Genomic DNA, 71,939 nt, shown 5'->3' on the forward strand with positions numbered 1-71,939 from the left:
GTCAGAGGAGGCAAGAGGCATGGGCGGTACTGGATTGCCGACGGGGCAATCGACTCGTCCTCCACTCCCACTCTCTCTCAGGCGCGAGCAAGGAGCACGAGCACGAGCCCAGCCATACGACCTCGGCAGGACAGCTCACAGCATCGTATCCAGCAACTCCAGGTTATTCCTTATCTATTCATCGTTCATTGATTATTATATATCTTCTCTTTGCATTATCATAACATTAGTGCGAAATATTACAGACTCAGCTAGATGATGAGAGGAGGCAATGTGAGGAGCTGGAGAAGAGGATGGCGGAGATGTTCGCGTACATGCAGAGCCTTGGCGCCGCACAGGGCCATGCTCCACCACCTCCGTTGTTCCCTGCAACTGACCCTGCTGAGTTCACTACTCCTGTGAGTATCAAAATTTTAGTACTGCATGATATATATTCATATGTTCTCACACATACAATCTCTTCTCTGTGCAGGGTCAATCGGCGGCGTTGAACAACCCTCATGCTTCGTCCAGCCCTTCGCCGAACCAGTCCAGATGCCCACCTCGTTGATGATCCAGACTTGGTCTTGTGAGTGTTGGTGATGTTTGGCTAGACTTGGTCTTGTGAGATACTTGGTGATGTTAGTGATGATCCAGACTTATATCTGTTTTGTGATGATCCTGACTTATATTTGTGAGACTTATATTAGTGAGACTTTGTGATATATATGGTGTTGATGATAAATGTGTTCATTCTGTGATGCGATTGATATATAATGTGATGTGAATGATATATATCTTTTGTTTGTTTGGATGGAACAGCAAAAACAAATAAAAAAGGGACATCCTGGTCACTTTGCCGAGTGTAACACTCGGCAAAGGGTCGCTTTGCCGAGTGCCGGTAAAGCCATCTTTGCCGAGTGCTGACCATGGAACTCGGCAAAGAAGGAAACCTGGGAACCGGTAAAGCCATCTTTGCCGAGTGCTGACCATGGCACTCAGCAAAGAAGGAAACCTGGGAACCGGCAAAGCCATCTTTGCCGAGTGTTGTTGCCAAGGCACTCGGCAAAGGGGCCCACTGGAGGACTCTTTGCCGAGTGCCGGTCCACTAGACACTCGGCAAAGAGTCCTCCTTTGCCGAGTGCCAACGAGAGCTCTCGGCACAGGGACTGGCGGTGGGCCCACTGGACCCGTCTTTGCCGAGGGCCATGATAGCAGGCACTCGGCAAAATTGGCCTCTTTGCCGAGTGCCAAAGAAGACACTCGGCAAAGGATCGGTCACCGTCACTTGGCGCCGTGACGGTGACTTTTCTTTGCCGAGTACCCAATTGCCGAGTGCCCGACAAAAAATACTCGGCAAAGAGACCGCTGCCGATGTACAGTTCGCCGAGCGTTCTTTGCCGAGTGTTACACTCGGCAAAGCCTTTGCCGAGTGTAAAATAGCCTTTGCCGAGTGTCTGAGACACACGACAAAGGAGCTGTGTCCGGTAGTGGTGGTGGGGTGAATTGCGCTTTTCGCGGACGATGCGGGAGGATGGAGTTTTTCAGGTACCTCTATTTTTTACAGCTTTCTTCCTAAATAAAGTTTTGGCAGCAATAAAAGGGAACTTTTAGAGTTGCTCTAAGTATTTGATCTACGTGAGATTTATGTAAAAGTGTGATCTTTGTGAACCTTGTTTTATCCCAAGTACTTGAAAACATATTTTATTCACGGATCTTTAGCATACCATGAACCCACGATCGAAGAATACGAATTGTTGAAGGTGGGTACAAGTAGTGTTTCACTATAGTGAGTTGCGTGGTTGGTTGTTGACCAACAGAAAATGGGAGAAAGAACGCCTCTAGAAATGGCCGATAAGGTATGTAAGGGGGCTCTTAATAGGTCCTTAGAACGTTAACTAAAAACAATAAGAGATGGACTCTTCGCGAAGAATCTGTCTCTTTACGACTTTCTATACATAGTGTCTTTTAACTACACTAATAATTTAAAGACTTATGATACAGTCTCTTAATCGTCTCTTATACCTAGAAACTCGATTCAATAGCTCTAGGTTATACATGCCCTAGTCGTGATTATTTGCAAGAGGCGGTCAAGTGCAGAATGTGCCGACCTCCAAAAGTGATTGATGTAGTAATGACCGGGCGATGATGGTTAAAGATATTTTTTAGATAGTGGAAAAAGTGTTTTGGCCTTTCCCTCACTAGTAGGGTATGACCAACACCTTATATCACACGGCTGAAGACAAATCACCGCTCAACATACATCGACTAGAAGATATAGAAAAACACATAGTCCTTGACAATATCTAAAAGGCAGCGATCCTATTCGTAAACCTCTAGCCAAAGTGAGCAAAAATCCGAATAGACGCTGACTTCAGATGTCGACACACCTCCTTAATGGTGTCCTTATCTTCATCTTTTTATAGCCGAGTCCAGGCCCTAAGCCAGTGTGCCGCTTGGAAGATTACCTGCATATAAGTTATCATATATGATTTGTCAAGAACTAAATCATTTCTACTAATCTAGATAGCCCAACAAATCATTGTGACACATGTAATTATCAAATTTTTAGTTTTTGCAATCCCTAGAAGCCAAGAACCAAAGATATGTTCCATTGATCTTGGAATAGTTAGACCAAAACAACACTGCACTAGTATCCATAGAAACCAAGCGTAATTGCATTGAAAAAACAAATGTTATATCGATTCACTTGTGCCACAAAAGACACATTTTTACTTCCCTACCAATTACACTTAGCAAGATTATCTTTTGTTAAAATTACGCCCCTAATTAGGTACCACATAAAAATCTTGATTTTAATGGTATTTTAAGCTTCCAAAGAGGCTTATGATAAACAACTTTGGCATTATTCATTAAGAAACTGTATATTGAATTAACAGAGAATTGACTTGATGCCAGCAAATTTCATCTAAAAACATCCTTCTCATTACTAAGATGAATATGAGCAATGCTAGCAACCAGCCTATTCCAATTCAACAAGTCCCCCCACCACACAAAAGATCTACATAAATAAATATTTAGAGGAATTCTATCAAAAACATTTGCTACCGTGTCACTCTTTTTATGAGCAATATTATAAAGGGTATTTAATTTCAGCGGATGTTACCTAACCAAGTATTTTCTCAGAATCTAATCTGCTTTCCATCCTTTAGGGTAAAGGAACCAAGACTAAAGAAAGAACAATTCACTTTCATAAGCCCTGACAAAAAATGTGAATCACCAGGTTTTCTGATTACATTTGTCAAGGTATGTTTTCTGAGGTATTTCCATCTATGCAAATTTTGCCATAAACCATCCTCATTTAACAATTTAAACAACCATTTACTAAGCAGACATTAATTTTGTACTTTTATATTCTGAATACCTAGACCTCCGTGATCTTAGATTGGCACAGAATATCCCATAAGAATCTCAATCGATAATAGTCTATTTTTCAAATATGCCCTTAGGTACCTCAAAAAAAGATAGCATAAACATCACTAGACAGGTGAGAACAAAATTGATTAAAACTAGGCGACCACCTACATACATAAGCTTACCCTTCCAGCTGCTCAACTTATTTTCATTTTTAGTTTCAATTACCTTCCCATCGTTATTACTTAATCTCCGAAAATGCATGTGGATTCTAAGATATTTGAAGGGGTAGCTACCTTCTCTACATCCAAACAAAGAGAGATAACTATTCTCTTCCTCCTCTGATAGGCCAAAACAAAAAATCTCACTCTTATGACAGTTTATCTTTAAACCTGAAGCTTGTTTCAAGGCAAAGAGTAAAATCTTTAAATTAGCTGTTTTAGCCACACCATGATCTAGGAAGAGAATAGTTTCATCTGTATATTGTAGGATGGATATCCCACCATCCACTAAATGCGGAATAAGACCTATGAATTGATCCTCTTCTTTGCCCTATTCACAAAAATAGCAAGCATGTCCACTATTATGTTAAAAAGAATAGGATACTGAAGGCCCCGTGTCTAAGCCCCTTATAAGTTTGAAAACCCATTCCTATTTCATCATTCACTTGAATACCCACATTGAAAGCTCTCGTGTGAGTTTTGGTGTTTGGATGACAACCCAATTAAAGGACTAACAAGTGTGTTAAGTGTTGAACAGGGATTAATGTAAAGCTGACAAACTTCAACACAAGTGAACAAGTGTGATGGTCCAAGGACTAGATGATGGATAGATAATGGGCATCACAAGTAAGATGGACATTGCATAAAGTGAGACTCGGGTGCATAGCTCGGAGACAACTAATCAAGCCAAGGATGGAGGCAAGAAGAGCTTCGAGGTACCAAGTGCACGGGAGAAAGTCAACGAGGCTGAGGAACCCAAAGCCAAGGGTGAAGAAGAAGACTTGCAAAGTCAAGGGTGATCGAGTTGAGAAGAGCTATGGCACATCAAGGATCACTAAATAAGGACGTGACTTACAACCAATGAGGAAACATCTCTAGTTATGTGGTGTAAGTCATAAAGCTCAAGATCAAGCTCTAAGAAGGGAACAAAGTCACTAGAAGGAGAACAAATGTCAAAATAAGAACTGGAAGCAGCCTAAAAGAGCTAAGTGCACTCTGATCTTTTGTTTGGGTTGTTCCTATGTTTGGAGATATTCTATGTGACCTTGCAGGATGTTGGAGCTCAGAAATGTTAGTCTAGATCAAGTTAAGCTAACTTGATGATTTATGAGTCCAACATCAATCTTAAGCATGTCAAATGATAGAGAGGTGAAAATCCAAGAGAAGGTATAATTCTAGACTTAGTACATTGTTTTTTGTGTACTAACGTATTTGTCTAAGTGTTAGAAACAGAGAAAAGAAGAAAAGAAAAGAGATGCAAAAGGCTTGGCTGTGTACAGCCAAGACTTAGCTCAGTCTGGCACACCGGACTGTCCGGTGGTGCACCGGACAGTGTCCGGTGCACCAGGCTGAACTCTGGTGAACAGGCTGCTCTCGGGAGAAGTCTGACGACGTACGGCTATAATTCACCGGACTGTCCGGTGGTGCACCGGACTGTCCGGTGAGCCAACTGTCGGCTGGGCCAACGGTCGACCACGCAATCCGCGCGTGACGCGTGGCCGAGCCAACGGTCAGATGGAGGCACCGGACTGTCCGGTGTGCACCGGACAGTGTCCGGTGCGCCAATGGCTCCAAGACTGCAACGGTCAACTGCGCCATTTTTGGAAGGAAATCGGGCACCAGACTGTCCGGTGCGTCACCCGACTGAGGGCAAGATTTGCCTTCCTGGATTGCTTCCAACGGCTCCTAGGCCCCTTGTGCCTATAAAAGGGACTCCTAGGCGCCTCCATTAAATTGAAGTGCAGCCAACAAGTGTAGATATCACTCGGATCAATTCTCTCTCTCCCTCTCGTGTATATCTCTCTAGTTTGTGTAGAGGCAAAGCTATAAGCCTCTAGAGAGTGGAGAAGTGCTGCTAAGAGCTAGAGCATAGTCTTGAGCATATTGTTACTCTGCCGGAGTGCTGTCAAGAAGATTGTAAGCAGCCGCGACTCTGTTGTAACTACCTCAACATAGTGGAAGGCTCTATCTGTCTGACTGACAGATCTGAGCAAACGGAGGAAGGAGTTGAAATAGACTCCAAGCCCAGGTGTGGTTAACTCCAACGAGGACTAGGCAAGCATTTCAGGCTTGGCCGAACCTCGGGATAAATTCCTGTGTCCACGTGCTCTGCTCTGTGTTATGTGCTGATTCTCTGTCTTATTCAGTTCTTACTTCTACACTTCACTGCTTACTTGTGGTACTAGCTTTCTTTGAAGTGTAGGATATTCTTAAGACAGGAACTTCAATTCTGCTGCAACCTACTCAAAGGGTTCTTCACTCCGCTGCGATCCTGTCTTCGAGTAGAGTAAGATTTAAAGTTTTAAAGTGATAATTTTTATTCGCCTATTCACCCCCCCTCTAGGCGACATCCAGATCCTGTTCCCGGGCAAAGGGAACTTTCAATTGGTATCAGAGCTAGGCCTCTCCAGTGTGGGCTTAGCCGTCCGGAGATGACGATGTCGTCACAAGAGGTAACTGTAGAACTTCTTTTAGGCGATGGCTCTAATTACAAATATTGGTCTGTCTCTATTTATAATGCTTTCATGCAAGTCGATCCTGACTTGAGACAGATCTTTAGTAGAAGTATTTTTCCCTCTGGTATTAGTAAAAATCCTTGTAATGCTGAACTAAGATGTTTATCTCTCAATCACCGTGCTTGCAACATCTTAGTTGACTCTCTTTCTAGAAGTTCTTATTTTGCCATCATGAGTAGTGATAGTGATCTATTTGTTGATGCTCATGATTTATGGAATAGAATTAAAGGAAAATATTCTGTGGCAAATTGTGATGCTCCTACTCCCTATATTACTTGTGATACTAACCATTCAAAGGGAGAAGAAAAGTGTTGGGCACCAAACGATGAATCCACCTCGTCGACAAGTTTGTTCTCCACTAATAATAAGTGTTTTATTGCTAACAATGACGGTGGAGACAAAAGCCATGATGAGGAGGAATATGAGGATGATAGCGAGGATGAATCTTCATCACCACAAGGTACATTTTCCTATATTGCTTCCACTGACATTAATGACAGGGAAATGAGACCGATGATGTGGAAGAAGAGGAGATTCGCCGTTTCTACATCCATCTCAACAAAGAGGACAAAGCACTCTTGGTTAAGCTGTTGAGAAGGAACAAGGAACAAGGCGAGACGCTTCTCAGGCTAGAGGAGTCCCTCATCAAAACCAACAACAGCCTGGAGAAGATGACCAAAGAAAATGAGGAGCTAAAGTGCTCTCATGATGATTTGGTCCAATGGTATGAATCTGTTTTAATTGAGCAAAGAAATAATCATGATGCATTATCTAATGTTGCTCAACTTAGAACAGAAAATTTCATGCTTAGGAGTCAAGTAGAAATGATAGATTTGGAAAAACTTGCTCTAGGTGAAAAGTATGTGTAATACCTGATTTGTAAAAGCAGAGAAAATGGTATTATTTCCCTCATATGTATTGCCTCTATTCATTTACACATGTGAACACCACATTAGAAACAACTAAATAATAAAAGACGTACCATTAAATTATGCATCATGCTGGATTTTATTTTGTGTGCATATTGTGAGAAAATAAAATAAAAATATGACAAGGAAATATATTAAAGTCCAAAGTGGAATTTAGAAATCCTAAAGAAATGTGGAGGGAGGAAAAGGAGTACAAAAATAAAATAAAATATGTACAAGACAAGTATTATAACTAAAAGCAAGACCATCATGTTCAAATTATACTTTCAATCTAAGAAGAATTCACCAAAAGATTTAAGTGTGAAATTTGAATTCAAATGAGATGGGAAAAATATAAATCAGAAAAAGAAAAAGTAAAATAAAAAGAAAAACTAGCACATGGGCTGAAACCTATAGAGCCGGCCCATCTAAGGAGTTCTCCGCGCAGCCCACTTAACCAATATCCCCACGTGAGACAGCCGCGCCCCTGCGCTGACCGGCGGGGCCCACCGTCATCCACTCACTCGCGCGCGCATCCGCAACTTGTGCCGCTGCGTTAGCGGGCCCACGTACAGACTCTTCCACCGCGCTCGTCTCCCCTTCCCTTTCACTGGCTTGTGGGCCCCCTTGTCGGCACATTCTTCTCCCCTGTAACCATTACGCGAAATCGCCGCCGCGGCTGGAATCCCGGCCAAATCGCGTTCCTTCTTGACCGATGGCGCAGGGATAAAAGCTCGGGCACCATTGTTGTTCTCCCCTCTTCCCTGTCTCCCCTCGCTAGCGAGCTAAAACCGCCGCCACATACTCGCCGCCGCCACCGTGAGGAAGATCTGTGAGAGTACCGCTGCAGCCATAGTCTTTCTACACTGCCGATCCAAGCCCAAGATGTTGCCGCGGGTGTTCGCCAAGCCTTGGGGATTCGGTCGGTGTGGCTCCGTGGCCTGGGGATCGCGCGAGGACCTTCCAATTGCTTGCCGGGGTTCTTCATCCGCCGCTCACCATGGATTGCTCTCTGCTCGCCATAATAAACGGTATGGGGGTCCTCCTTTAACTTCCCTTGCCGATATTCGTGTGTAGTGTTGTACGGGGGGAAGAGACAGCGCCCCAGACCTCAGCTGGGCACCACGTCGGCGTGCCTTCCGCCGTGGAAGACGGGCGGCGCCGCCGGGCTCAAGCCGATTGGAAGGTGTTCGGTGTAGAGCCGTTGATCAGCGTGTCCACGGCTGTGATTAAGTCACAATGTAACCCTTCACGCTAGCTGATCTGAGCCGTAGATTAGCGATCCGATGAATCCGATTGAGTACCGCTTCGGTTGATGTAGCGATCTAATCCTAGCCCTTGGTTTTCAATCCAACGGTCCAACGCCACCTGTACCCCTTCGCTGGCACTTTTATTAAAGAGCCCCTGGAAAAACAACAAATCAACCCGCCATCCACGCGGGGTTAGTTCTGTGTCTGCAGAATCTTACTCAGAGCCCCCTGGGGTTCTTTGGATTTGAGGCCCAGTCCAGTGCTGTTTAAAATTGATTAAATGAATAGGAAATTGGATTTTTAATATAAAAATAAACCCTAGAACTTGTATAATTCATAGAATATTCATATGGGCTCCAAAATAATCCATTCCACTTTCTAAATTTTTGTAATTTTATTCTTTATCACCTAGAGCCTCTGTTTTATCATGAAAACAATAAGAAATTTAATCCCTCACTTAATCTATTTAAAACACATAAAACCTTTGAAAATGCATAACTTAAATTCTATAACTCCAAAAATTATGATTCCTGTTCCTAGAATTTTATTTTTAATGTGTAGATTATTACTGTGTATTTAGTATATATGTTTGGTGTAATGTTAATTTCTCTATATGCACTGTGCTTGTTTGTATTGTGGCGAATAGAAGAGCCCGTGACCGAGGATCCTGGTGAGCAGCAGGTTGAAGTAGCTGAGCAGGAGCTCATTGAAGGCAAGTTGTGCCCTTGATCACTTTTTACCCAATAATGTTCTTTAATATCACTTATCCATGCATAGGTTAATTTTGATGGGACCCAATAGGTCACCCTAGATTGTTTATCTCACTACCTTGTTTACCCCTGATTCACTTGGGTAGTTTGCTAATGCTTTACCTGGTTTTGGGATAATCATTTATTACCTCTATGTTCCAATTATTCTTGTTATTCTGTTTATGTTCATGTCAAGTTCATTAATGTTAATTGGAACATAGAGCTTAACTTGAGAACCACGTGCCACCACAAGGGTTTAATGGGACGCCCTTGGCTGATTAATTAGGAAAGCTAGTGGAAGACTACCTTACCCGAAAGGGGCAAGGGCAGTAGGGGAGTGGTCAGTGTAGGGAGGTCCCTGGTTGATTTTGCTGCGATGGCGGTCAGCCAGGAACCCTGCATTGGAACTTCCTATAAACTGTAGCGGGTTGTCGGAAGCTAGTGGAACTTTGTAAAGGCCTCGTAGTGTTACCCTGCCGCTCTTCCTAGGTAGAGGTGTATGGGAAGTCGCGATCCCTTGGCAGATGGGTAACATGACTTGTGGGTAAAGGGTACAACCTCTGCAGAGTGTAAAAACTGGTATACTAGCCGAGCTCACGGTCATGAGCAGCTCAGGACTCTCTGATGATTAAATTATGGAACTTAAATTCAATTTTGTCATTTGCATATGCATGGGTTTATTATTAATTTGTTCTATTACTTTACTTAAGGTTTGGTATTTACTTACACTTAGTAACTGCTAATAAAAGTTTGACCAACATTAAAAGCAATGCTCAGCTTTAACCATTCTCTTTGATAAGCCTTACACTCCATGAGCTCTCACCTTTGGTGAGTTCATGTCACATTATTCCCCACGACTTGTTGAGCGATGAACGTATGTGAGCTCACCCTTGCTGTCTCACACCCCCCCACAGGAGAAGAGCAGGTGGTTCAGGAGGAGCCACAAGGCGAGGAGTATGATCTGATCTAGGTGGCGTTTCTCAGTTGACATTGGCGCCGACGATCCTTAGTTCGTTTTATGGTTATTCCTTTATTTTGTAATAAGTCTTCCGCTATGTAATAAGTACTCTAATTATTGTGACATTCATCTCTATACACTCTGTTATTATATATGTTGTCTTCTTGGCGCATGTATGAGATGCACCTGGCTTTGTTCCATAAAGCCGGGTGTGACAGAAGTGGTATCAGAGGAATGTTGACTGTAGGACGAAACCTAGATAGAAATGGACAAACCCTTTCCTACTTACCTTACTCTGTTTCATTCTATACTCATCTCATCTTGATCTTGTCTCACCTTTTGCTATTCTACTCTGATTAATCTTATCTTTTCTACTCTAAGACAAGATGGATTTCACACCTTGGAATCCTACCACTATGATCTTTTTAAGAGATAGGGAACCTAAGACAAAAATTTAAAACCATCTTCTCTATTTAAATGTTGTTTGATTGTTCTGATGTTAAATGCTTGATTTGCTTCTTTGATTGATTGAATTATTATAGATGGACATCTTAGCATGTACCACCATAAGGTAATGAATTAGCTATGGTAGGTAAAACATTAGTCCGCTTAGCTAATAAATCCCCCGCAGTAACATTTCTCGTAATTACTCACCTTGTCTACAATTCTTCCTTTCTTACCCTGTATTTCTAACCCAGATGGGCTACCCCTATAGTGTTAGAAGAGAGCACTATAGACGTGATCCTTGGTATGTCATGGTTAAGAAAGGTAAAGGCAGTTTATACACTGTGCTAAAGGAACCATAGAACTCACCAGTTCCAAAGGAGAAAGATTTAAAGATGGAATTGCAGTAACTACCACCACCAGACTAGCGGCATTCTTAGTAGATGGGAAGTTTGTTGGTGACAACATCCGGGTGGTTAGAGATTTTCCGGATGTCTTTCCAGAGGAGTTACCAGGGATGCCACCTGATAGAGAAGTTGAGTTTGTTATTGATCTCTTACCTGGAACCGCCCCTATTTCTAAACGGCCATATAGGATGTCCGTAGAGGAGTTGAAGGAACTTAAGAAGCAGTTAACTGAGTTACAAGAGGCTGGGTACATTCGTCCGAGTTCCTCACCTTGGGGAGCACCGGTTCTGTTTGTACAGAAGAAGGATGGATCACAGCGGATGTGTGTGGATTATAGATCTCTTAATGATGTTACAGTGAAGAACAAGTATCCGTTGCCCCGTATTGAGGATTTATTTGATCAGATGAGAGGTGCAAGAGTATTTTCGAAGATTGATCTCCGATCGGGATACCATCAGATGAGGATTAGACCATCAGATATTCCCAAGACGGCTTTCTCGACTCGATATGGATTATATGAGTTTACTGTTATGTCGTTTGGATTAACCAATGCACCAGCTTATTTTATGAACTTAATGAACAAGGTGTTTATGGAGTATTTGGACAGATTCGTCGTGGTATTCATCGACGATATTCTTATTTATTCTAAGAGTGATAGTGATCACGAGGAACATCTGAGGTTGGTGCTACAGAAGCTTCGAGATAACCAGCTATATGCCAAGTTCAGCAAGTGCGAGTTTTGGATTGACAAGGTACCATTCCTTGGACATATTATATCTAATGGAGGAATAGCAGTGGATCCTGCTAAGGTTAAGGAGATAATGGAATGGAGAGTACCCACTACAGTGACTGAGATTCGGAGTTTCTTGGGATTAGCAGGCTATTATCGGAGACTTATTGAAGGATTTTCTAAGATTGCTAAACCTATGACTTCGCTTCTGGAGAAAGGCCGAGAATTTAAGTGGGACGAGAAGTACCAAGATAGTTTTGATCAATTGAAGAAGAAATTGATGTCACCACCAGTGTTGGTTATGCCAGATCTGCAGAAAGGATTTGATATTTATTGTTATGCATGCGGCCAAGGATTGGGATGTGTGCTCATGCAAGAAGGACATGTGATTGCCTACGCGTCTCATTAGTTACAGAAACATGAGTTGAACTACCCCACTCATGACTTAGAACTCGCAGCCGTTGTGCATATGCTTAAGATTTGGAGACATTATATTATGGAAACTAAGTGTCAAGTATACACGGATCATAAGAGTTTGAAGTATATATTCACTCAGAAGGATGTCAACCTTAGGCAACGCCGTTAGTTGGAGCTTATTAAGGATTACGACTTGGAGATTCACTATCACCCGGGCAAGGCAAATTTGGTTGCAGATGCCTTGAGTCGCAAGGAGCATGTTCATTCAGATATTGTTGCCCAGCTACCCGACGAGATTGTTGAGGATTTCAGGAGACTTAACCTGGGGATAGTTGCTCATACTGAAGGAGTTACTATTGATGTGGAACCTACTTTGGAGCAAGAAATCCGCAAAGGACAAATTGGTGATGCGAAAATACAAGAGATTAAGGATTTGATTACTGAAGGTCGAGGTCCGGAATTCACGGAAGATGAGCAAGGCACTGTGTGGTTCAAGAACAAGATATGTGTTCCTGATATCGAAAGCCTTCGTGAGACTATTTTAAAGGGGGCCCATGACTCGGATTATTCTAATCATTCTGGAAGTAGCAAGATGTATCAGGAATTGAAGCGGAAGTATTAGTGGTATGGATTGAAGAGAGATGTGGCTACACATGTGGTTATGTGCGATGTATGTCAAAGAGTTAAGGCTGAACACCAGAGGCCAGTTGGACTACTGCACCCACTGAAGATACCTGAGTGGAAGTGGGAAGAGATTGGTATGGATTTTATTACTGGATTGCCTCGCACCCAGAAAGGATATGATGCTATATGGGTGATTGTGGATAGGTTGACTAAAGTGGCTCACTTTATTCCTGTCAATACTACTTATAAAGGTTCTCAGCTAGCAGAGTTATATATGGCTCGGATTATGTGTTTGCATGGAGTACCAAAGAAGATCGTGTCTGATCGAGCCTCGCAGTTTACCTCACGATTTTGGAGAAGCTTTCATGAGAACATGAGTACGAAGTTGAATTTCAGTATGGCTTATCACCCTCAGACTGATGGACAGACTGAAAGGACCAATCAAGTTTTGGAGGATATGTTGAGAGCTTGTGCCCTTCAGCATGGAGGAAGTTGGGATAAAAGTCTACCTTATGCTGAATTCTCATATAACAATAGCTATCAGGCCAGTCTAAAGATGTCACCTTTTGAAGCTTTATATGGGAGGAAGTGCAGGACTCCTTTGTATTGGGATCAGACTGGAGAAAGACAATTCTTTGGGCCTGAATTGATTCAAGAAGCAGAAGAACAAGTTCGTATAATTCGAGAGAATTTGAGGGTGGCTCAAACCAGGCAAAAGAGCTATGCTGATAATAGAAGGAGGCCACTGGAATTTGAAGAAGGAGATTATGTGTACCTCAAGGTGTCACCACTTCGTGGAATGAGGAGATTTAAAGTCAAGGGCAAATTGTCCCCTCGCTACATTGGACCATTCTTGATCTTTAGGAGAGTTGGAGAGATGGCATACCAACTCGAGTTACCGGATAGTCTATCTGATGTGCATAATGTGTTCCACGTATCTCAACTGAAGAAGTGTCTTCGTGTTCCCGAGGAACAGTTACCAATGGAAGAGCTCAGTGTTCAAGGTGATTTGACTTACACGGAGTACCCGATCAAGATTTTGGATACATTGACTCGAGTTACAAGAAATAGGGTGATAAAGATGTGCAAAGTCCAATGGAGTCACCACGGTGAAGATGAAGCAACTTGGGAAAGAGAAGAAGAGCTTCGCATAGATTTTCCCCACCTTTTCCCTAGGTCTTCTTAAATCTCGAGGACGAGATTCTTTTTAAGGGGGGTAGGATTTGTAATACCCGATTTGTAAAAGCAGAGAAAATGGTATTATTTCCCTCATATGTATTGCCTCTATTCATTTACACATGTGAACACCACATTAGAAACAACTAAATAATAAAAGACGTACCATTAAATTATGCATCATGCTGGATTTTATTTTGTGTGCATATTGTGAGAAAATAAAATAAAAATATGACAAGGAAATATATTAAAGTCCAAAGTGGAATTTAGAAATCCTAAAGAAATGTGGAGGGAGGAAAAGGAGTACAAAAATAAAATAAAATATGTACAAGACAAGTATTATAACTAAAAGCAAGACCATCATGTTCAAATTATACTTTCAATCTAAGAAGAATTCACCAAAAGATTTAAGTGTGAAATTTGAATTCAAATGAGATGGGAAAAATATAAATCAGAAAAAGAAAAAGTAAAATAAAAAGAAAAACTAGCACATGGGCTGAAACCTATAGAGCCGGCCCATCTAAGGAGTTCTCCGCGCAGCCCACTTAACCAATATCCCCACGTGAGACAGTCGCGCCCCTGCGCTGACCGGCGGGGCCCACCGTCATCCACTCACTCGCGCGCGCATCCGCAACTTGTGCCGCTGCGTTAGCGGGCCCACGTACAGACTCTTCCACCGCGCTCGTCTCCCCTTCCCTTTCACTGGCTTGTGGGCCCCCTTGTCGGCACATTCTTCTCCCCTGTAACCATTACGCGAAATCGCCGCCGCGGCTGGAATCCCGGCCAAATCGCGTTCCTTCTTGACCGATGGCGCAGGGATAAAAGCTCGGGCACCATTGTTGTTCTCCCCTCTTCCCTGTCTCCCCTCGCTAGCGAGCTAAAACCGCCGCCACATACTCGCCGCCGCCACCGTGAGGAAGATCTGTGAGAGTACCGCTGCAGCCATAGTCTTTCTACACTGCCGATCCAAGCCCAAGATGTTGCCGCGGGTGTTCGCCAAGCCTTGGGGATTCGGTCGGTGTGGCTCCGTGGCCTGGGGATCGCGCGAGGACCTTCCAATTGCTTGCCGGGGTTCTTCATCCGCCGCTCACCATGGATTGCTCTCTGCTCGCCATAATAAACGGTATGGGGGTCCTCCTTTAACTTCCCTTGCCGATATTCGTGTGTAGTGTTGTACGGGGGGAAGAGACAGCGCCCCAGACCTCAGCTGGGCACCACGTCGGCGTGCCTTCCGCTGTGGAAGACGGGCGGCGCCGCCGGGCTCAAGCCGATTGGAAGGTGTTCGGTGTAGAGCCGTTGATCAGCGTGTCCACGGCTGTGATTAAGTCACAATGTAACCCTTCACGCTAGCTGATCTGAGCCGTAGATTAGCGATCCGATGAATCCGATTGAGTACCGCTTCGGTTGATGTAGCGATCTAATCCTAGCCCTTGGTTTTCAATCCAACGGTCCAACGCCACCTGTACCCCTTCGCTGGCACTTTTATTAAAGAGCCCCTGGAAAAACAACAAATCAACCCGCCATCCACGCGGGGTTAGTTCTGTGTCTGCAGAATCTTACTCAGAGCCCCCTGGGGTTCTTTGGATTTGAGGCCCAGTCCAGTGCTGTTTAAAATTGATTAAATGAATAGGAAATTGGATTTTTAATATAAAAATAAACCCTAGAACTTGTATAATTCATAGAATATTCATATGGGCTCCAAAATAATCCATTCCACTTTCTAAATTTTTGTAATTTTATTCTTTATCACCTAGAGCCTCTGTTTTATCATGAAAACAATAAGAAATTTAATCCCTCACTTAATCTATTTAAAACACATAAAACCTTTGAAAATGCATAACTTAAATTCTATAACTCCAAAAATTATGATTCCTGTTCCTAGAATTTTATTTTTAATGTGTAGATTATTACTGTGTATTTAGTATATATGTTTGGTGTAATGTTAATTTCTCTATATGCATTGTGCTTGTTTGTATTGTGGCGAATAGAAGAGCCCGTGACCGAGGATCCTGGTGAGCAGCAGGTTGAAGTAGCTGAGCAGGAGCTCATTGAAGGCAAGTTGTGCCCTTGATCACTTTTTACCCAATAATGTTCTTTAATATCACTTATCCATGCATAGGTTAATTTTGATGGGACCCAATAGGTCACCCTAGATTGTTTATCTCACTACCTTGTTTACCCCTGATTCACTTGGGTAGTTTGCTAATGCTTTACCTGGTTTTGGGATAATCATTTATTACCTCTATGTTCCAATTATTCTTGTTATTCTGTTTATGTTCATGTCAAGTTCATTAATGTTAATTGGAACATAGAGCTTAACTTGAGAACCACGTGCCACCACAAGGGTTTAATGGGACGCCCTTGGCTGATTAATTAGGAAAGCTAGTGGAAGACTACCTTACCCGAAAGGGGCAAGGGCAGTAGGGGAGTGGTCAGTGTAGGGAGGTCCCTGGTTGATTTTGCTGCGATGGCGGTCAGCCAGGAACCCTGCATTGGAACTTCCTATAAACTGTAGCGGGTTGTCGGAAGCTAGTGGAACTTTGTAAAGGCCTCGTAGTGTTACCCTGCCGCTCTTCCTAGGTAGAGGTGTATGGGAAGTCGCGATCCCTTGGCAGATGGGTAACATGACTTGTGGGTAAAGGGTACAACCTCTGTAGAGTGTAAAAACTGGTATACTAGCCGAGCTCACGGTCATGAGCAGCTCAGGACTCTCTGATGATTAAATTATGGAACTTAAATTCAATTTTGTCATTTGCATATGCATGGGTTTATTATTAATTTGTTCTATTACTTTACTTAAGGTTTGGTATTTACTTACACTTAGTAACTGCTAATAAAAGTTTGACCAACATTAAAAGCAATGCTCAGCTTTAACCATTCTCTTTGATAAGCCTTACACTCCATGAGCTCTCACCTTTGGTGAGTTCATGTCACATTATTCCCCACGACTTGTTGAGCGATGAACGTATGTGAGCTCACCCTTGCTGTCTCACACCCCCCCACAGGAGAAGAGCAGGTGGTTCAGGAGGAGCCACAAGGCGAGGAGTATGATCTGATCTAGGTGGCGTTTCTCAGTTGACATTGGCGCCGACGATCCTTAGTTCGTTTTATGGTTATTCCTTTATTTTGTAATAAGTCTTCCGCTATGTAATAAGTACTCTAATTATTGTGACATTCATCTCTATACACTCTGTTATTATATATGTTGTCTTCTTGGCGCATGTATGAGATGCACCTGGCTTTGTTCCATAAAGCCGGGTGTGACAGTATGATAGGTTATCATATTCTCATAGTAAACTAGTTGATGACCATATCATGCTTAATGTTGCTCATGAGGTTGTAATTACAAACTTAAATTCATGTGAACCTCATTCTTGCACAAGTATATCGTCATGTGCTAACCCCTGTCGCTCAAAAGGAAGCGAATGTTTGAATGAGCAACAAGTTGTAGGGTCAAAAAAGGAAATTGCTTGGGAACAAGAAACAAAGACAATTAAGGACAAGACGTCATGCTCAACTTCCTCAAGATATCTGCGAAAACGTGGTGAAGAAGCTTGAGGAAGGAGAAACCGCAGCAATGGTCAAACTCCTTGAAAAAGATGTTCCTAAAGCAATAAGTGAAGCAATCAACATGATACAAGAAAAAGGTAATGATTCAATTAATCATGTTATTTTCACTAATAATCTCTCTATGTCATCTAAAAGTAACAAGAGAAGAGGAAAACAGAGATGCTTCAAGTGCAAGGCATTAGGCCACCTCATCGCATCTTGTCCATACAAAGACAAGGACGAAGGGATAAGGAGATGTTTTGGATGCAACAACAAGGACCACATGATCACTTCATGTCCGGTCATGAAGAATCAAAGATGTGCATTCTCCAGGATAACTCTCACCAAGGAAAATGACAAACAACAAGCGTCATGTCAGGATGAGCGACGCTTCTGCTACAAGTGTGGTGAGCAGGGTCATCTATCCAAGGTATGTAATAAAGGTAAGGTTCCTAAGCAAGTGAATTTGTCTCAATCTCATTCGCTTAGGAGACACAAATCATACACTTATGCTAGATCTATAACGAGATCACCTAGAACTAGCACAAAGACTATTTGGGTACCAAAGGCACTTTTAGTTGAACGTCATGGACCCATCCCGAGGTGGGTACCAAACTGTGCTAACTAGACCATGCAGGTGTCTTGAGATGGACTGGAGACCATGGGAGAGCTTAAGACGGTTATCTCAAACTCTATGCTTAAGCTGTTAATTGTTTTGGTGTTTATTCATTGACCTAAGGTTGAATTATTGTGAGACACTAATCCCATGTTCATCTCAAGTGAAATAAGTTGTAGAGGTCTTTAATCATTATTGGTGAATCAAGCAAAGGACCTAGATTGCGCATCTAGCTCTCCAAAGGACGGTACCTGTGCTTCTTAAGTGCATTATCAGTATTGCTCTTAAAAGTTGATTGTCGTGCTATCTGTCCTTGGAGTAGTTACGCTTTTAAGATTGCTCGTGTTGAACCTTGTTAATAATTGATTCATGATTTCAAAGATCACATTCATGTTTGCTTAATCATGACTGGGTGCTCTATAAGTCATATCTTTTGAATCAGTCATTGGGTAGCTTATCAATTGAGATATTTACCATGATTAATCCTTTATGTGTGCATGGATAAACCTGTATCCTTTTGTAAATCATGCTATACGTGTGTAATGAGTAACCTATGTGTGCAAGCATGACATCTTGTTTAGTCCATGTTCACATGATTACCCTATTTTGGCACTATGTGTTATGCCTCTAATGCACCCTCTCGAGCTATGAAGTGCATAAATAATAGGGAACGTGTGGTAATAACTGGTGCTCTCATGGCCATACAGGTAAAAGGCAAAGGTATGGAAAATGGAACTATGCAATTTCATTAAATATCTTGAAGTTCCATTGATTGTGATCATAGCTATGTTCTTGCATTTCATTGGTAGTATCTTGGCTTAGGTGACTTATGCCTAAAATGTTGTTTCTCTTGGTGTACCTAAGAAAATTTTTCTTAATCTTGATGTGATTAGACATTATGCTTTATTTGCATGATCTGGTCGTTTTCAATTGGCATATATGGTGAAATAATTATCATGTATGAGGCATGCCTAGGTTGTTATACTTCTTAAGGCATGCATAATTGTATTAAGTCAACCTTTCATTTGGTATTCAATTGGTATATCTTTGTGGTGAAATTGATAGAGTATGCCTTGACCAAGAGATGTTGTGATCCCCTCTAGTTCTGAGAAAGCTAGAATGTGCAAAGTGCAAGTTATTCAAATACTTGATGCACAAGTTTAGGGGGAGCGCACATAACTTGTGTCTTTTGAAACTAATTGTTTCTTGAGCGATCTTGTATAGTCTCAAGGGGAAAAGAGAAGATGAGCAAGAAATGGAGCAATCAGGACTTGGGTACCTCTGTAAGTCAAGAAATTGGTATCTTAAGTCGTGAGTAATTGCATATTTTTAGATTGTTCATGCTCTATAATATTTGGTGATACTAGATGCTTATCCTTAAATATCATGGAGCTATGATAATAAATGACCTTTCAATTGGTAGTTGTGATAGTTTGCTTCAATTGACATCTTTTGATAATCACTAGAATAGTAGCTTCATCTTGTGCCAATACTATAACTTGCTCTAAGCTTGGTGTCTTAGCAACAAGAAAAGGTTAGGATAAAGGATCAGACACAAGTGTGGAGAAGCTCCCGAGAGATTAATACTTTCAAGATGGGAAGTACATCACAACATGGTAAAGGTACAAAATGAAGTATTGATATTTTGCGTAAATGTATCCTAATATCTCTAGTGCATATGTTTAATGAATAAGGGGGAGTTTTGATAGTGTGTTTTTCCTCCTTAACACCTTGTTGTCCCTTGACATCATCCTATGTTCTTGCTTGAGTATGGTTTTTGGTGTTTGATGTCAAAGGGGGAGAAGTTGTGCATTAAAGCTTATCTCAACCTGAGAGGAAGGCTTATCCTAAGGGGTGATGTGTTAGTGTTAGTTTAAATTGGTAGTGTTATTGTGTTATTGTGTTATTGATAATTCTTATCATATGCTTCTTGCAGTATTGTATGTGTTGCATCATATGGACTAGTGCTTCCGTTGCTATGATTTAATTGGCATCTATAATGTTTATTCTGGAATAGATATTCATGAGATTAATGGTGCTTCAAGCTTAATGGTGCTTTAAGATTGCTTTAAATTGGTATCTTAGTTTAAAGGAACAATTGGATCTATACCATTAAAAGATCCAAACTTTAGATATATACCATGGACCCCACATGTCATTGACTCATGTGGACCCACATGTAAGTGAGATAGTAATGGTATGGATCCAAAGTGGTGATCTTTTAATGGTACGGATCCAAATTTCCCTAGTTTAAATTGGTATCTTAGTTTAATTGGTATGTTAATGGTGAATAGTGGTAGGTTGATATTCCTGTGTTATATCCACTCAATCGAATGGTGTTTAACTCTGATTCTTTGCATTTGTGTGCTATAGCATCATGGTTTGATTCTTGACACAATGCATCCCAAAAAGTGCTAAGGTATAGAAATGTTTCGAATTGCCTAAGTTTGTGCAAATTGGCGTATGAGGCCAAAATTATGTTTTTGAAGTAAGCACATATTTAGGGGGAGCATTCTATAAACTTATAATTCAAAATTTGTGCTTCAAATCTTATTCTTATGTAAGCTTTAATTGTGTTGCCATCAATCACCAAAAAGGGGGAGATTGAAAGCTCTCGTGTGAGTTTTGGTGTTTAGATGACAACCCAATTAAAGGACTAACAAGTGTGTTAAGTGTTGAACAGGGATTAATGTAAAGCTGACAAACTTCAACACAAGTGAACAAGTGTGATGGTCCAAGGACTAGATGATGGATAGATAATGGGCATCACAAGTAAGATGGACATTGCATAAAGTGAGACTCGGGTGCATAGCTCGGAGACAACTGATCAAGCCAAGGATGGAGGCAAGAAGAGCTTCGAGGTACCAAGTGCACAGGAGAAAGTCAACGAGGCTGAGGAACCCAAAGCCAAGGGTGAAGAAGAAGACTTGCAAAGTCAAGGGTGATCGAGTTGAGAAGAGCTATGGCACATCAAGGATCACTAAATAAGGACGTGACTTACAACCAATGAGGAAACATCTCTAGTTATGTGGTGTAAGTCATAAAGCTCAAGATCAAGCTCTAAGAAGGGAACAAAGTCACTAGAAGGAGAACAAATGTCAAAATAAGAACTGGAAGCAGCCTAAAAGAGCTAAGTGCACTCTGATCTTTTGTTTGGGTTGTTCCTATGTTTGGAGATATTCTATGTGACCTTGCAGGATGTTGGAGCTCAGAAATGTTAGTCTAGATCAAGTTAAGCTAACTTGATGATTTATGAGTCCAACATCAATCTTAAGCATGTCAAATGATACAGAGGTGAAAATCCAAGAGAAGGTATAATTCTAGACTTAGTACATTGTTTTTTGTGTACTAACGTATTTGTCTAAGTGTTAGAAACAGAGAAAAGAAGAAAAGAAAAGAGATGCAAAAGGCTTGACTGTGTACAACCAAGACTCAGCTCAGTCTGGCACACCGGACTGTCCGGTGGTGCACCGGACAGTGCCCGGTGGTGCACCAGACAGTGTCCGGTGCGCCAGGCTGAACTCTAGTGAACAGGCCGCTCTCGGGAGAAGTCTGGCGACGTACAGCTATAATTCACCGGACTGTCCGGTGAGCCAACGGTCGGCTGGGCCAATGGTCGGCCGCGCAATCCGCGCGTGACGCGTGGCCGAGCCAACGGTCAGATGGAGGCACCAGACTGTTCGGTGTGCACCGGACAGTGTCCGGTGCGCCAACGGCTCCAAGACTGCAACGGTCAACTGCGTCATTTTTGGAAGGAAATCTGGCACCGGACAGTGTCCGGTGGTGCACCGGACTGTCCGGTGCGCCACCCGACTGAGGGCAAGATTTGCCTTCCTGGATTGCTTCCAACGGCTCCTAGGCCCCTTGTGCCTATAAAAGGGACTCCTAGGCGCCTCCATTAAATTGAAGTGCAGCCAACAAGTGTAGACATCACTCGGATCAATTCTCTCTCTCCCTCTCGTGTATATCTCTCTAGTTTGTGTAGAGGCAAAGCTATAAGCCTCTAGAGAGTGGAGAAGTGCTGCTAAGAGCTAGAGCATAGTCTTGAGCATATTGTTACTCTGCCGGAGTGCTGTCAAGAAGATTGTAAGCAGCCACGGCTCTGTTGTAACTACCTCAACATAGTGGAAGGCTCTATATGTCTGACTGACAGATCTGAGCAAACGAAGGAAGGAGTTGAAATAGACTCCAAGCCCAGGTGTGGCTAACTCCAACGAGGACTAGGCAAGCATTCAGGCTTGGCCGAACCTCGGGATAAATTCCTGTGTCCACGTGCTCTGCTCTGTGTTATGTGCTGATTCTCTGTCTTATTCAGTTCTTACTTCTGCACTTCACTGCTTACTTGTGGTACTAGCTTTCTTTGAAGTGCAGGATATTCTTAAGACAGGAACTTCAATTCCGCTGCAACCTACTCGAAGGGTTCTTCACTCCGCTGCGATCCTGTCTTCGAGTAGAGTAAGATTTAAAGTTTTAAAGTGATAATTTTTATTCGCCTATTCACCCCCCCTCTAGGCGACATCCAGATCATGTTCCCGGGCAAAGGGAACTTTCACACATGCCCTCTCATCATGACTGATATAATCCAAGAACACCATTCTGTTGAAAAGCCTTTCATACGCAAGGTTTGTTGCACAAAAGGTCATTTTAAATTATCATATGCCTTCTCAAAATCTAATTTCAAAACAATTCCCTAACCTTTTTTCTTATGCAATTCGTATATTGTCTCATGAAGAACTACTACCCCCTCCATTATAATCCTACCCGGAAGAAAAGCCGTTTGTGTAGAGGTCCAATAAGCTTCTTAGCTATCCTCATAAATCTATTTGTAAGAACCTTTGTAAAGATTTTAAAATTCACACTCATCAGACAAATAGGAATGCATTGTTGGATCATCGAAGCATTTTTTACACTTAGACTGTCTCCAGCAGACATTGTAAAATAGGGGACTTAGAACTGTAGATGGCACTATTTGATACTATTTGCAGAGTGGAGTTTGAAATAAGGAATGAAATAAGGGGTCTGCTTGAGATAACCTTACGCAAAAGGATAAGTACCAAAGTTAAGACTATATAGAGGAAGCTCTCCCTTATGAAAGGCAACAAATAATAAATCCAACAGATCATCTTTTACTAAAGATTATCTATTGCAATCAAAATTATATAGAGAGCATAAAATAAAACAGGCATACGGCTAGAGAATGAAGCCAAGTTAGGAAATTGAAAGTCCGGAAAGCAAAATGGTTATTTATTCTCGACTCATGTGAGGCGTCGTCAGAGTTTGATCTAAAGTAGAGGGACAAGCTCGGCGGTCCATCTGATCGATCACGGCCTGCTGTTGATCTTGCGGCATGTCTTCCTGATCTCTCCATTGGCGGCGGTTTTGATCTCGACGCCGCCCATCTTCACCATGGCTTTCGCGAACTTCTGCTGCCACAGATAGGGCACGAAGTCCGCGTAGGCGCGCACCAGGTTGTTGGACGTGAAGTTGGTGGTGAGCGCGGCGTCCGACGTGAAGAGAACCTTGTGGGCCAGCACATTCTTGTAGTACTGGTTGTCCAGGACGTCAGGGGTGGCGAAGTCCTGCATCACCGTGTTGTCGGTGCCGTTGGCCGACGCGCAGCTAGCCTGCAGCGTGGCGGCGAACGCCGGGTCCATGTCGGAGGTGTTGCTGGGCGGCAGGCGGTCCCTGGTGAAGGAGGAGCAGTGGGAGCGGCCGATGCTGTGCGCGCCGGAGAGCGTGATCATGTCGAAGGCGTCGAGCCCCTTGTCGTCGAACATCTTGACGAGCTGGTCGAAGCCGGCGAACGGCGGGGGCAGGTTGGGGAGGGTCTCGCTGGCGAGGGAGACGGTCCCGTCGTAGCGGCCCGCGGGCATGGCGAAGCTGATGCCGCCGCCGCTGAGGAAGTAGGACGCGTCGCGGGCGGCGAAGGCGACGATGTCCGCGCACGAGACCGTGCCGGGGCACGCCGCCTCGATCTCGTCTTTCGCCGCGTCGATCACCTCGAAGCCCCGCAGGCTGGGGAAGTTGGGCACGCCGAACTTCTCCGGGGTCAGGCTGGTGTCGTTGCTGAACGTGTCGAGGAGGACGGAGCCGTCGCATCCCTGCAGAAACCACCACGTACACACACATGGCGATGGCAACGTCATTAATTAACTGTCTGACTGCATGCATGAATGGTATGCACTATGTACGGCATGGCTTGCTTGGTCGGTAATGGAGCTCTTACACGGACGAAGCAGTCGTGGAAGAAGAGACGGACAAGCCCGGCCTGCATACCAGCATCAGTGGCACTGACGTGCTTCTTGACAATAGCTTCGACATCCACGTAAGCGCCACACTTGTTCTTGTAGTGTCCGACCGTGAGTTGCGTCCCAGGGCTGCTGGGTGGGGGTGGGGGTGGGGGTGGGGGTGTGGGCGTAGGCGCGGGTGGGCTCGTCGGGGTCGGTGGAGGATAAGTGGGTGGTGACGTTGGCGGGGGCACCGGAGTGACAGGAGGAGGACATGGCGGTGGTTGCGGGGTGGCCGGAGCCGGAGGAGTGTAGTAGTAGCTTCCGCCCTGGCTTGACACGGAGCCGAGCAGGGCGAACACAGTGAGGACGGCGAGCTTACTAGGGCTCATCATCGTCGCTTAATTCTTCGTAGTCTGACTGAGACTGGTAGAGAGATGGACGACGATGAGTGAAGAAAAGCTGCCGTCTTGCATGCCTATATATAGCGGCGCCGGTCGGGGGATGTTAAGTATGGGATGAGAGCGCGCGTTAATTGTGAGACGTGCAAGTCATATATAGCCGACAATAACATGGAGAGTAGGTGAGTGAGCTCCAGTTCTGCACGAACGAAGAAGCTCACACAGCTCCGATCCATCGGGCATCCGTTGACTTGGAGATGGATGCACTAGGGGGTGTTTGAATGCACTAAAACTAATAGTTAGTGGCTAAAATTAGTTGAAACATCCAAACACCCTAGCTAATACACCCTCCGTTTCTTTTTATTTGTCGCTGGATAGTTCAATTTTGTACTATTCAGCGACAAATAAAACGAAACGGAGGGAGTAGTTCAACTATTAGCTATTTTTGATAAATTATTTAATAGTTAGGTAGCTATTTGTTAGCTAGCTAATTCCACCACCAATTTTTAGCCAACTAACTATTAGTTCTAGTGCATTCAAACACCCCCTTAATTACGTATACGAAGCGATCAAGGTCCTCGCCGGGCGTGGACAAAACTCAAGGCCGCCAGCGGTGCGTTGCGATTGTATGTGCAAATAATGGTGTTATTTCATGTATTTGTTTAAACAACTACGTACGCGGGGGTATCTATATATCATGGTATAACATGCTCAACCAACGTTCACGTGCTAACTAGGGTATCGATCACTTGTGTCTGTCGCGTTCGTGTTCTTTAGTCCACTAGCTAAGGGGCTATATGTGTACAAAACCTGGAGCATGTTCATTCGATGAAGCAGCCAGGAGTTATGTACAACTCGATCCGTAGCTTGTAGGTCTTTAAGCTAGCCGAGGTTTTGTCTTCAATTCCTCTGCATCACTTACGCAAACGACCATTTGACATGGATTACTAAAAATATGCATGGTCAACACTGCTAGCTGGGAAGAATTTAGCAGCTGCTGGGCCGCGGAACTACCGGTAGTTAGCTACGACGTACACATTGCAAGATGGCATCTGTGATCAGCTGTGGATCTCACTGCTAGGGAGGTTGGATCCAGCAGCCAGATAATCTAACACTCCATTTGTTCCAAATTATATCCAACTGGTGCCACTATATATATATATATATATATATATAGGGAGGTTGGCTCTAGAGAATCTAATAACCTTTCTGAATCCAGTTAGATCTAGATTTTTTTTTCTCTGCAAGGGACAAATAGGAAAAGAATGTACCATATAGTTAAATGGGAGACTTTGAATAGATCTTAAGAGGTTGGTGGACTTGGTTGTCAGAATAATGAATGTTTGCCTTATCTTATCTGTAAGTGGATAGATAATTTTTTTTGGTTTTCTCAACGGGTAGCAGAACCGTAGAACCCCCCCCCCCCCCCCCTAATATACTAGGCTATTGCAGCTAGGACTCTAGGAGAGGCCAACTTCTTGTTTTTTTAATAAACTGAGAATCTAATTTTATAAACTGAGTCATAAACCGGTATGTTTGGAACCATCTCAACTTAAAAATTGGGTGCTTGCAAACAGGGCCTTATTAATTAGGGGGTGTTTGTTTTCTATGGACTAAATTTTTAGTCTCTCCATTTTATACCATTTTAGTACCTAAATTGACAAATACAGAAAACTACAAACTCTATTTTAGTTTCTGTATTTAACAATTTAGGGCCTACAATAAACTAAAATAGAGAGACTAAAAATTAGTCCCTAGAAACCAAACCCCCTTAATTCTTCAGGCTGAGTTATTGCAATTAATTCAGATATGATCAGAATGTAAAATAGAGGCCTCCAAAGTTTGGTATAATGAGCAATGGGTTCTACATTTTAGAAGATCTATAGATGATTTTCTCATTCAGGAATGGAATAAGTTGTAGTTGATGTTGAGTGAGATTCAGTTATCCAAATACAGAGATGAAGTGGTGTGGGCGCTGGAGAAGTTAGGAAGTTATTCATCTAGATCTCTCTATAGGTTTACTTTCTTGTGGAGCACTTAAGTGTTCTCATATAGACGAGACCTGGCAATGTAGTACACCATTTTAAAGTGAAAAAATTCTTGTGGATGGTTTATCATGATTCAATACAGTGTGGTGTCCAACTGAAGTAGTGGTGTGGTTCAGTGATAGTTAATAGACCTCTGGCCATATTTTACTAATGTCCTATTGTCACTACTAGAAAATGGGTCATCAGTATTGGTTCAGAACCTGCTATAGTACTAGGTTCTCAACCGGTACTAAGCAAACTGACACTAACAATTTCATTCTTTAGTCCTTGCATTGCCTCGTACCAAAGAGGGCCCTTTAGTACCGGCTCTTGGATTCAATCAATACTAAACGGTCCCACTTTAGTATCGGTTCTCGACTTCATTCAATACTAAAAATAAAATTTTAGTACCAGTTCTAGGAATGAATTGGCACTAAAGATGAACTTTTAGTATCGGCTTTTGGATTGAATCGGTACTAAAAGGTCCCACTTTAGTACTGGATCTAGGCTTCAACCTATACTAAAAATAAACTTTTAGTGCCAGTTCTAGAAATGAACTGGCACTAAAGATGGAGTTTTAGTACTGGTTTTTTGGCTAGAACCGCTAATAAAATGTCCAAGGACTTTTTTCTATATATTTACAATTTGCTATGTACATGTATACTAAAACAGAGTTCACAACATCCAGCATAGAATCAATATAGAGTGCACAACGTCCATCATATATTCATATAACATATAATCATTACAGAATTCACAACATCCAGCATATATATACAAGATAAAACCAAAACAGAGTTCACAACTGTTGGTACAAAGGTCGAACCTGACCTTGATCATCCTGCAACTCAATTATTGTGATTGACCCCACACTATTTTTTATGCGAATGCAGGCAACAAACACAACATGGACGAGTTCCAGGAACGGAGAATTCATTGAGTGTGCGAAGTACCCCTCCAACGACGCGAGGGCTATGCAGGCCCTAGTTGAGGTCAGTGGGCAAAGGGCTAGATCCATAACGAAAGCTATGAGCCCTAGTCGATGAGGATCCCAAGGGTTTCTCTCGCCTCTGGTTCCTTTCCCTAGGCGTGGACCGTGAAGACCCAAGCGAGGACCTCGGGCTCAACTAAGGTTCATCGTTCCTCTCAGTGCAAGGTCGGAGGACAAGCCGACAGAGGAACTGCGAAGGCCCCTAGAACTTATGGCTAGAAGACTAAGTGGGGTGGCAGAGGCCTAGTGGGCACACCAGCATATTAAGAATGTCCACCTGTCGGCTTCATCCATGGGTACATTATTTTGGCTTAGGCTGACACTATTCTGTAATTACCCCGTTATATAATATATTTCGAGAATGTAGTAGGTAATCACTACAACACATGTGGTCTTCTATGATGTTCTGATTATGTCATAAATTGAAGTTTTTTATCATAGTATTTATTGTTGTGATGACTCTGTGACAAAAAGACCATCATCATAGAAGGTGTGTATTAACGAAACGTTTGTGATGAAATGAGAAAAAATGTCAATAATGTAGTGACAAAAATGTATTCGTCATAAAATCTATGAAGATCTAAATTGCCATAAATAAGACCCAAAAGGTCATAAAGCGTAGCACGAGATCGTTGCCACGCGGCAATTTTGTGACAGATATATATGTTCATCATAAATGGTTCACATGGTAGTTGACGTGGCAAAAATTGTGACGATTAGTTTCGTCACGAGTGAGATGAGATGGCAGATGACATGGAACCTGACGTGTCAAACAAATTGTCATAAATATTTTCGTCACAAAACATGGTGATATGGGGTTAACTTAATGGGTGCCATGACAAATCGTTTCTTACATATATATATATATATATATATATATATATATATATATATATATATATATATATATATATATATATATATATATATATTCGTCATAGAATCAGGCAACATAGCAGCTATTTGTGCCACTTTTAGTTCATCAAATAATAAAAATCAGCAATCAATTGAATTCAATCCAAATTGTACATAAAATTTCATCAAATAACATGTGAGTACACACTTTTTCTAGCACCCACGTATAATTGAAGCATAAAGCATCTAGCACAAGTATTAAACATCAAACATGTTTAAATGTCCTATAACTTAAATCCAATAGCAAGTAGAACAAATCCTTGATCACATTCTTCTTGTTGCAATGCATCTCTTGGGTATCTTTATATTTTTCTTGCCACTGAAAAGATATCAAATGTATTTAGCGAGCATGTAGATCAAAACATAAGTTGCAGGTTGGTTTAGAAAGAATTGAAAAAGCTTATAAGGCATATATATAAAGGACTCAATAAATACCATGTAGTATTCTAGAGATGCTGACTAATGATCATCATTTTAGTTTCAAATGTGGTTTGAATCCATAGAGTTTCAATACTCCATCTTCGAATTTAGTTTAAAAACTCTAAGATAGGAAACGAACAACATATATATTATCATCGATCTCAATATCTCTCAAATTTTTTGCCAATGATTTAGGCTATTTCAAACATGTAAGACACAATCAATGGGAAACAATTATAGTTAAGCTTTGTATTGTAATTACAAGGAGCCAAAATACAATGATATCCTTAATTGCAAAAAAATATACCAATAAATTTTGGTGTTAAATGAATGGATAGACCAAATACACATCATGACGGTGAGCAAATGTTATTTTTGTTTGTTCCCATTTGACAGAAAGTCATATCCAATGCCTTGTTCACATCGATAAGGTTTGGGGTGCTATAACGATGGCTAAGTGAGGTGCTAAGTGAGGTGATATAAGCTCACGATACGCAAACGCAAAATTCAACTAATGGATTGCAAAATTCAAATTAATAAGGGTCATGGGCAAATGCAGCTAATAAACAAATGTGGTATTGTTTTAGTTAACATACAACAACGTTTTGGAAGTTAACTTACAGCTCTTCTTTGCACTTGCAGCATTTTTCAGTACCTTACACACAGCATGAGCTAAAAAGTAAAAACCATCAAGACCAATACTTTCTTTGGAAGTTTGAATAAAAATTATGTAGTCCAATTAACAGTTTTCTAATATTGTAACTTAATTGAATATTTATGACCTGATGAGAACTCCAACTCTTCACACTACATTTTTCCCTTGGCACGGGTGAAGGTGATGGGGCCGCGTGTGGCACAGGCGGATGCAACGGGGCACGCGTGTGAAAGTTGCCTAGAGGGATCAAGCTGAAGGCCAAAATAGTGGTGGCATTGGAAAAGATAGAACAAACAGACCAATCATGTTGACAACACCGAGTAATCAGGTGCTTCTGAACATTTTTAAGCTAATAACAAAATATCAATACATGAATGCAGATGGCTTGATTACAGGTTTAGCCAAAAAATAATTTCAAAGGGCATCAACATTTTTTGTAAAATGTTACAAATCCTACTTGTCTGCTCCTTTGGATTAAAGAAGAAATTGACCATCTTCATCCTGCAGAATTACAGTCATTCATTTTATTTTGCTACTTAATTCCAATAGATTGAGAATCTTGAACTCGCTGAAATCATACTCAAGCAATACACCAAAATATAATAATAAGGATAAGGAATAAATACGCGCAAATGGAATAACAAATATTGTTGAGCAACGTGTGGAAGCAACTATTGGGTGAGATGTCGTTATACCTAGGGTGATGATCGAGTCAGGCTAGCAGGACTATGGCGGGTCAGTGCAGTGGCGACGTGGTGCGGTGCAGGAAGACCTGCAGCGACTAGGAGACAAGCATCTTCTCTGCAAAAAAAGGAACACAAGTCTATTAACTCAAAAAAAATACAACATACAGTTTATCCGCTTGCCAGGACAGTAACTCATATTTTGATGTAACATTACAAGTTTGCAATGTTAATATTTTGATACTTAGAATTTTAGTAAAATCTAATCATCCCTTTCTACCAAGACTATACTCTCCAGGAATCCAACCCTTGCCCTTTTTCTTATTGTAGAACATGTGATCAAATTGAGGTCACCCAATGGATACAATCAGGTCAACAAACTTCAAACGCACTTCAAATGCAAAACTAATAAAAAAGTAACTGCCTCTTGGCAGCTATCGCACGGTGTGTAACCGTGTATTATCAAGAGTTGCTAGCACCTTCACTTTGTGACTACTAAGGTTCTACCATCGCCACAATATTTTAGCAATGTGGCTACTAAGGTTCTACCATCGCCACAATCCATGTCAATATTTATTCTACTAAGGTTCTCACCTTAGGGTCGGGACTTTAACCACCATCGATCTACTATGTAGGGAATGGGTCGCGGATCCGGGGTGACCTCGGGGCGGGGCGGGGCGTGGGGTCTCCGGTGCAGTGGCATGCATGAGCCAGTGACCATCGCTGTGGAGAACGAAGCTGGTGACGGGGCTTGGCCAGAGAATAGTGTGAAGAACGAAGTCGACGATGGGGCTTGGCCGGAGCAGCGGTCGCGGGGCCATCGAGGACGAGGCAAGCGACAACGAAATTTGGACGGACAGGCTCGGCGTAGAGATGGCAATGGGGACCCGATCCCCGATTCCCCGTGGGGAATTCCTCTATTAGGGGATGGGGATAGGGAAGTTTCTTCCCCCACGGGGATGTAAATGGGGAAAAGTTCTCCCCCGACGGGTAAACGGGGACGGGGATGGGGAAGCATTCCCCATCCCCGTTCCCCGTGGGGACCCGTTAAACTTACATGTGACAATGTTTTGATGTAATAGTTAATGATAAAAGTAAAGAATTACCTTGTCAAGAGATCACCCGTTGTACAAATACATTGATTTTAATGTGCACATAATGAATTTTACATCTAACAATGTGTATAAGTGACAATATTTTACATTAATAACAAATGAAGTACGATTTAATTATAATTTAAGCGAGGATGGGGATCCCCGACGGGGATTTATCCCCGCGGGGAACGGGGATGGGGAAGAAATGTCCCCCGCAAGCGTTCGTGGGGATCCCCGCGGGGAATTTTTTTTGTCGCGGGGACGGGTTTGGGGAGCTAAAACCCGACGGGGAATTCCCCGTTGCCATCCCTAGCTCGGCGGCAGCGCAGCGGAAGCGTGGGATCGGAGGCGCAGCGTGAAGGAGTGAGAAGGGAAAAGGAAACGGACCAGGCCTTAGGGTTACGTACAAGCGATTTTCCGAGTGCCCGCGACCTGGCACTCGGCAAAAAAAATTATTTTTAAAAATACTTTGTCGAGTGCCCTCCTCACAAACACTTGGCAAAGAAGATTTTCTTTATTAAAATTTATTTATAGAGTCACACGACAAATTTTGAACACCATGCTTTTGTCAAGTGTCTTTTCTTTACACTCGACAAATTTTATTTATCTTTTTTTCTTTTTGCGCATAAGTTACTGAGCATAAGTTACGGCCTAATTTAGGAACAAACCAGAAATTTTGAACACCATGTTCACGAAACATGTCCGCGAACTTGCGATCCAATTGTTTTAAAATTATATAAAACACAAACAAAGTCAGAAAATCATGAAACTTGTCGCGATATCATGATATCATATGTAGAGTTCGTGATAAAAAATGATATTGTTTCGTGAAAGTTTTCATGCACTATATGTACAAACATATGCGACATTTCACATGAAATCATAAAGCTTCTACTTAGATTCCTGTGTTTGTACACATTGAATGTGACAACTTTTATAAAACACTATCAGCTTTTATTAAACACTATCACATCGAATGTGAGTATGTGACAACATTTAGATGGGCTAAGATTAATTTATCGAATGTGACAACTTTTAGATGGGCTAAGATTAATTTATTTTTTAACTTTTGTGACACAGCAGACATATATATGGGATCGACGGGATGATAAAGATTTACTTGCACTACAAAAGATATGATATTCAATCCAATTAAAATTATACAGCATAAAAACAGGCATACAGTTGGAGAATGCAGCGGCATATTAGAGGAGATATCAGGAGAATAATGTAGGTAAAGGCAAAAGTTAGGAAATTGGAAATCCGAAAAGGCAAAGAATGGTTATTTGTTCCCATTTCGTCTAAGCCAAGCGGCAGAGTTTAATTTGGTCTAGGTGGACAAGATATCTGATCGCCGCCATCTGATCTGATGATCATCGATCACGTCCTGTTGTTGACTTTGCGGCACGTCTTCCTGATCTCCCCATTGTCTGCGGTCTTGAGCTGGATGCCACCCATCTTCACCATAGCTTTTTCGAACTTCTGCTGCCACAGATAGGGCACGAAGTCGGCGTAGGCACGCACCAGGTTGTTGGACGTGAAGTTGGTGGTGAGCGCGGCGTCGGACGTGAAGAGAACCTTGTGGGCCAGCACGTTCTTGTAGTACTGGTTATCCAGGACGTCGGGGGACTTGAAGTCCTGCATCACCGTGTTGTCGGTGCCAGCATTCGCCGACCTGCATTTGGCCTGCAGCGTGGCGGCGAACGCCGGGTCCATGTCGGAGGTGTTGCTGGGCGGCAGGCGGTCCCTGGTGAAGGAGGAGCAGTGTGAGCGGCCGATGCTGTGCGCGCCGGAGAGCGTGATCATGTCGGAGGCGTCGAGGCCCTTGTCGCCGAACATCTTGACGAGCTGGTCGAAGCCGGCGAACGGCGGGGGCAGGTTGGGGAGGGTCTCGCTGGCGAGGGAGACGGTCCCGTCGTAGCGGCCCGCTGGCATGGCGAAGCTGATGCCGCCGGCGCTGAGGAAGTAGGACGCGTCGCGGGCGGCGAAGGCGACGATGTCCGCGCACGAGACCTTGCCCGGGCACGCCGCCTCGATCTCGGCTTTGGCCGCGTCGATCACCTCGAAGCCCCGCAGGCTGGGGAAGTTGGGCACGCCGAACTTCTCCGGGGTCAGGCTTGTGTCGTTGCTGAACGTGTCGAGGAGGATGGAGCCGTCGCATCCCTGACGAGACGAAACCATGTTATTAAGTAATTGTTTGTCAGATCGCATGAATGGAGGAAGTTGTGCTAGCTAGTGTCTTACACGGACGAAGCAATCGTGGAAGAAGAGACGGACAAGGCCAGCTTGCATGCCAGCATCAGTGGCCTTGACGTGCTTCTTGACAATGGCCTCCACATCCACGTAAGCGGCGGCACACTTGTTCCTGTAGTATCCGACCTTGAGGTGCGTCCCTGCAGGGCTTGGTGTTGGAGGTCGCTGCGGGGTAGGGTAGTAGTAGTCGTAGTAGCCTCCGGCCTGGCATGACACGGAGCCGAGCAGGGCAAACAGAGCGAGGACAGCGAGCTTAGAGGTCGCCATCGTCGCTTAACACCTCCTGACCTGATTGCTGTACGAGCTAGCTCTAGCCAGTGTACAAGTAAAAGCTCGAGGACAGCGATGGGCTGAACAAGAAAGGTTGCCGTCTTGCAATTCTATTTATAGCCGGCTGGCTGGCCGCTCGCCCTCCGTGTTATCGCCGGCTGGAGCGCACGTCGCCGGCCGGAGCTCACAGCTCGACCGGACATTCGTTGACCTTGAGCAATTTGTCCCTGCTGTCAACAAACAATTCAAAACAGTTGGATTTTTTTCTAACAGATCTGAGTCAAATAGCAATGATTCCAAGCAATTCTTTTTGCAAACAAGGTCTCAGCATCGTCCCTAACCGTGTGGAGAATGGACGCCGCGCCAGGCGCCAGCGGTGCTGTTGTATGCAAATTGTATGTTTTATCGTGGTAACATGCTCAACTAACGTGGCACGTGGTACGTGGTAGGGTTATCGCTTGTGTGTGCCGCGTTCTCCGGGCCACTTGTTAACTGCAGTGCTGTGGCTAGCGCTAGCTCATACATACATTTCCTTGTGCCTATGAGAGGTGGATTTTCCTGGTCCTTGGCTACTAGCTATGGAAAAAACATTATGTACATACCGGATGTAAATATTCTTTTTTACAGTCCCTCACATCTATCACTTGGAGGACCACAAAAACAGATTAAAAATTACAACTTAAACCTATTTAAGGCTTGTTCGGTCTCAATCCATGTGGATTGAGTGAGATTTGGTGAGATTAAATCTCAAGTAAGTCAAACTCTTTCTTAATTTTTTTTCAAATCTCATCCAATCCATGGATAACGGGATTAACAGAATAAGGCCTTATATATACTAACATATATCACCGCTAAAATTGATAATGTACGATATTGATATATATTATATTGTGTACCGTGTCACCGCATAAACTTTACAGTAAAATACTTTTACCATCTTAACTATGGACCATGTCTAACTTATATGTTTTTATACTATTATCAAGCGTTTAGTCAGGGTATGTAGGACAATAATGTTGCTAATAAGCGGTATGTGTACAAAAGTTGGCACTAGCATGCTCGTCTGAGGGGAGGCAGCAAGGAAATTTTGTACAACTCCGTAGCCTGTAGCGCTCGCCCTAACCCCTAGGTCTTCAGCCAAATTAATTACAAAAATGAAGTGGGCAACCGGGCCGGCCATAGCGGAACTACCGGTAGCTAACTACATACAGTGCAAGATGCCTTTTGTGGATCAAGATCGGTTCAACTTGTATATATGGGGGTTGGATCTAGCGAAGCTAAATTATTAATTTCGTCACATCTATCTCCTGAGAGAGGAAGAGGAATGTCATACAAAAGATAGGAAATGTTCTTCAGTTTATGGCTGATTTGGTCACCAGGGATCACGCCTGGTCACCAAACCAGCCCTTATTATCGTGTGCAAATGCGGCGCCCAAACCCCACCGAGTAGGCTGTTTCGAGCGGTCCGCGGACACGGACGAGGAAAAACAAGTGCTACTATAGACGAGCATGTCCCGAAGACAGTGGCAGTTTCAGCAGCTCGCGAAAAGAGGGAAAGAAGAGAAAGGTTAGCCAGATTTGAGAGAGAGAGAGGGGCGGTACCCTTTTTTCGCATCCGCATCCGCGATCTACTGGATCGATCTATAGTAATTGTGGTCTCCTATTTTCAATGTGTGAGATACAATTGGGGACCTGCTGGAAACACAACCTCCCTATCTCACTCTCCATTTCAAACTCCACTCTGTAAACAGTACATCTAGAGTGCAAAAAATGATGTTTTGCACGTCCGTTTGCACGCTATTGCTAGAGATGTCCTTATATGCCACAACGTGTGTGCCAGCCAGTGACAATGCCTCCCCTCCCTCCCTACCGACCATGTGAATGGGATAGGGCTTGTTCGTTTTAATCTCAATACATATGGATATGGGATTGGATGCGTTTAAATCCGAAGCAAGTCAAAATCTTCCATAACCCTTTCGAATCTCATCCAATTCATATAGGATAGGAATAGCCGAACAAGTCCTTATAGTAATAAAAAACAATCAAGCAAGGACTATCATTTAAGTACAAATTTATAATTAAGAGTCAATGATTAAGACTATTAGGGGCAATATATTCCTATTAAATATGTTGTACTGTTTAAATACAATTGTAACTGAATTTACTTAAATTGCTATATACATCGCAGAGTTGATTCAGGTTCAATTGCTAGTTGGCCCTTAGAACCTTATAAATAGAAGATGTGTAGGTTTGGGGAGAGCATCATGGGCCTGTTTGGTTTAGCTTTTTTCTGACCAGCTTTTCTAAGAATCTGGCTGTGGGGAGAATCTAGCTGTGTAGAGAATCTGAGTATCATTAGGATTACGTGCAGAGGAAGATAAAGGTGTCCATAGGACTCAGGATGTAGAAAGTGACGGATTACTACTATTGCAACGACTCAACCGATTATGTGTTTATGTTGATTTTGAATGGTTTTTACCCAAACGAATTTTATAGAAGCTGACTGAAAAGCTGAGCGTTTGGCAGTCCGCAGCAGCTTTTGGTGGCCAGAAGCTCCAAAAAGCTGAAACAAACAGGGGCTTGCTTGAGTGATTGTATCTAGTGGCACTAGTGATAATATCAACATGTGAAATCCATGTTACTCTTGGTGGTTGTTGCCATCTAGATAACTTGGAGGCAGCGGAGGATTGTTATGTGGCCTGGTGATTGTTGTCGTCTCCGGTCATCATATTGTAAGGGCCACTTATATTCTCATTATCTATGGAAGACTCATGAAGAGCAACTCTAGTGTAATAGTGGCTTGTTAGAGTACCCTCATAGAGTGATTCTTATAATGCCCTTTTTGGGATGGGCTTATTACGCTAATAAACATGTGAAGCATCTAAGGTTGGGCTCGCTACACCAAGGGTGTAGGTTGTCGACAAACAACTGAACCTCGGGGATAAATATTATTCCCATCTCTTTCCCATGTGGTTTGCATTCCAAGTTCTACTTGTTATTACATGTACATATCATATTTCATTCCTTACTTCATATTGTGTAGAGTAACCTTTTTTTGATAAGTAGTTTTCTAGTTTTTGTTTTTATCCCCTACATGCTACTAAGAAAGAAGTAAAGTAGAACTAGATCAAGACATACACTTCTACATATAAGTTTTATCTTGTCTCTTGTTCACGTGATAAGTTTTTGTTAGATTACTTTTTATAGGCTATTACCTCTCCACTTTAGCCATCTAGATCCTATCAAGTGCATGTTAGCGAGACTTCTTCGTTCTTCAGCATATATGTTTTATCTTGTCTCTTGTTCGTGCGATAAGTTTTTTGTTACATTAATTTTTATAGGCTATTCACCTCTTCCCTTTAGCCATATAGATCCTATCAAGTGCATGGCAGTGAGTCTTCTTTATTTCTCTCCTGTCCAACGCAAGAGTAGTAGAGACAAGTCTTGAGACTGCCATTTGATAAGTAGAGACAATATTATTAACCTTGAACATGAGTTGAAGTTGGGTTAGACCATGGTTATCTGATGGCTTGGAAGACAACTCCAAAAACTCAGTAGTCTTATTAGAGACGAACTCAATCTATCTAGGTTGTTTCCTCTTCCAAGTTGGACTATAAATAGAAAATTCGTTAAAATTCTTGACGAGAACCTTCATCATGTTAACATGAAGAGCTAAAGGCGTTTGGTTCTCTGTACTATCCATAAGGCAATTATGGAGTTTATCGAAGTCGTCTGATGTGCATACCTAGGAACCGAAGATGAAAGTTGGAACCGACAAAGTTACTTGCAAGACTTGAAATTCATGACATTATATGGTTTATCATGAGAAACAATAACTGCAAAAGTTGTGTAATGCTTTCGTCAATCATGATTATCCAAAGGAAACTTTATAAGAAACATATGTTTTTTGGGCCCCCAGTACCTGGGCCCTAGGCGATCGCCCCTCCCGCCTAGGCCTAGAGCCGGTCGTGCCTGTGTTGGCTCCTAATCTTAGCTAGACCTAGGATACCTTTTGGCCGAAAGGCTCCACAAAGGAAGTATTCGGCCACAAGGATAGACATGTAAAATAGAAGTAGGTCTTTGCATCGTAAATAAGTAATAGATTAGATGAAAATATAAGTTAGAAAGTACTTATCGCTTCAATCCCTCAAGGCTATATATATTGTAACAAGTACGATCATAATAAATAGAACGCCATTCGTTCACCAACCAACGGGTATTTCTTATCCTCTCGGTGCATCGCCACCTCTTTTCCCAAGGGGTTTTCAAGGTAAGCGCCATGTGGCCTTGATGTGGTCTCTGGCCATGTCAGGGTGAGCAGGGCCACCGATCTGGGCCCCTAGTTCTCAGAGGACCCATCCTAGCGCATACAACCTATAGGGACCTAACCGTAGCTCGCAGACAGGTGACCTACAATATCAATTATTCTGGAATTATTTGAAAGGAGTTTCTCAAAGCTAAAATTATTGAAGGTACAATGTTTCAAAAAAAGTTAAATAGACTAGCAACTTTATGTATTAAGAAGAAATTGTTAGATGATGTTAATATTGAAACCATCATTGATAATTTTGCATCTAGAAATGTTAGAAGACATTTTTAAGGTGATCTCTACAATATATTTGAGATAAAAATCTTACTTCTATATTTTAACGCTCAAGTTTTTATACGACACATCAAATTATTTTAATTTGTTGATATATATAATAGTAAAAAATAGTTATCATCGTATTAGGGCCTCTGTTTATAATCTCGTCCTAGACCTCTCAAAACTTAAGAATAGCGCTGGGCAAGGTGTCATCACCTTACACAAGTAGATCTTGTAATAAACATTGTTGTTGGCAAGATCTACTAGTTATCATGTGTAGTTTTTAATCTATATTTTTTTCTTCAATTTTATTGATTTTACACTGTCATATGTGTATTCCTTGACTGGTTGCTACACCCCACGACGTGCAAGTTGCACATGTGCATGCGGCAATTCGGAAGATTGATACGCGTATGGCACCTTGTCTTACATACTTAGTCTTATTGTTTGTTCTGGTTTGACCTCCTTGGAGAACCTGATCCATGTTTATGTGTGGCCATCGATTCTCGGTACAAGATGATCATGATATTACTAATATAATACGTGTCATAGATTATATATAGGATGTTTCTATAGATGGTCTCTTATTTATCTGACCCTGAATTTGGTTAGCAACGTTGGTAATAGCGATGGTTTTTTGGCCCATTGCTACCCATTGGCCTTCATGTAGGTTGTGTCGCTCTATAATAGCAATCGGCTCATCCATGCTTTAGACATGTGTATTCTCACGTCGGTCGTGGGAAAGTTAATAAGATGGTTCCTTGTGCTCTGATTGATTATTTGTCTTATGCTCTATCTAGGAACAATACCAAAGTGTTTCAAAGGAGAATTACCTTCACTTAGGTCTGCCTCTAGCCTAAATTAAATCAACCTAAGTGAAATGTAGTCTCCATTCTGCTACAAGAGTTTACTAAAATTGCATATTTATGTTCATTGATTATGGATTAGCATATTTGGAAAAGAGATGACAATTGGCTCAAAGGAGCTAGTCGATGCAGCAGCACGAGCCGATCCGAGCGATCTAACCAGAATTTAACGTTTGACAGATTATTGAGCATTTGTAGAACGATACATCGTGTCAACACACACTTTCTGTTTGCAAGTCAAGTCAGGTGGCACGCTCAGAACCCCGTTGACAGGGTCACGTTCTAGAGGAATGACCAAAGCAGCAGCGCACCTCACAGCTCCTTTGTGTGTTAGTTGTCAGACGGCCCCGATCGATTCACATGACAACAATACCATTATTGGTAATCACCCTGTTTGGAACCCCAAAGTAGGATACGATGCCCCGCAGAAACATGAGAATATATAGAGTGCTTGTCAATATTGGTGACAGCCACTACCGTCAACCACTTTGTAAATTTATTAATGGCTACATAGAGATACTCATAGCCACCAACATCCCTAGGGAATGGTCCTAGGATTTTCATGCCCTAGACCACAAAGGGCTAGGGCAGAGCGATGAATTATAGCACTTGGGTGTTGAATTGGGTTGGTGACTATTTTGATGGCACTCTCATTATCACATAGCAATGGCACTTGTGTGAACTTGACTCCATAATGTAGCAATGTAGCTTTCAGACATAACAATTGCGCACAATTTCATACCAAAATATATGCTCTACTTCGACCATTGATAGTGCAATCAAATTTTATTCTTTGATGACCAAGACACAAGTGACCTTCCAAGCATTTGACATGTGTCTGATGTCTCTTTCTATCCACCTTGCCATCCCACAGACAAAAATCTGAGTATCCAATTAACTCAAATTGGGACTCCTTGGGATGCAAAAGTCCAACATTTGGTGTATGCTTCAAATACTTCAATGCCCTTTTGTGGATTTCATGTTATTGTCTCTTGGTGTGGTTTGAAATCTTGTAGGCATGCATACCTAAACATCACATCGGGTCTTCATGTAGTCACATAGACTAAGCTCCCAATCATTGATCAATATAGCTTTTGATCAATCATATCACCCCTTATATCTAAGTCCAAATGATCATTAGTGCCCATTGGGGTGAAGTGGCTTTGTTTCATCCATCCAAATTTCTTCAGCATATCCTTGATGTAATTTCTGTAATTCACAAATGTAACATTCTTCATTTACTTAGTCCAAGGGTCTACTTAGCTCACAATCATTGGCATTTCAAATTCTTGAGCAATCTTCTCTCCAAATTATTCACAAAACTCTTGGTTTCTTGATCCAGAAATGATATCATCAATTTTCTTGGTGAAAATACTAGTATCAACCTTGTCATTTTGAATCCCTTTGATATTAGGAAATCCATCACTCTCTCCTACCGTGCTCTAGGCGCTTGTTTTAATCCATATAATGCTTTCTTGAGCTTGTACATATGGTTGGGTTTTATTATCTTCAAATATGAGTGGTTGTTCAACAAAGACTAGATCGTTGATATAACCATTGAGAAATGCACTCTTGAGATCCATTTAATATAACTTGATGTTGTGGGCATAAGCATATGACAATAGGATCCTTACTTCTTCCAATCTTTGAACCGAAGCATATGTCTCTCCAAAGTTAAGACCTTCCACTTGAATGTAACCTTGTGCAACTTGTCTTGCTTTGTTTCTTATAACCATACCATCTTCATTAAGCCTGTTTCTAAAGACCCATTTTGTTCCAATCACATTGTAGTTCTCAGGCCTTTCAACCAACTTATGTACTTCATTCCTTATGAAGTTGTTGACTTCTTCACATATAGCATTAATCTAATCAAAATCTAGCAATGTTTTTTCTATTTATGTTGGTTTAATTGATAACAAAAATGAGTAATTCTCATAAAATGGTGTTATCCTTGATCTTGTTTGCACACCACTCTTCAAGTCTCCAACTATTTAGTCTAATGGATGATCTATTGCAATAGTGACCGATTGGACAAGATATTGAGTACTTGAGCTTGGTTGATTACTTGATTGTGCCACTTGAGTTGGACTAGCCAAGTGTTGACCTTGCACTTGTTGAATTTGATCTTGGTCATTAGAACCCATTTTTGCTAGGTTGATCATTGGTTTTCACACTTGATGGAGGAATCACTTGATCTTTATCATCTTCCACTTCTATTGGCTTCACATCACTAATTTTTATGTTTTTCATGGAATTGCCTGGTTGGATACCTCACGTTTCATCTATATTTTCATATTCGTTTTGAAAGCCACTTGTTTCATCAAATTCCACATCATGCACTTGAAGGACAATATCCTCCTTGAGGATGGCGCCGCTGCAGAGCGCATCTCTTACTAGTTGGTAAGACAGATGGATATATGCGGTGAATAGCCTATAAAAATTATCCTACAAACTCATAAGTCACTAGAACAAAGTTTGATTAATACAAAAGTAGTGTTAAAGCAACTACTTTGCACTAACACTAATTCACTCTTGCAAGCCTTTAAACAATTCTAGTTGCTCGGTCATGAGTTTGCATTGATCTATGTACATACATACTTAGCGAGAGATATTAATCAAATTCAATCATTACTAGTTATAATCTATACAAAGCTAGTTGAGCAAATATTATACAAGTAGATAAATGTAATTATAAGAGTAAATATAGTGAGCAAACCACAATGGACTGAGAGGGAACCGAACGGGGCCTTAATCCCCCATGAGGTTTGAGTTTTCGAACTAGCCTACTGCCTGTCCTGCCAATAGAACAGGTTAAAACATCAACACACCATTAGTGCATCAACAGGTCGATCAAACATTATAGCATCAGCAAGCTTATAGAAGCAACAAGTTGATCCAAAATACTGTGGCTCAAGTGTAACCGAGCGCAATCCTTACAACAATACTAGAATAGGATAACACAGCAACGCCCAAAGTGCACCGGTCAACATGCAAAATAAGTTACAGCTTCCACATGTTCGAGGTTACAACACAGAATGTTCCAATATCGCGTTACAGTACACACTCAATTCTACTTCTATGCGACATAGTGTCACAGTCTTCATCATCAATCCCCTCCAGCATCCTTGACATCAACGGTGAATTCATACTCCTGATCGCAGCCCAAGTAAGAGTCTGACATCAAGTAAATCATGTAGTCCTTTCTCCCAGCCTCTGCCGGAGCAGAGAACTCAAGTTTCACTCTCGCCCTCTTCTGGAGTGCCACTCTTTTGATTGCCAGTAACTGGTTTGTGGAGCTGTCCCCAATCACCAGCCACCAGCCTTCTTCCTTAGGCTTGGGAAACCTTGGCGCATGGACTGGACCAACCTCAGATGAAACGTTAGTCATGTCACGCTCCAGAGTTACCTGCACGGTTACATTGTCACCAGCGCTTATATCATCACCCTCACGGACCTCATAGGTCATATCAACATTGGGGAACCGCTTGATGAATTCAATGATGTCTTGCAGCTGAGAGTTCGATAGTTGTAAGAGATCCCGCATCTCATCGACAGCCATCTCAGCTAGATCAAAGATACTCTCGATGGGCTTCCCTTCATTTTCCTGGCACCTCCGAGCCAAGTCTTTTGTGAAGTGTGGAACTTGAAGCAGCACAGAATCCCGATCCCACATGCCTTGTGTCACCATTTGACTCAGCTCCATTGTACTAAGAGCAAGACTAAGCCAACCATTGCTGGATATAACATCAACCATTGCCTGGAGCAACCTATGAGCAGAAAGGAGAATCTCGCGCTGATCAGCTGCCAGATTTCCGACCACTGTGTGCCTTGAAAAATGGGCTTGCAGCAGAGCATTGGCCTTCACATGTGGATCCCCATACTTGGGTTTCTCGATAGAGAACCTCTGGTGACGAACAAGCCTCTCAATGAATTCTTCCTCACCAGGACGACCCGGAAGCTCTGCATATTCTGAGGCAGATGCTAGAATCTCTAGGAGTCCTTTCACCTTAGTCTTCTGGGTCAGCATAGAACTAAAACGCTCAATAGTTGTGTAGCTAATATAGTAGTATGAAGCAATAAGGCCAAGGTTGAGGGGCTTCAGGTACATGTCCTCCTCTATAGCCACACACTTGCTCGATTCAAGATCATTCAGAATAGTCTCAACTAGCTCAGAAAGATGGTCTGAAAGATGCCTGTGACTTACACCCTGAAGATTGTAGAAGTTAGGATTCTTAGCTAGCCGCCGATACATGAACGTCCAAGTAAGATAATCCACAGCATCTTGCTTATTCTCTACAACACCAACCACCACCTCAGCATTCATGTGATCATGCAAGAAATGGTGAAGATTGCTTTCGACAGGGAAGGCCTCAAAAAGAAACTTCTTGTAGTACTCTTTGCGAGGTGCATGACACAATATAACACATTTCCCTGAGTTATCTTGAAGTGGTCTACTGGCATGACCCATCATTTGAAGCAGATCTGTAATTGGATAGTCGGTGTGAGCATTCTCCCGCCCATCATAATACTGAGTCCCCATGACAACGACCAAATGAGCAGGCAATGGTCTTCCCCAACACATTGTGCTGCTTGCAACACACACTTGGATCCTCCCACCAAGGAACAGCTGGGTTACAAGTTCCTGATCAAGCTCACTTAGACCCTCATGCAAATAGCCAACACCACATTTAAGTGTATTCTTAAGAGTCTCTTCTTCAACACCTCTGGTGAAAGTATCCATCTCATCTCCTGACCCAAGAAGAAATGGAGTTCCAGCACCCTCAACACTAGAGTACGCACACAAGTCCAATGCAGTCAACCTTGCATGCTTCCTTGTCGGTACATACACCAGGGCAGGTTTATTGTTCTTTGCATGCTGTGTGATGGCAGTGTAGGTAGGCTTTGTCATTGCTTGCATCCTTGCCTCAAAGTTCGCTATATCCACACCCTGGATGTGAATTTCCAGTGGCACAGGTCTCACTGCTGGAGGGAAGTTGAAAAGGCCATGAGAGGTGGCACCAATCCATTCACCAAGATCTTTAGCATTAGCAAGTGATGCTGAAAGTGCTACGATCCGTATGTTACTGCCAATATGACTGGAAATACGCCTCATCCTAGATACAATGACTTCCAAAACATGTCCCTTATCAGATCCAAGTAGATGAAGTTCATCAACTATGAATAAGCTGACCTGTTGGATGTGCTTTCGCTGTTTCCACCGGCGAGACAATGCATCCCACTTTTCAGGAGTACTGATTATGATTTCACCTTTATCCAGAAGCTTCAAATCAGCTGCCGTTTCACCAGTGAGCTCAACTACCTTGGCAAACTCTCCAAATTTCCGCTCCCAGTCCCTGTATCTTTCTTTTGCGAGAGCTTCAATGGGAGCTATATAAACAACCCGCATGTTGCTCTCGCCAGACAATGCCTTCTGGTGGTTCCTTAGTATAGCAAACTCTGCACATATCGTCTTCCCACTGCCTGTTGGCGCAGCGACCAACACGCTGTCATCGCTGTTATACAAGACAGTGAATACTTGAGTCTGGATGGGATTGAAATGCTTAAAAGCACTATAGAGGCCCTCATATCTTGCATTTCTCAATGCACTAACAGGAAGAGGCTGCAGATCAAGCAATTCAGTTGGTGGAGCATATTTTTCTGGTAGAATTAAATGCCTAAAGCAGACAGGGAGAATTGTCTGAGAACCAAGCCACTTGTCAGACACAACACGTATGAAATACTGAGGAGGCAGCGGCTCATATATCGGCACTGTGAAGTTCAATGTATGATCTTCGTCAACATACTGTTTCTTAAGCATGAAATATTCATGGTGAAGAATGTACTCGCCATCATTATCCTCAACAATAACCCAAAAGGGCTCCACATATCCATGTACCTTATCATCCCACTGGAAATCAGGTGTAATTGTCAGCTCAAAACCCAAAACTGTACGAGTAATGGGCTGGACATGGGCTGAAAGATTCAGCTTTGGTAACTGGTGGATGCACTTGTGCAGCGGCCTCCCCATCTTGGGATAGCGGATCAGCTCACCAATTTCTTGTGAGGACAGATCATAGTACCTCTCCCAAGCCAACTCCTTCTTCTCAAGTTTCATCAAGATCTCCTTAGGAATTCCAGTAAACTGCCTCAAGGGAGTTTGGACACTCCACATTTGTTTATCAACCATCTTGCAAAGATTCAGTGCTTTCTCCGCTAGTTGAGCCCATCCCCTCTTCAAAACAATCTCGAATAGTGCCCGTAAGAGACGTCCAGCACTCTGCATTACAGGAGGGGGAGAAACATTAACTATACAATACAATATAAGCAAGAAACTCAGGTTCAGAAAGAGCCTCAAAAAATGCAACGAATTATAAATTGTAGCCAGCAGTAAAAAGATGGTGATACCTGTCTGATGTAGACCATATCAGAACTAAGAGAAAGGCCTTCCAGTTTCAACCTAGAAATATATGCTTGCAGCAGAACATTGATCTTTGCACTGGGTTCCTCCAAGCTCTCTTTCACAGGTATTGGCACACGATCCAAAAGCTTTGCCAGTTCCATTTTCTCATCAAGCCTGACACCTACATACTTAAATTCTTCACTCAGAGAAAACAGTCGGCACAGTTCGATATCACCCATTGTAGGTTTTAAGTACTCATTGTATGTTGAAATAGTTCCATGACTGATATAATAATAACTGGCAATCCTTCCCAGGTCAGTAACTTGGAAGTATCCTGTTTTCCTGTCATACTTTATCAGATTGTTCCTATCCAGTAGATTTGCAGCGGAATGTATCTGCATCAGATCAAAAATACAGAAGATCAAGAACAGAACAGTCAGATATAGTATGTTGTAACATCAACACTACTACGCAATATCAAGGAGCAGTAAAATCAATTATCGATATGGAATAACTGCAAGCCCAAAACTTCTACTCAGCAAAACAGGATTTATATCAACAACCTACATCTTCTCTTCTAACAAAAAAATGATGTGGTTTTAGGACCATAGTATCATTCATGTTTGTGTAAATACATGATATACTCTCTCCATCCCAAAATAGTTGACTTTTTAGGTTATGTTTGGACATGAGAATTTAGAAGTAAAAAGGTGTGGTTCATAGAAAACAAGGAGAGGAATATAGAGAAAAGAGAAAGAGATGCATTGGGAAAAGGGGAAGATGTATTGGGAGAAGAGGAAGGTGCATTGGGAAGCAAGAACAACAACTATTTTGGGACAAAATTTGAATCCTATAACGTCAACTATTTTGGGACAGAGGGAGTAGATATTATACTTTCTGAAACCAAATTCTTGCATAAGTTGCAACAAGCCTGTATCAAAACAAAATTACATGCATCCAATATGTGTACCTATGAGAAGAAAACTTTCATTTCAATATATGTCTATCATTACTCGAGCTACATTACTATTATACGCACATTTGAAACACTCCATTCCAAAAAGAATGGCATTCTCGCTTTTAGAGTAAAAAATCTCAGGTTTCACCAAACATATACAAAAAAGCTACTAACATTTTATAATGCATAATGGGTACCATTAGATGAATCACGGAATATATTTTCATAATACACCTATTTGGAGATACAAATGTTGATAATATTTTCCATAGACCTAGACGAACTTATGAATGTTTGACTTAATGGAAACCTAAAAGGGGCGTACCCAGTGCCGTAGGCTTCCCGCATTGTGCGGGGTCTGGGGAAGGGTATCTTTAAGCGCCAAGCCTTACCCGCATAATATGCAGAGGCTGGGGCTCGAACCCGGGACCTTCCGGTTACAGACGGTAGGCTCTACCGCTGCACCAGGCCCGCCCTTAATGGAAACCTAGAATTACATTTTTTTTGGAACAGTACCACCGCACATACTTTGCAGGTGTATACAAGCAAGGGAGGGGGGGTAGAAATTCATTATATGTTTTGCATAACCCAGATGACATTATCATTAGTCATTACAAATGCATGTGAAATGCTGCTAACTACAACAGTTAGGCTCAACCTGAAAGTGAATGTGTTTTCATTTTTTTCAATCGCAATTAAAACTGTGTCCCCACACAATGAACGTCTCTTAGTGCTAAGTATGCCCTACTGCAGATACTATTGATCAATGATGCAGGTTAAAACGGCTATTAGCTACAAAGACTGCAGAAACAGTTCATAAATATATTCACATGTGCAGCTGTGAGAAAACCTATGGGGCAAGTGACCTCTAGAAATAGATTTGCCAAATAAGATGATACTTTATTAGCAATTATATCATATTAACACAGGCAAGGACCAAAACAATAATTGAGAAATAAAACAGACGAGCAAACTACCACAGAACTTCAAAAACTGCAATGCACTTACCAAATCAGCTCTCCTTTCATCAAGTGTTTTATCACTCTCCAAGATATCTGCTGGCAAACCATACAATGTTGGATTGCGGAGCATCCGAATATAGAGGTAAGTATAGCCAAGCCACGAGCATGCTTCACGAGCATTCTGAATAGTCCCCAGAACAATCTCTGCATTCAATTGATCAGCCAATTTGGATATGAACTGACTCTCAATAGGCAGCTGCTGGTTCATAAGAGACAGGTAGAACTGCAATTCACTGTGGCCAGTCAAGATTATCCCCTCTCCATGCGTATCATACTGAGGCCTTCCTGCACGACCAAGCATCTGCATAACATCCAGAGGGCTTAGTTCTGTCCAAGCACCTTTTTCTGGATTGTAAATCTGTGTACCCTTTATGATAACAGTATGTGCAGGCAAATTGACACCCCATGCAAGGGTAGCAGTGGATACAAGTACTTGAATATGCTTGTCAGCAAAAAGTTCTTCAACAAGCTCACGGTCAACCCTTGCCATCCCAGCATGATGAATAGCAAATCCATAAGGCAAAAGGTCTTTAAGATCATTGTTTTTGACAAGTTCAGCATGAGTGCCAAGGATCTCTTGGCTTGCACTCTCATTCTTCAGAAAGCGGCTGACAGTGTCATTTGCCAACGCCGTATCTCTGATGGCTTTGGCAGTCTTTGCCGTCTCCTTCCTTGAGTGTACAAATATAAGCACTTGATGCTTACCAGCGGCAGCCATAACCTTCTCATAACAAATCTCATTCATCAACTGCATCCTCTGTAGTGGCTTCCTAACAGTGATCCCAATGTATTGCTGGGCAAGAGGGCAAGGTCGGTAACTGTTGTCAAAATAGAAGAGGCTTTCTTTGCGAACGCGCAAGAATAATGCAACATCTTCATAGTTTGGTAGAGTCGCAGAGAGCCCAACCAGACGAATATTCTCCTTTGTCGTCTCAATCTGCCTGACTGTCCTAGCAACAATGCTCTCCAGAACAGGCCCTCTGTTATCGTGTAGCAGATGAATCTCATCAATGATTAACAGCTTCACCATTTGGGTATAGGTTCTGTCCCCTGATTTCCTGGTCACAATGTCCCATTTCTCAGGTGTTGTGACAATAATCTGTGTTTCATCAATCTGTTGCTTGGTCAAGTTCTGGTCTCCACTGAGCTCCCTAACAGTAACATTGTAACCTGCCAAACGCTTAGACAGGTTTCCAACGACTTCAGCAACCAATGCTTTCATCGGGGCCACATAGACAATTTTGTACTTGGTATTATCAAACTCTCCATCCTGCATATGCAGACCAATCTGCTGAAGGATGGTAAGCACAGCCACATTTGTTTTGCCAGCACCAGTCGGAGCACAGAGAAGGATATTGTCTGGTTTGAAAAGAGCAGTATCATAGACCCTGCTCTGAACTCTGTTCAGCTGTGTCATCCCATCAAAAGCTGACCGTGCCCACTCTGGCATATCAGATATCTTCACAATCTTCTCTCCTGTTTCATAGGGCTTAGCCTTCAGTGCTGGCACATGAACCTCCTCATATCCCTTATGAGGGGTTCTAAACGATCCAGTCGGAAGTTCACATTTCTTGTTAGCCATAAAGAGACCACCCTGATGGAACGAGAGGCTTTCAAGATCAAGCAACTGCCTCTGTCCTTTCAGCCATCCACTCTCCATGTCCCACTCGGCTGCCCTGTGGTCCCTGGCACCATCAGCACCAGCAGCAGCAGCATCATTGTTGAGGAGCCTCTTGGCCTCATCCCTGATGCTTTTCTCCAGGTTCTTCTGCCTCTCCTTTGCGGATGCTCTGGTTGCATGTAGCTGCTCCAATATCGGAGCCAAACTTGGGTCACTTGCCATCTCTTCCTCTATATTCTTCCTCTGTTCCTGATCTTCGGCCCTGGCTAAGCGGGTGCACCAAACAATCTTGAGACGGTTGCGCAGCAACAACTTAATGAGATCAAACTTCTCATAGTCCAAGAGCATGACAAGGCGATTCTCGACGTCTCTGTCGTCACCCTCGGCAATGATCTTCAAGATATCCTCAGCAAGCTTCTGGCTCTGTTGAGCATCAATGTCCCCATCCCCGTATGCCTGGGATATCTTCCTCTGGAGCCAGTAAGCATCGATGTCCTGAACATTGACGGTCAGCCCCTGATTGGCGTTCTGCATGTCATCGTCGTCTAACTCACCACCCATCTGCATACCTCCAGGACCATTCAACTCAGCCATGTCATCTTCCTCATCCTCATCCAGCTCGTCTTGCACCTGGTACGCCCAAACACAAACATACAGTGGTAAGCAAGTAATCAAGACAAGTAGTAGGATGGCAAGATGCCAAGATCAGTTAAACATATGAATTAACGTGTATACCTGATCAAAATCACTCTCCTCGTCTTCGTCTTCTTCAAACTCAACAGCAACACCAACATCATCATCCAGAGTGGTGTCCACAGCGTCGGCGGAAGGCGCACCGGAAGCATCACCAGCTGCCGCATCATGGAAGTCGGTGATGAGCTTGCCAATGGAGACAAGCTGATCAAAGAGCTGGCTGGAGATAGGGTTGAGCAGCTGCTCAATGTCCTTCTTCTTATCAGGGTTCTTGACCTTGTCATTCTTGAGTGTAGCGAGCACCTCATCAGCTGCCCCAGCAAGGACATCGAGGGGCTGGCCGCCAAGCTGCTGTTGGATGAGGCTGAGCAAGGCCTCATAGGCGGCACGCGTCTCCTTGGTCTGGGGCTTGTACACGGCGTCGTCGGTGAGGGAGAGGACGGAGACCTCCTGGGCGGAAGCAGCGCGGCGCCTGCGCTTGGCGTCGCGACGGGGGAGGTCGGCGGAGTCGAGCGCGGCAGCAGCGTCGCGCTTAGACTTTTTGGTGCGCGACTTGGAGAGCTTCTCCTCGAGCTCGGGCGGCCTGTTCTGGACGGCGCGGTCGCCGAAGGACCTGGGGTCGATCCTGCCCCAGAGCGTCTCGGGCTCTCCGGTGGGCTCGTGGGTGTCGCGCGGGCGGGAGTCTGTGGTGAGGACGAGGCTGGAGTTGGCGCGATACTCGTACTGCTTGAATCGCGCGTGCGCCTCGGCGCCACCGCCGAGGTTGGCCATGGGAGCTGCGGCGGAGGAAGGCGGATCGGAATCAGCAGGACAAGTTATCGAATCTGAAAACCCTAAGCATCCTCTCTAATATGGAGTGGAAATCGAAGCAGAAGAGGAGCGGCAGTGTGGGGCGAGAACAGAGATTCAGAGAAATATACCTTTGTTCGTGCGGCGGGTCGATGAAGGGTCCTCCTCGCGCTCCCCCGGTGGCGGCGGAGTGAGAGAGGTTAGGGTTTTGCCTTCCCCTCCCTGAATCTGACTTGATTCGATATGGTCTGATGAATAGAAAGCGAAGAGGGCTTCGCGGCAGAGTCGCAGAAAGCAGATGATGCTTGACGAGACGAGACGAGGTCGGTTGGAGACCGACGAACCGACGTGGGCTCGGCTGACTTTCGGATTTCGGCCGGCCCATTAAATGTTGAGCCCTAACCTTAGACAACAGGCCTCCACTTTTTCGTTAATTTAACACGGGTTGCCATGTTTTTTTTTTCTTTTTTGTCTTTAAAAATATTCGAAATTGAAGAACAAGCTAAAATTGTCAAACAAGAAATTGAGGATGAAAAGCTAAATTATGTTGGGGGTGCTTATTTGAATGGTAGGCACCCGTGAATTAAGGATGGTGTTGTCTTCCAAAGGGAAGGCAAAGAAAATACCAAGATTAAAATAAATGGCATGAGTTTCCCAACTTTGCGAAGGAAAAGGACAAGGCTCCAATTGCTTATAATGTTCATTTTTCTCATGCTCATGCTTCATATGCTATAACTTCACATGTTAGGCATATTGCTTCTCATGCTCATATTTCACATGGTAGAGCATCTCATGTTAGGCATAATGCTTATAATGATAAGATTGTTCATGTGCCTAAAATCAAGACTAGCAATGCATCAAATGGTCCATATATGTCATATCATACCTTTGATGCTTTCAAAGGATCATGCAACAACAACCATCAAACACATTCATGCATGGGTGGAAGGTGAAACCGAGAGAAAGCTCAATGCGTTGCACACTAATCATGGAGGAGAGCACCTCCATCAAGTTCATGTAATATTGCACCGATGAAGGGGTGCAACGTCAACTCATCGCACCATACAACCCTCGACAAAACGACATGGTTGAGCGTTAGAACGACTTAGTGGTGGCAATAACAAAAAGCATGCTGTCGGCGTTTTGGACCCGCGAGGACCCTCAACCGACTATTGAATTTGTCGCTGCGTGTCTCTGCCCAGATGGGTTGATGCAAGATGAAACACAAGAGGGAAGATGAGGCTTATATTATCTTGCACCGGGGTGCTCGTAGTAGGGGTTACAAGCGTCACGAGAGAGAGAGAGAGTGGGTCTGGCCCTGAGGTGAGCTGCCTGAGTTAGCCTCCTCCGCGTTTCTCCCACTCTGCCTGCCTTTCTCCGTCTTCTTTCCCTCTCTTCTCCCCTTAGGAAGGCCCTGGACATCCCCTTTTATAGATACAAGGAGATGGCCCAGCTGTACAATGGGGGTGTAGCTATGTGCTAACGTGGCCGGTGGAGAAGTGCTTGAGCCCTGTGTATGTGCTAACGTGGCCGTCGGAGAAGTGCTTGAGCCCTGTAGAAGCGCAGCTGGCGGTGCGGCATGGATCCTGTTGACGTTTCCTTGCTTCCGTAGGGAGCTGAGAACCATCGACGTCATGGACGCATGCGGGGAACCATCATTACCTGCTATCGGAGTAGTTTGATGTGACTCTGGTCTTGTTCCTTCGTAGCAAGGGGTGGCTAGCTAGCAATAGGGTAATGATGTATCCCCTGTAGCGTAGTCGACTCCGAGGCCGAGGTCGGGCGAGGCGGAGACTTCTCCTGAGGCCGACGCCGAGGTCGGGCGAGGATGTGACTCCTCCCGAGGCCGAGGCTGAGGCTGAGGCCTGGAGTCGGGCAAGGCGGAGACCTTCTCCTGAGGCCGAGGCTGAGGCCGAGGCCTGAGGTCGGGCGAGGCGGAGCTCCCTGTTGCGCCCGAGGCTGAACTCGGGGGAGATCGTGACTCAGTTTTACCCTGGTGGTTGGCACAGTAGTCGGAACGGGGTGGATAGTGTTGTTTCCCTGTCAGAACGATCAGTAAAGGGGCGAAGTGACTGTGGTCACTTCGACCTTGCCGACTGAGGTGCGTGTGTCAGGATAAGGTGTCAGGCGATCCCCGCATTAAATGCGCATGCGATACGGTCGGTTGGTAAGGCGATTTGGCCAAGGTCGCTGCACGACAAAGCTTGCCCGAGCTAGACTTCGGGCGAGCCGAGGGTGCGCCCACTGCCTGAGGAGGCCCTCGGGCGAGGCGTGAATCCGTTCGGGACTACTGTTCCCGCCCGAGGCCGAGCTCGGGCGAGGTGAGATCGCATCCCTTGGTAGATGAGGCCTTGACTTGAACCGTGCTTATCAGTCTTTACGGTTTGTTCTGAAGATGTTTTCCAGTCAGGTTAAGGAGCATCGGGGGTACCCCTAATCATGGTCCCCGACAGTAGCCCCCGAGCCTCGAAGGGAGTGTAGGTAGGGGTGGGCGTTCGGGTTACCCGAAAATTTTGGGTCGGGTAATTCGGGTATTTAAAATTTCAGGTTTTGAAAATCGATACCCGAAATTACAACGGGTTTTACAATACCCGAAAAATCGGGTACCCGGAATTTCGGGTTCGGGTTCGGGTATTCCCGAACTACCCGAACTATTGTGTTAGCTTCATAAAAACACATACACCATATTAAATTAGTATAAAAATATAGTTTGAATAATGATATGCATGGACATATAAAAACACAAGCAATCTACAATCACAAGTTATTCACACTTACACATAATTATAGATGTACAAATTAATAATTAAGTATGACATGAGTACAAGACACATGAAAGTTCAGGTAATTCGGGTATTTCGGGTACCCGATTGTGATACCCGAATTACCCGAAATCAATTCGGGTTTTGCAAGTTGCTACCCGAAATTCCCAAACAAAATTCGGGTTTCGGGTATTTCGGGTTCGGGTTCGGGTTCGGGTATTCCGGGTTCGGGTTACGGGTTTTTTGCCCAGCCCTAAGTGTAGGTACTCGCTTGGAGGTTCTGCCGGATTTCTTGCAAGGGGACCAGCCTTTCTCGGTTATATTTTGTTCCGATGGGTGCGCGCGAGCGCACCCGTCGGGTGTAGCCCTCGAGTCCTCGGAGGAGTGGTTTGACTCCTCTGATGTCTTAATTCTTTCTGTGATGCCTCGGTCGGCCTTGTTGTTCCCTCATGCGGCCTAGCCGTAGCCTGGGTGCACGGTCAGGCTCCGAGTTTTTAAGCTGGTTTGTTGACGTGGTCAACAGTTTGGTCGTAGCCTGGTGTGAGAGCAGCCCCTGAGCCTCTGCACGGAGCGAGAGGGCGATCAAGGACTGTCTCGACTTTTATTGTACGCCCCTTTGTCGCCTTTCCGCAAGGAGTAAGGGGGGAAAAGCGCCATGTTACCCTCGAAGGGCACCGAACACGGTGTTTCCAGTGAGTTGCTAACAGGTGATCCGAGTGGACGCCCGAGCCCCGTTCGATAAGGGTCAGCTAGTGGCCCGGAGGCGCGCTCCAAAAGTACCTGCAGGTGATTTGCTGGACCCGGACCCATTTGATAGGGTCCGAGGGCTCGGTGCCTCCCTCCGGTGGGATTCCATTACAAATCGTTCCCGCTGGTCTCGGAAATGTCCTAGGGTACCTCGGGAGCATAGCCCGAGCCTCGGCCATGTAACGGACGTACCCAGGGTCATCCCTGACTCTGCATGCTCTAGGGCGGCTGTCGAACCCTTCCGAGGGGCCAGCCTTAGAACCCCTGATCAGTAAAGGGCTCGGAGCTCGAGTGCTCTGGGGCGGTTGCCGAACCCCGCAGGGCGCAACCTTCAAACCCCTGATCAGTAGGAGGGCTCGGGGCCCGTTTCCTTCGCTGAGAAGGATCCTTTTCAAAATATCCTCTTTCCTGGTCCCTGTGGTAAGAGAGAGAGAGGAAAAGGAAAAGGATATGAATTTAAATAATGTGGCGCACCTTTTTTGACGCGGTCATCATGACGGAGGTGAAACGGCGCCCGCTTCGCCTGCCAGAGGTGTCGCTTGCCATGCTAAGGAGTTAATGCGACGGGACGGACGATTCGCGGGGCATCTGTCGCGCGTGCGCGAATCGTTCGAGGAACAGAAAAACTGTTTCACCTTCGAGTTTGAATTTCGCGACGGGTTCGGGCGAAGTTTTGGGTGGATCTCGCCCGAGCCTTTATATACCCGGAAGAGGGGCCGGCGGTGGTTCTTTACCCTGCCATTTGTGCTTGCCTTCTGCTTTGGTTTCCGCAACCTAAGAGAATAGCCAGAGAAGAGAAAACCGTGCACCTAATCCCCTCCGCCTCCACCACCTCCGTTCGGCGATGGCTGACAAGGTGACCGTCGTTCCGCCACGCGACCCGTGGCCTTTCTCCACCGTTGCTGTGGAGGATCTGGAGGCCCTTGTAATCGATGGTTTGCTCCGTCCTCTCTCTGGTGGGCCGCAGCCGGAGTGGATGGCCCCCGGGAGCGAGGCCGACCCGACTCTGCCGGCGGGGTATGTGGTCAGTTTCATCCCCTTCCATGAGCGGGGGTTTGGAGTGCCAGCGATCCGCTTCATGCGGGCGCTCCTGCACTACTACAGGGTAGAGCTGCATAACTTCAACCCCAACTCCATTGCGCAAGCGGCCATCTTCGTGGCGGTTTGCGAGGGTTTTTTGGGGATTGACCCTCACTGGGACCTGTGGACCCATCTCTTCTTCGCGGAGTTCTTTGCCGCGTCGACGGATGTGAAGAAGGTCCGCATGGCGGTGCGGGCCGGTGGCTGCACCCTCCAGCTGAGGTCAGGGCGCGCGCAGTAGTACATCCCTGCCTCCCTTGTGTCTTCGAACATGGGGTGGCAGAACCGGTGGTTTTATCTCCGGAACGACGGCAGGATGCTTCCGCCGTTTTCTCAACGAGTGGTGACCGCCGCCGGCAATAACTTGCGCTGGGGGCCCACGTGCGAGAACCAGGAGAAGCTCCAGCCTATTATGCACGCCTTGCAGAAGTTACGAGATGAGGGCCTTACCACTGCGGGGGTCGTCGCCGCTATCCATCGCCGGAGGGTGCTCCCTTTGGTAGAGCGGCGGTTGCGGCTCTCGGAAATGATGTCGGGGATTGATTTGGAGGGCTCGCGGATGTCCTCGACCTCCCTCTCCGCCGACGACCTCCTCAAGTGGGTAGCGGGTACGGTAGGAAGGCTGGATGCTAGCGCCCTTAGCCAGCCCGCGATGCGTCCCGACCGTGGGTATGTGTCCCTGGTAAGTATCCGATCCTCCTTCTGTTTTGGACCGAGTTTTCTACGCCTTTGATTCTTACTGTTGGGATTTTTGTTCGTCCTCAGGGGTTGAGGATTTTTAAACCCGCCCGGCCACCGGTCCAGGAGGACACGGCGGACCGAGCCGCACGTAGGCTCGCCGCAGAGAAGGAAAAGGAGAAGAAGGACGCGGAAAAGGCCTGAGCTCGCGAGAGGATGCGAGCTCAGGAAGCATTGGAGAAGCGTCGTCGGAGGCAGGCAAGGGATGGGCTCCCGTTGGAGCCGTCACCGGAGACGCCAGACGACGACGACGATGATGATGATGATGACGACGACGAAGACGACGACATGGCGGCCCGACTTGGCCTCAGCCCGGACCCGAGGCTAGGCCAGGGGTCACCGAGCCAACCTCCAAGTGGGCTGGCACCATCAGTGCCTGGGGCTGAGATACCAAGGTCCCGGTCCGAGGAGCGGAGGCAGGCCAAGGGGGTACTTGACCCCTTGGCTGAGATAATTGGGGTGACTCTGGAGGGTCAGGCCGATTCGCCTGCCCCCCAAGAGCAGGTGTCGCGTCGGCCGCACAAGAGGCCGGTCCCTCGGCCGTCGTGATGACGCCAGGGCAGGTTGCCCCCTCGGCGCCTCAGGCGCCCAAGGTGGAAGCGGCGCCGAAGCCGGCAACGGGGCAACCCTCGGCAACGCCTGCGGAGACTGGGGCCCGAGGGGCTTCTCCGCAGGCACGATTGGCCTTGCCTCGGAGCGGGTAAGTATTTGAGGATACCCCTGTTTTGGTTTTTTCACTGTGTGTCTTGAACTTGCTCTCTCTCTTTCTTTCAGCAAGCGGAGGCAGGGCTTGGCTGGTCTGCCCCCCACGAAGGCCCTTAAGATGGGGCCAGCCTCTGCAGCTGATGCTGCGGCGTGCCACGCCGATTGGTTGGCCTCCGCACAAGGCGCCCTCCGGCGGGGGGCCCAGGCGGCGCGAGTTTCCATGGGGCAAGCCTCCCAGGCTGACCCCCTATTGGAGCGGCCATCATGCCGGGGGAGGCCGCTGACGCGGCTGCAGCCCCGAGCCCGCCTGACTTGTTGTCGGCGCCGGCATCGACTCCTGCCGGGGCCGTTGCTGATTCGCCCGCAGAGCCGCCTGTCGCCGCCGATGTCGGGACGGCTGAGGCGCCGCCGCCCGTGGTCATCTCCGACCTCCCCGTTCTCGGCCATGAGGAGAGGGCGGCCGTCGCTGCCGAGGTCGGTGATTGGAGGCTTGCCACCCTAGCCGAGGAGAGGCCCAGTATGTCGACTGCGGCGGTACCCAATGCATCGGCTGCAGGGGGACCCGACGCCTTGGTCGAGGGGCGCGTGGCACCGTGGCCCGTCCTAGGGAGCAGCAGCCTTATCCCCGTGCAGCTCAACCCCAATGAGTGGTGTGGGCAGCCGCTCCTGTTCTGGAGCCGCGACACCTCGGACTCGGAGCCCCTCCTCTCCCTCAACGATGAGCTGGAGGAGAGGTCTCGGGATAATTTTCGTGAGTATACCGAGGCGGCGATGAGGTCGCTTCGGTCGACCATGGAGATCCTTTCCAGGGACGTTCCCAGGGTCTTCCATGTAAGGATTTAGACGTACACCTTGCATGACCAGGGCATTCTTTGTAATATCATGTTTTCCTTTCTCAGGAACTTGCGGACGTGAGCACCGCCAAGTCGTTGTTAATCCGCCGCGAGAGCGACGTCTGGGATTCGCTGTGGTCCTAGTGGGCCGCGCTTACTGAGGCCAATGAGCGCCTTGCCCAACGGAGCGCCGAGGTGGCAGACCTTTGGCTGCTCTGTGATGAGCTAGAGTCGAAGGCAGCGGCGGCGCGGGCAGAGGCGGCGTCGGCACAGATGGAGGCTTCGTCGACCCGGGAGCAGGTGGCTTCCTAGGCTGAGGAGGTGCAGCAGCGGTAGCTGGAGCTTGGCCAGGTCACCAGCGAGCGGGACCAATCCCGTAGCGAAGCTGCCGAGGCCGTGAGCCGGGCTGAGGCCCTTAGGGGTCAGCTGGCTGAGGCTACGGAGCGGCTAGCCGAGGCATCCGCTCGGGTCGAGACCCTTGCGAAGGGCCTGGTCGTGGCCGTCGGGACTGCCCAGTCCGCCCAAGCTATGGCTGCACAACAGCGTGCCCGGGCCGAAGGTATGTTTGGTCTGTTTTGTGATTTTGTTTTTGTCTCCATTCTTCACCTCGTGTCTGAAGAACATTGTCCGGCTGTCTGTAGGGTTCTAGATGGCTCTTAACGAGTCCGTCAAGGACTGCAAGGCACTTACCCAGGCGGCTGAGCAGAAGGAGGCCGGCCACGTGGCCATGTCCAAGGCTATCTCGACCTTTTGTCGGGCCTTTGGCCTCGACGACGTCCCCTCGGGTAGCTCCCCCCAGAGTCACCTGCGGGCCTTGGGTGGCCATGTGCACAGCATACTCCACGGGGCGCTGCACCACGGCGTTAAGTGGGCCTTTGCCGTCCTCGCTTCCCACTACGATGTGGATCTGGAGTGGATCAGCGAGGGGTACTGCTTACCCGACGACGAGGAGGCCGCCTTAGCCGAGGTCCAGAGGCTTGACGCGACTATCGAGGGCCCAAGCGCAGCGCTGGCTTCCTCCTTTGAGGTGGAGGTCCTTCCGCCCGTGTCGCCGTCTGAGGCCGGGCCAGATTCTGCCAAGGGTGGAAACGACATCGAGGGTGCTGCTCCTCCCCCTGCCAATGTCTGAGCCTGTAGGAACAGTTTGTTCTGAGTATGCGCATGTTTTTTGCGACCGCTGAGGCCTAAACATTTATATTGTCGGATTATAAAGCTGTGTTTTCTTTCCTCTTGTTTCGTGCATTAGGACTTGTTCGTCAGTAGCAGAATCACTTGTCCGAGCGTTAGTTACTTGTCGTGGAAGGTGATGAGTGAGGTATCCGTATCCCAAAGGCGTAGGAGTCCCTCGGCTCGGTCGGCCTTGCCGTTTAAGTGTTCCTCTCGTCGTTTTTAGGATTCCGTTATCAATATAGTCGAAAAGCATGAAAGTCGTTTTGGTAGAAAACTTTTCTGAGGAAAATTTTGACGCAGAGGGAGTTCCCCCCTTCTAGCCCCCCCGAGGGAGGGTCGGGCTTTGCCGAGGCAAGGCTAATCCTTCCTTGACGGTTAGACTTTATTTATATATGTAAAGAAAGTGAGATACATGAACGACTTGAAACATTTTAAGTGTAGAAGCGACGTAGTTGTTGGATGTTCCAAGCGTTGTTGTAGACCTCGCCTCAATCGTTGGCCAGCTTGTATGTCCCGGGCTTCAAAATCTGGGCGATGATGAACGGCCCTTCCCAGGGAGGAGTAAGCTTGTGGCGCCCTCGAGCGTCTTGTCGCAGCCGAAGTACCAAGTCTCCCACTTGGAAGCCTCGGGGTCGAACCCTTCGGGCGTGGTAGCGTCGCAGAAACTGCTGATACCGTGCCGAGTGTAGTAAGGCCACGTCCCGAGCATGTTCCAGCTGGTCCAATGAATCTTCTCGGCTGGTCTGGTTGCTTCGGTCGTCGTATGCCTTTGTCTTCGGGGAACCGTATTCTAAGTCCGTGGGTAGGACGGCCTCGGCCCCATAGACTAGAAAGAACGACGAGAAACCCGTGGCCCGGCTCGGCGTCGTCCTCAGACTCCAAACCACCGAGGGTAGTTCTTTTATCCATCGCTTGCCAAACTTGTTGAGGTCGTTGTAGATCCTCGGTTTTAGTCCCTGCAAAATCATATCGTTGGCGCGCTCCACGTGCCCATTTGTCATTGGGTGAGCTATGGCGGCCCAGTCCACACGGATGTGGTGGTCCTCGCAGAAGTCCAGGAACTTTTTCCCAGTGAACTGTGTGCCATTGTCGGTGATGATGGAGTTTGGGACCCCAAAGCGATGGATGATTGTTGGAGACTCGTTCTCAAGTGCTATGAATTAAGAACAAGGCAACATAAAATGTTAAATGTCAACGTCCTTCGTCCATGAAACATTATTCCCTTGAGGATAATGGGTCTTGGACGAAGGTTGATGAGAGTAAAATTACGAAGCTTAGATCTTCGTACTAAGATTTCAATAGATATTGCAAGATGACATAAAATGAAAGGTACAAAAGAGGTAAACAAGTCATAGACGAATTATATTATATTTTCTTTATATATCCAATCATTGAATACAATAATACCTCTGCCTTGACAAAAGGTTGAATTCCAGAATATGCGATTGCAGTTACTGGAATCCGTGAACAGTAAAGGAATACTGTTCACTATTTATAGGCACAGGGTGCAGCCTGTGAGGGATTACAAGTATGCCCCTTATAAAAGTTTACAACATTGACTCAGACCTTTATGGACTAAAAGGTCATTCTATCTTTAAGTCGGTTTGTAATACCGAAGCTTCATGAAGAGGGACCTTCGGCCATCTTATACAAACAGCTTCAACCGAAGGCCGCTTCTTCCTAGAAGACCTTCGGCGACGAAGCACAGGCCCAACAGTAGCCCCTTTCGCGGTGCTAGATCGTTTTTCGTAACGAGCTTGATCCGTGAAAAAAGTCTCTTAAGCTTCGGAGCGCCGAAGGTCTAAAAACACCTTCCCTGAGCTCGTTGTCGAGAAACGATTCAATTTCTCAACGTGTAGCGGCCCCACCTTTCAGAGTTACTGTTCGGTCTCTGCGGTCCACCACGCAGCGAGTGCGAGCGGGTGTCCGCCTGGTGTAAAAATCCTGGCGCTTCGCCTTCTTACCTGCAGCACTATATAAACAGACGAGTAGGTGTGAAGTTACCACAGCATTCATTGCTATTTGCACTGTTTTGCTGCCAAAATTTTTAACCGTCGCCGAAGCTTGTCTGTCGGAATCGAACGAAGCTCCTGTTTGAAACCTGCTTCGGAGGAAGAAAATATTAAAGTTCCACAAGTTCATAATTAAATGGCCAGAGTGCGCTCTACCGCCAGAGTTGAACGTGAAGGGGGACGAAACTGAAGCTTCAGAGACTGTCCCCATTTCCGAAGCCATGCAACGATCCGGGCTAGTGACTTCGGAAAAGATTCCTAGTGAAGATGCTGAACAAGCAATCGCTGAAGCAGAGGAAGAAGATATTGAGGAAACTGATCCCGAAGATGATTATCGCATTGCTATGCCAAGCAAACCCAGCCATTTGGACTTCGGGAAATCTACTGTTTCGAAGGCTGATCTGTCCAAGATGGTAAAATCGGGCTTTTTTACTGAAAATCAGAAGAGGCTATTGCGCTTCGGGGGAGAAGAGACTACCCCAAAGCCGGAGAAGGATGAAATTGTTATTTTCAAAAGCTTTCTAAAAGCTGGATTAAGATTCCCCCTACATGGGATTATTGCAGAGGTACTGAAGAGGTTCGGTATCTATTTTCACCAGCTGACCCCTAACGCTATCGTCAGACTTATTGTTTATATCTGGGCACTCCGAAGCCAAGCAGTGGAACCATTTGCGGACAGCTTTTGCCGGGTTCACGAGTTGCATTATCAAACGAAGGCTAGAAAGGATGGATTGCACGACAATTTTGGTTGCTATAACTTCGCCTATCGGAAATCTACAAAGTTTCCTGTAATTAGCTACCGAAGCAAATGGGCAGCAGGCTGGAAATCAGAGTGGTTCTATGTTAAGGTTGATGACGACAAGGAAAAGCTTGTGCAAAGTCCACTCGAATTAATCTTCGGAGAAACCCGACCTCGCTGCAATATGACACCCGAAGGTCCAACGCAACAAGCAATGAATGAATTCAGAATTATTGCAGAGCATATCAGCACAAGGGACCTGGTTCAGGAGTTTTTGGCTTTCAAAGTTTTTCCCAGTTTAAAAGAATGGGAAATGCCGAAGCTACAGGGGGAAAAGAAAGAAGGTGAACTTGTACGTTTACCTTACTACTTCAAGTTTAAGAAATACTTTAAAACACCTTGCCAAGAGTGGCTGGATACGATTGAAGCGATGTGCAATGAAATACTTGGCAATTATTATAAAAAAGAAGATCAGTTGATGACCGCAGCCTTCGGCACCCGTCCGAAGCGAAGACTAAACCGAGTGCTGGACGCCCTGGGTTTCGAATACCTTGATTACGAAAATCTGAACAAAGGTGTCGGAGGCCAAAAAAGGAAAAGGATAACTGAGGCCTTAAATGAAGATGAAAAAGAACTATCAAAGAAGAAAATTCCGAAGAGGAAGAAAGCATCTTCTCCGAAGCATAAAATATCCGACGAAGAAACCCCCGCATCACCCTCTGTCGCTGACGTTGAGGAAATTCTGAAGGTAATGACTGAATCCTTACCTGCGAAGCTAAGTCCTCTGAGGCCCCGACTGACAAAGTTTTTTCAGAAGGACAAGGAGCCCGAAAAATCGAAGAAAATAATCAAAGCGAAAAGACAAAGAATTATCACTGTGACAGAAGTAATTGACAAGACACCGCCAAGAGCTTCAGCTCAGAAAACACTAGCGGCTGCGGAAGGGACAGATGTTGAAATTGTACCTTCGGAGGTCGCAGCTGCCGAAGCTGCCTCAGCTGAAGATTTGAACCTGGAGAGCACAATCGCACACATTGACAAAATACCGCTAGACATGGCTGCAGAAGAAGCTACCACCGCCGCCGAAGAGGCCGCGACCGCAGCGTCGGAGAAAGGGAAAGAAATTGCTGATGAAGCTTTAGAGAACGAAGCCTTCATGTTCCAGAATTTGGTTGGAGAAAAACTGTCAAAAGCTGAAAGAGAAGAGCTTAGAGAATATGCAAAATCCTGCGGATACAAACCTGGAGCACTCCTCTTCGGAGGCATTGATGACGAAAAATTAGATTGTATTCGAGATCAAACTGGGGCCAAAGTTATCGGTACTCTGTCAAAGAGTATCGGTTTTCCGAAGCTAGAAACAGACATCAGCCGCTACCGACGACAGCATATCGTTGGTAGCTTATTTTATTCCAATTTCAAGGTGAACTATTTTTCCCTTAACTTTTATTGTTTCTAATAATGAGAACATGTCTGACGAAGGTTGTTTCCGTGCAGAGTATGCTATTGAGCAAAGCCTTGAAAATGCAACAAGATTTTGAAGACAAGAAACACGAAGTTATAATTGAAAATTTGGAAAGCAGAATAAAGGAGCAATCAGATGTTATCGAGAAAAAGAACTTTGAGCTCCAGGCAACCGAAGGTTCATTGGCGGAAGCTGAAGCAAAAATAACAGAACTGAACACGAAGCTTCTCCGCCAGTCTGAACAGTTCGAACGAGAAAAGCAAGATCTTAATGCAAAACTTGAAGCCGAAGCTCAACAAAATTCGGATTTGAGAAAATTATTGACAAGCCTTCAAGAAAAATGTCTGGAATTTAGCAACAAATGCATTCATCAATTAAGAAAAAATTTTCACTCAGTTGGAGCCAGCAGTGAAAAATTCGTCCCCTCAGCTGAAGATTTACCGAAGACCTTCGAACATATTGAGGGTGAGATTGACGAGCTCGACGAAGTCATAGCTGGGCACGGTGACTTCTGTGCCTGGGTGGCTTCTCGAGGCACTGCTGCAGCTTTCCTGAAAGGTGGCTGCGATCATGGAAAAATTGTCAATAGGCCAAATTTCACTTTATCACCATCAATCCTGGATGACATTCCTGATCTCGCCCGAAGTATCTCTAATAGATTTGTAAAAATGATATGGACAAAAGGTGGGCGAGAAAAGGCTGGAGACGAAGCTCGTAGCCACCTTGAACCAGTAAGAAACCATACCTTGTGCTTACCTTTTCTTGCAAGCTCGATTTTGACTTACAATGACCTTATTCATGTAGGATGACGAAGCCGAAGCCGATGATTAAAAAATGACGCCGAAGCTGAAGCTCCTTGGAGATTAAACATTAGACTGCAGACAGTACTTGAGAAACTTTTGAGATAACTTTTGTAAATGTAACTAAAACTTGTCTTTAATGAATTCTGTTCATACCTTGTAATATATCCTTATCCTTCCATTGATGTATGAGAAATGCTTTGATGTGGACGAAATTTTCTTTTTTGAGCCGAAGGCGAAAAAACACCTTCCCTTCTTTTCGTACGCAACGAAGCATAGAAAACAACATTTTCCTTCTTTCCGAAGCTCTCCTTTTTATACACGAAGCTTATTCTTCCCCTCCTTTTTTTTCTCTCTTTTTTTTTATTTGCCGAAGCAACCGCTTATGCCATGAAGATGATTATCCTACATATGCCTGGATGAATGTTTATGAATGCAAATGTTATGATGTAATGCGATGTGCAAATGAATGGCCAAACAATCACACCTCAAGCCATACTCATAGCCATTATTTCCTTAAAAACAATCACACCTCAGCTCTGCATCCCCTTAGGAACGACTTTGGAGCTTCTTCGCCTTTACTTTTGGCGGAATCAGCGTTGACTTTTCGCTGTAAGCTCTGCATTCCCTTAGGAACGACTTTGGAGCTTCTTCGCCTTTACTTTTGGCGGAATCAGCGTTGACTTTTCGCTGTAAGCTCTGCATTCCCTTAGGAACGACTTTGGAGCTTCTTCGTTTTTACTTTTCGGCACTCGATGGTGCGTTCTCAGTTTTTACATTTACATTCCTTGGGGGGTTTTGCTCTTATAGAACTAAAAAAGGAAATTACATGTGATGGCCCCATTAAAAACCTTTCTCCCCCTTCGGAAAGGAAAAGGGTGCCATGAAAGAAAAATAAAAAATATGAAAAATTACATCGAATTATACATAATATCGCCGAAGCTCATCCGCATTCCAAGATCTAGGAATGTCGTTGTCGTCCATATCCTTCAATCTGTATGAACCAGGTCTTGACGAAGATGCTACTAAGAAAGGTCCATCCCATTTCAACTGTAACTTGCCCACTGTTTCTGGGTTGGCCACTCTCCGAAGCACCAAGTGTCCTGGCTCAATATTCTTTAGCCGAACCTTTCTATCTCGCCATTTAATTGTTTCGGCTTGATATTTGTTGATGTTTTCCACGGCTTGCAACCTGATCCCTTCTAAAGCATCTTTTTCCACAGAATAATCAGCTTCGGAACCTGATGCTGCCGAAGCTACTACCCTTATTGATCCGGTTTTAGCTTCTTCTGGAGTTATTGCTTCGTCACCGAATAATAACTTGAATGGGGTAAAGCCTGTAGACCTTGATGTTGTTGTATTATGGCTCCACAGCACTTTGGTTAACTGATCTGGCCACTTTCCCCTTGGTTGATTGAAGATTGACTTCATTATTCCTGTCATTATAATGCCATTGGCTCTTTCAACGAGTCCATTTGACTCCGGATGTCTGACTGATGCAAAATGGATCTTCGTACCAATTTGATCACAGAAATCCCTAAAAGCTTCGGAGTCAAACTGTGTTCCATTATCTACAGTGATAGCCTTTGGTACCCCGAAACGACAAACAATATTCTGCCAGAAAAACTTTTGGACGGTGGCCGAAGTTATTGTAGCTAAAGGCTTTGCCTCAATCCATTTAGAAAAATATTCCACCGCCACTACAACATATCTTAGGTTCCCTTGGGCCGGTGGTAACGGACCTAACAAGTCAAGGCCCCACCTTTGCAATGGCCAAATGGGTTGTATGAGCTGTGTTAAGGACGAAGGTTGTTTTTGATCTCGTGCACATTTCTGACAACCTTCGCACTTTTGGACTAATTCCGCTGCATCCGAAGCTGCCTTCGGCCAATAAAATCCTTGGCAGAAAATTTTTCCAAGTAACGGACTAGATCCAATGTGAGATCCACACAGGCCTGCATGTATTTCTTTCATCAACTCTATACCTTCGGTTCTGGATAAACACTTGAGTAGCGGAGCACAAACTCCATGCTTGTACAACTCTCCTTCTATCATGACATATGGACGAGCTCTTGCCTCTATCCTCCTGTTATAAGCTTCGTCATCTGAAAGGAATTTACCCTGAAGATAAGAGATGATCTCAGTCCTCCAATCTTCGCTATAAACAGGAGATATATTGAGGACTGCTCTTTCAAGAAGTTCCACCGAAGGTGCTTTTATTGTTTCGAAGAAGACATCCGAAGGTAAGGGCAGCCCCTGTGCTGCTGACTTAGCTAGCAAATCAGCATGCTCATTTTGTCCTCGAGGGATATTTTTGACAGAAAATCCCTCGAAGGAAGCTTCAACTCTTCGAACCATATCCAGATACTTTTCAAGCTTCGGATCTTTAGCCTTGCAACTCTTGTCGATATGACCCGAAACAACTTGGGAATCAGTTTTAAGAACAACCCTTCTGATTCCCATTGCTTTTAGCTTTCGAAGACCCAGAAGCAGGGCTTCGTACTCGGCAATGTTGTTTGTGCAACTAAAATCAAGCTTTGCCGCATAACAAGTTTTAACTTTGGAAGGTGAAACCAACACAGCAGCCGCTCCCGCTCCGAAGGTTCCCCAGGACCCATCGCAAAACACTGTCCATGCTTCGGTGTATTTATTTGCTTCTTCCTCCTGAGCCCCTGGCGTCCAGTCAGCAATGAAGTCTGCTAACGCCTGGGACTGAATCGAAGATCTATGAACATATTCAATACAAAATTCATTGAGCTCTGCAGCCCATTTTCCAATCCTTCCAGTAGCTTCTCGGTTCCTCATAATATCCTTCAGAGGTTGTGAAGAAGGAACAATTATGTTGTAAGCTTGAAAATAGTGCCGAAGCTTCCTGGATGCCATCAAAACAGCATATAACACCTTCTCTAATTCTGTGTAGTTTTTCTTTGATATACTAAGAACTTCAGATACAAAATATACTGGGACCTGTTTCCTGGCTTGGCCATCAAGCTTCTCCTGGACAAGTGCTGCACTTACCGCTGAGTGCGAAGCTGCCACATATAATAATAAAGGAGCCCCTGGCATAGGTGGAGTTAGTGCTGTTAGATCTATTAAATACTGCTTCAGCTCTTCGAAGGCCTTCTGCTGGATTGGTCCCCATTGAAAGACTTCGGCTAACTTCAGCACTTCGAAGAATGGTAAGTTTCTCTCTGCTGATCTGGATATGAATCTATTGAGAGATGCCAACCTTCCTGTCAATCTTTGAGCCCCCTTTTTTGTAGTTGGTGGCTCCATCCGAAGTATAGCTTCAATCTTACTTGGATTAGCTTCAATTCCCTTTGTTGAAACCAAGCATCCTAGAAATTTCCCCTTCTTTACTCCGAAGACGCATTTTTCTGGATTCAACTTTAAGCCAGCTTGTCTGAAACTGGCGAAGGTCTCCTGCAAGTCAGCAATATGATTTTCCTGCTTCGTGCTTTTTACAATGATGTCATCAACATAAGTTAGCACATTTCTGCCTATCTGAGATTGGAGAACCTTCGCAGTCATTCTGCTGAAACTTCCTCCAGCGTTTTTGAGCCCCTCAGGCATCCGAAGATAACAATATGTGCCACTTGGAGTTATGAAGCTAGTCTTTGGCTCATCTTCCTTCTTCATCCAGATTTGATGATAGCCTGAATAACAGTCTAACAGACTCATGAGCTCTGAAGAAGCTGTTGCATCAACTAAAGAGTCTATCCTTGGCAATGGGAATTCATCCTTCGGACAAGCCTTGTTAAGATCTATAAAATCGATACACATTCGCCACTTGCCATTGGCCTTTTTTACCATAACAGTATTAGCTAGCCATTCTGGGTACTTTACTTCTCTGATAACTCCTGCACTGAGGAGTCTTTTGACTTCGTTGCGAGCACCTTCGGCCTTATCATCTGACATTTTCCGAAGCCTTTGCTTTCTGGGTCTGAAGGATGGATCGACATTGAGCGAATGCTTAATAACATCCCTATTAACTCCGCAGAGATCATTGGCTGACCATGCAAAAACATCTTTGTTGTTGAACAAAAACCTTATCAAGGTTTTCTCTTGTTCTTTGGATAACTGAGAGCCCAACAGCACCTTCTGCTCTGCTATATCCTCACATAAGAGCATGGGCTTCGGCTGATCTGCTGAAACTGCTTTCTCCCTTCTGAATTTGTATTGTTCACAAGCTTCAGCTCCATCTATGTTATGGATTGCTTTTGAATCAGTCCAGTTTCCTTCGGCCCTTCTGGCAGCTTCCTGGCTTCCATGAATAGCGATGGGTCCTTGATCCGAAGGTATCTTCATGCAAAGACAGGCAGGGTGAAGAATTGCTTCAAAAGCATTGAGGGTGCCACGACCAATAATTGCATTGTAAGGGTATTCCATGTCAACAATGTCAAACACAACTTGCTCAGTTCTAGTGTTGTTGATGAACCCGAAGGTCACTAACATGGTAATCTTGCCCAGTGCTACAATTTGTCTTCCTCCGAAGCCACAGAGAGGATGTGTAGCATCATGAATCTTATCTTCTGGCTCTTGCATTTGTCTGAAGGCCTTAGCAAATATGATGTCAGCTGCACTGCCTGTGTCAACCAAGACATTGTGGACCAGAAATCCTTTGATAACACAAGAGATAACCATGGCATCGTTGTGTGGGTAATCCTTGAGCTGAAGGTCCTCTTGGGAGAAGGTAATAGGAATGTGAGACCATCTTGACTTGATGAAGGGTCCTTGCACCCCAACATGCTGTACCCTTCTCTGTGCTTCCTTCTTTTGTTTCTTGTTAGCTGGCTCTGAGGACGAACCACCTGTGATTGGGAGCACCAGCTTCGGGTCCGAAGCAGCTCCAGCTTGATCGTTGAACGAAGCCATCAGCTCGAAAAGTGGAAGTGAGTTCACCGGAGGTGGGCGCCAATGTTGGAGACTCGTTCTCAAGTGCTATGAATTAAGAACAAGGCAACATAAAATGTTAAATGTCAACGTCCTTCGTCCATGAAACATTATTCCCTTGAGGATAATGGGTCTTGGACGAAGGTTGATGAGAGTAAAATTACGAAGCTTAGATCTTCGTACTAAGATTTCAATAGATATTGCAAGATGACATAAAATGAAAGGTACAAAAGAGGTAAACAAGTCATAGACGAATTATATTATATTTTCTTTATATATCCAATCATTGAATACAATAATACCTCTGCCTTGACAAAAGGTTGAATTCCAGAATATGCGATTGCAGTTACTGGAATCCGTGAACAGTAAAGGAATACTGTTCACTATTTATAGGCACAGGGCACAGCCTGTGAGGGATTACAAGTATGCCCCTTATAAAAGTTTACAACATTGACTCAGACCTTTATGGACTAAAAGGTCATTCTATCTTTAAGTCGGTTTGTAATACCGAAGCTTCATGAAGAGGGACCTTCGGCCATCTTATACAAACAGCTTCAACCGAAGGCCGCTTCTTCCTAGAAGACCTTCGGCGACGAAGCACAGGCCCAACAATGATATTTGTAAAGAACGCCACTGCTTGCTCGACCCCGATGCTGGTTAAGGGTCGGACCTCGATCCACTTGGAGAATTTGTCGATGGCGACCAGCAGGTGTGTGAAGCCCCCGGGTGCCTTCTGCAAGGGACCGACGAGGTCCAGACCCCATACGACAAACGGCCAAGTGATAAGTATTGTCTGTAGAGCTTAAGCGGGCAGGTGCGTCTGTCTCACGTAGAATTGACACCCTTGGCAGGAGCGTACAATCCTAGTGGCGTCGGCCACCGCGGTCGGCCAGTAGAAACCTTTTCGGAAAGCATTTCCCACGAGGGCCCGAGGTGCTGCATGGTGACCGCAAGCCCCCGAGTGTATTTCTTGTAACAGCTCTTGTCCTTGGGCGACAGATATGCATCGTTGGAGGATGCCTGAGGGGCTGCGGTGGTACAACTCTTTTTTGTCACCCAGTAAAACGAACGACTTGGCGCGCTGAGCCAGTCGCCAAGCTTCGGCCTTGTCGAGGGGCAGCTCTCCTGGGAGGAGATATTCCAGGTACGGGGTCTGCCAGTTTTGGTTTGGCGCAACCCCATTCTGCTCTCCCTCAACGCGCATGGCCTCACCCTCGGCGGCCGAGGGTACCTCGGGCTGAGCCGAGGTTACCTCGGGTTCGGGCAAGTCGTCGAGTTTGACGGATGGTTGATATATGTCCTCGGAGAAGACGTCCAGGGGAACCGTCGTTCGTCCCGAGGCTATTTTAGTCAGCTCATCCGCAGTCTTGTTGTACCGTCGAGCCACATGGCTGAGCTCTAGCCCGTAGAACTTATCTTCCAAGCGCCGAACTTCGTCGCAATAGGCCTCCATTTTTCGATCGCGGCAGTGGGAGTTCTTCATGACTTGGTCGATAACAAGTTGCGAGTCACCACGAGCGTCGAGGCGCCGAACTCCTAGCTCGGCGGCGATGCGCAACCCATTAACCAAAGCATCGTACTCGGCCTTGTTGTTTGACGCCGAAAAATGGAGGAGTATAACGTAGCGTACATGTTTTCTGAGGGGTGATATGAAGAGCAAGCCAGCACCTGCTCCGGTTTTCATAAGCGACTCATCGAAGTACATGGTCCAAAGTTTGGCCTGGATTAGAGCTGTTGGCAATTGGGTGTCGACCCATTCAGCCAGGAAGTCTGCCAAGACTTGAGATCTTATGGCCTTCCGAGGGGCGAATGAAAGTGTTTCACCCATGAGCTCCACTGCCCATTTTGCTATCCTACCCGAGGCCTCTCGGCACTGGATGATCTCTCTCAGGGGGAAGGATGACACCACAGTCACCGGATGAGACTCGAAGTAGTGTCGCAACTTTCGTTGTGTCAGAATCACTGCGTACAGTAGCTTCTGGATTCGTGGGTAGCGGATCTTGGTCTCTGTCGGTGTTTTGGGTCCGACCGCACACCCGGGGTAGCCCCTCGAGGTGCTTTTAGGAGTAGGACAGTGTTATCGACTGTAGCTCAATGGTTCGTGCCAGATGCACGAGAAACAGTGGACAATGGTTTACAGGTTCGGGCCGCTTTGAAATGCGTAACACCCTACGTCCTAGCGAGAGTGCTTTATGTGGTGGGTTACAAGAGGGTTCTCTAGCACCGAGAGCACAGAGAATTGGGTGGATGGCTAAGTACTGAGCATGTGTTCTGAAGGGGTGCCCCCTAGGCCTTATATATTCGACCGTGGGGCAATACATGCAGGTATGATAGGAATGTGCACCTAAGAAATAGTGAACCTATTGAGTCTATCTTCCTATAGTTCCGCCGACCCATCCTCGCTCGGTTCCGTTGCATGGGGCTCCAGCGCGGGAAGGTCGGGTCACTGTTGTGATTACTTGCTCGAAGTCATTGGGCCGTCTGGGCTTGCACCGATCCGGCCTTATGTCGATCCGCTTCACTGGTCATCTCTCCCAGGCCCACAAGGGGATGACCTTACGAATTATGGGGCCCTTGGGCCTTTCGTGAGGTCTTTTATCCTTCTGGTGGACCCGGGGGATATCTGTCCCCCACAAGCCCCCGATCTTTGGGTCGATTTTGAAATAAATGGCCCAATGATCCTAGGTCCAGCTTGCGGTATTTGATTTTACCAGGGAATGCTTTTGAAAATAATTCTGCCGGGCCACTGCTCTAGAATTTCGAGCGATCCGGTTAACACGTCTTCTTTTTATTGTCTTCTCCTGCTATTATTCCTCAAAATTTGGTGTTCTGTTTTGGGTTTGTGCTTTGAAGGTCAGCATTCTGCACTGCAGGGCTTTGAGATTCGTTGGGTGCACCAAAGGTGCACCCAATGGGTGTAGCCCCCGAGCTTCGAGTGGATTGTTGCGGATAATCCACTCGAAGGTCTTCACTTCGAGTATTATCAGAAATCATTTTTATCTTTTATTTGTGCCTTTTCAGAAGTCAGCCTTATCTTGATCTCGCCTTATGCTTTAGAGGTCAGCATGTAGCTTCTTTGGGGATGATGATTCATTGGGTGCACCGGAGGTGCACCCAATGGGTGTAGCCCCCGAGCTTCGAGTGGATTTTTTAGGATAATCCACTCGAAGGTCTTCGTTTCAAGCCTTTTTCTGAGAATCATCCTTCCT

General features: G+C 44.9%; 3 protein-coding genes across 3 annotated transcripts; all 3 read right to left on the reverse strand.

Moving 5' to 3' along the window:
- Window positions 1-23,022: 23,022 nt before the first annotated feature.
- LOC103634416 (peroxidase 2-like) lies at window positions 23,023-24,677 on the reverse strand. Its single transcript, XM_020541338.2, has 2 exons — window positions 24,146-24,677; window positions 23,023-24,020 (listed from the first exon to the last, which is right to left on the reverse strand). Exons 1-2 carry the CDS (start codon window positions 24,539-24,541, stop codon window positions 23,241-23,243), a joined length of 1,176 nt encoding a protein of 391 aa, XP_020396927.1. The 5' UTR covers window positions 24,542-24,677; the 3' UTR covers window positions 23,023-23,240.
- A 7,770-nt stretch (window positions 24,678-32,447) lies between these two features.
- On the reverse strand, window positions 32,448-33,945 carry LOC103633483 (peroxidase 2-like). The gene is made up of 2 exons (XM_008655177.2): window positions 33,577-33,945; window positions 32,448-33,495 (listed from the first exon to the last, which is right to left on the reverse strand). The coding sequence occupies exons 1-2, from the start codon at window positions 33,850-33,852 to the stop codon at window positions 32,713-32,715; spliced, it is 1,059 nt and encodes a 352-aa protein (XP_008653399.1). The 5' UTR covers window positions 33,853-33,945; the 3' UTR covers window positions 32,448-32,712.
- An 8,205-nt stretch (window positions 33,946-42,150) lies between these two features.
- LOC103633484 (DExH-box ATP-dependent RNA helicase DExH12) lies at window positions 42,151-51,143 on the reverse strand. Its single transcript, XM_008655178.3, has 5 exons — window positions 50,921-51,143; window positions 50,043-50,776; window positions 47,673-49,937; window positions 45,712-46,101; window positions 42,151-45,583 (listed from the first exon to the last, which is right to left on the reverse strand). The coding sequence occupies exons 2-5, from the start codon at window positions 50,769-50,771 to the stop codon at window positions 42,413-42,415; spliced, it is 6,555 nt and encodes a 2,184-aa protein (XP_008653400.1). The 5' UTR covers window positions 50,772-50,776; window positions 50,921-51,143; the 3' UTR covers window positions 42,151-42,412.
- Window positions 51,144-71,939: the final 20,796 nt, after the last annotated feature.

Source organism: Zea mays, chromosome 7, assembly GCF_902167145.1.
Source record: "Zea mays cultivar B73 chromosome 7, Zm-B73-REFERENCE-NAM-5.0, whole genome shotgun sequence".
Taxonomy (NCBI): domain Eukaryota; kingdom Viridiplantae; phylum Streptophyta; class Magnoliopsida; order Poales; family Poaceae; genus Zea; species Zea mays.

Bases quoted from the DNA above. Each gene is read 5' to 3' on its own strand.
- LOC103634416 (XM_020541338.2), bottom strand. From the start codon at position 24,541: ATGATGAGCCCTAGTAAGCTCGCCGTCCTCACTGTGTTCGCCCTGCTC. The intron at 24,021-24,145 runs GTAAGAGCTCCA...TGGTTTCTGCAG, and splicing joins TCCACGACTGCTTCGTCCGT to GGATGCGACGGCTCCGTCCT.
- LOC103633483 (XM_008655177.2), bottom strand. From the start codon at position 33,852: ATGGCGACCTCTAAGCTCGCTGTCCTCGCTCTGTTTGCCCTGCTCGGC. The intron at 33,496-33,576 runs GTAAGACACTAG...TCGTCTCGTCAG, and splicing joins TCCACGATTGCTTCGTCCGT to GGATGCGACGGCTCCATCCT.
- LOC103633484 (XM_008655178.3), bottom strand. From the start codon at position 50,771: ATGGCCAACCTCGGCGGTGGCGCCGAGGCGCACGCGCGATTCAAGCAG. The intron at 46,102-47,672 runs GTAAGTGCATTG...GATCTGATGCAG, and splicing joins ATGAAAGGAGAGCTGATTTG to ATACATTCCGCTGCAAATCT. The intron at 45,584-45,711 runs GTATCACCATCT...CCTGTAATGCAG, and splicing joins ATATGGTCTACATCAGACAG to AGTGCTGGACGTCTCTTACG.